Source organism: Helianthus annuus, chromosome 9 (genome assembly GCF_002127325.2).
Source record: "Helianthus annuus cultivar XRQ/B chromosome 9, HanXRQr2.0-SUNRISE, whole genome shotgun sequence".
Classification (NCBI taxonomy): Eukaryota; Viridiplantae; Streptophyta; class Magnoliopsida; order Asterales; family Asteraceae; genus Helianthus; species Helianthus annuus.
The window spans coordinates 163,755,192-163,827,280 of record NC_035441.2 but is presented as its reverse complement, the minus strand read 5'-3'; the positions used below and the strand labels follow the sequence as shown (position 1 = coordinate 163,827,280).

General features: G+C 37.7%; 3 protein-coding genes and 1 long non-coding RNA gene across 9 annotated transcripts; 2 read left to right on the top strand and 2 right to left on the bottom strand.

Moving 5' to 3' along the window:
• Positions 1-28,354: 28,354 nt before the first annotated feature.
• LOC110879344 lies at positions 28,355-34,140 on the bottom strand. Of its 6 annotated transcripts, none has more exons than XR_004867729.1 (6): positions 33,957-34,140; positions 33,512-33,626; positions 31,978-33,409; positions 30,505-31,500; positions 30,343-30,392; positions 28,355-30,257 (listed from the first exon to the last, which is right to left on the bottom strand). It is a non-coding gene; the product is annotated as an uncharacterized LOC110879344 (long non-coding RNA). The 6 variants fall into 6 exon arrangements; XR_002558617.2 differs by having other exon boundaries at positions 30,505-32,094; positions 32,560-33,409; XR_002558619.2 differs by having other exon boundaries at positions 30,505-32,064; positions 32,560-33,409.
• A 1,680-nt stretch (positions 34,141-35,820) lies between these two features.
• Positions 35,821-36,240, bottom strand: LOC110876659. The gene has a single exon (XM_022124824.1). The coding sequence runs from the start codon at positions 36,238-36,240 to the stop codon at positions 35,821-35,823; it is 420 nt and encodes a 139-aa protein (XP_021980516.1).
• A 14,448-nt stretch (positions 36,241-50,688) lies between these two features.
• On the top strand, positions 50,689-52,164 carry LOC110874879 (transcription factor bHLH49). Its single transcript, XM_022123246.2, has 4 exons — positions 50,689-51,198; positions 51,320-51,583; positions 51,691-51,822; positions 51,942-52,164. The coding sequence occupies exons 1-4, from the start codon at positions 50,692-50,694 to the stop codon at positions 52,032-52,034; spliced, it is 996 nt and encodes a 331-aa protein (XP_021978938.2). The 5' UTR covers positions 50,689-50,691; the 3' UTR covers positions 52,035-52,164.
• Positions 52,165-67,659: 15,495 nt separating this feature from the next.
• Positions 67,660-69,460, top strand: LOC110879345 (UPF0481 protein At3g47200-like). The gene has a single exon (XM_022127788.2). The coding sequence runs from the start codon at positions 67,838-67,840 to the stop codon at positions 69,263-69,265; it is 1,428 nt and encodes a 475-aa protein (XP_021983480.1). The 5' UTR covers positions 67,660-67,837; the 3' UTR covers positions 69,266-69,460.
• The last annotated feature ends 2,629 nt before the right edge of the window (positions 69,461-72,089 follow it).

Here is a 72,089-nt window from a genome sequence, read left to right as displayed (position 1 = left end):
TATTTGATTTTTATAAATATAAAGGTATTTCGGGCCCGTTTTTCGTATACGGGGTGTATATTAAGACGTATAGGACATGTTTAAGGGTTTTGGGAGAGTTGTTATATCAAGTTCTTAACTTGGTATGTTTTGATGGACTTAAAGATCCTAAGATCCACCTTCTCCACCTCCAAACCTACGATTTGACTCTGCATAGTTATCTATCATCTTTGACTCTAATCACCCCCAACCTCATCACACTCATAATTGAATATTTCCCTGGTATTCATGTTAGCCCATGTTATGGCCGATTAACCACGAAAAAGTTTGAGAATCTGAAAACACTTTGGCTGGACTCTTTATATTTTGGCTCCTTACTTTCATAATTCCTGGTTACAGAAACAGTTCAAAATCTGTCATTGATAATTCAAACATAAACAAAGATTAGTTAAGGATTATTTTTTAATAGATTAGGAATAAAAGTGTAGAATTTTGGGTATGGATACGAGTTACAGTTTAGTTTTGATAGATAATCTCCAAGGTCATTATAATCAGCTTTTGATGTTTTAAACTTGAATTTGGTATTTAGGCATTATCAGTTAGTTATTCAGAAGAATATTTCAAGTTTTTTTCAAAGGCAACCACCATCTAACATTGAATCGTCATCTTCAACTAGTAAACCCTTGAATCTTACCCGATCCGAACTGTCGAACCGACCCAAAATATTTTATGTTCAGTCATATGAAATTGGAGTATCTAAAAAAGTGAACCTAGTGAAAAAAATTTCTGGATCCGCCACTGACCATTTTAATACATAAACATATAAAAAACACAACGAATTTGTGATGTGTATATATATAAAAAAGATATAATAGTATAATAAAAATACTTAATGTTATAGAATCGTGTATACACGGAGTTGTATAATAAAACAATGGTTTAAGAAACAGACATAAATGGGTTTTGAGTTAAGAGTTGAAATGAGTGAAGTTCATTTGCCGGATCCTCTTTATTACTCTTTATAAAATTTATATAAAAATTTTAATGAGTTATTCAAAAGAACATTCTTAAAACATGATATTCAATTAGCTTGACCCATCTAACTCTTTTTTTTGTTTCATTATGAGATAAAATATAAACCTAAATCGACCCATATCATGAGTTAATGCACTTAAATCTTTTGATCAAAATGACCAAGTAGAAGTTGCAGAGATTAACTTGTTCTGATTTGATTATTGAAATCACAATAATCACTTTAAAAGACTTAAATCTATAAGGTCAAACATGGCACAATTGAGTTATTACTTATTGATAAATTATAAAAAACTAAAATGGTAGAACTTAACACAATCACGTTCACATGTAGTTATAATTTTGTTGTGTCTACCTCCAAAAGTTTCAAAAATGATACTAATTTTAAAGTTCCATAAGCTAAAGCTAAAGAAACTTATGGTTATTCAACTTTGTAGGACTTTTTATTTTGTAGTCCAAATTTACTATTTGTTAATTTCACTGATAATATGAATTCATGTATTTATTTTGTAGTCCAAAGTATTGTGTCTTTTATTGTGTATTTTAAAACAAATTATTGTATATTTATATTAATTTTCTCATATTTCATACCCTGGTAATTTTTTCCTTCCAAGCTTTTACTAAATTTTGAGAGTTATTGTTTTAATTTAAGAATTTGGGGTTCTGGTTTGTATGTTTAATATGTGTGTGTGTTTTTAACTAAGTATTTTAGTTTTTAATTTATTAAAATAACCTGAGATGACGGTATGCAAAACATCATGTTCTTAAATTATGTCTCTGCTTGTGAAAAATAATAAATTTCAGCTTCATGGGTCTAAAAATACCAATTTTGGATTGTCTACTTGATTCTTATTTTAGTAAAATGTGACTTGATTACATGCAAAAGAATATGGTTTTATAGGTTACAACTGGATATTGAGCTTTCTATATTTCATGAAAAAGTAAACACGTCAGCTTTGCTTTGTTAACACTTTGCTGTCACACCCCGATTTCCACGTGTCTCACCGGTGGGCCCGGTGGGGGATTACCGTGACGATGTTGGCAACAATATAGTCAAACCACACAATTATATAATGCACAGCGGAAGCTTAAAGATAAATATATAAACTCAACCTCTGGTTGTAATATCAAATGTATTACAGAAGTTGAATATATCCACAGTGGATCGTAAATAAACATAAAGTATTGTTCCATCAGATACTTCAATCAAGCTTGCGAGACTTATCACGACGCTAGGGAGCTAATACCAGCCAATTTACGTTTAGGTACCTGCACTTAATCTTTTTGGGGAAAATACGTCAGTTTACACTGGTAAATACATTCAACTGACACATTTGAAAATGTTTATTAAAATTTGATTTGAATGCACAAGGCACAAACTCTTTTATAACTTGGGAAAATTATAATAAAATCTTGTGAACGTTTTACATGTTCTTTTATGCGTTCAGTAGCCCGGGTCGTGCCGGGTTAAAGATTTATAGACACACCACGTTTGCGTAAAACCGTAGTACAGAAACCAACGGCTACGTCTTTTAGTTTTAATGTCGACACTTTATACCGGGTGTACGCCTACACCGGGATGTCGATGGTCGTGGCCATTTCGTAAAATGATGCCAAGGATATCCGGGACAACGGTCTTTAAACCCCCCAAAGGCTTATAAGCAACAAAACTGTTTAAATGAGCCGATCATATTTAATCAATTAACCACCTAAGCGATGGAATTATATAATGCTCAATCAAGCGGTATTAATATACCGTAACCCAAGCCCATATAGGGGAAATAAGTTAAAAGTATTTACCTTTGCAAGTATTAATCCTTAATTTAGATCAAGTCACCGATAGCTTTTACTGGGGCTCCTAATCTGGAACGAAGGTTTTAATTAACCTCTTAGAATCCTAACGGTCCTTATATTAGCCGTAGCTTAAACCGGTTGATTCCGATATATGGATATGGTTAATTCGCACGAAAAGGCGGAAACCGAGAATGGAGTATGATTTGGACCCAACAAGTTCAGAGACTTGTTTTATATGGGTTTATAGTTCATACTCTGGATTTTGGGGTTCAAATAATATAATTTGACCCATATCGGCTATTGCACGAAAACTAGTTCCATGAGCCGTACCGTGTGCGCAAATAGGCGAAACGGTTAACCATAAGAGTCGTACGCTTATTTCCTAAGTCAATATGCCTTAAAAGTATTTTGGTATCAGTAGGATACCTTCCGTAATGCCCGTAACGAGTTTAAGTTTATATTATGCCCCGTAGGGGCTTTTCGGTCATTTTAAAGACTTTAAAAGGGATTTTTCGAGTTCTACAGGAAATCTGAGTTTCCCGAACAGCTTATAAAGCTTAAAATACTTTATTTATTATTTAAAACCAGTGACAATTGGAATCGGGTCAAAAGACCTTGTAGAACTCCCGATTTGGCCAAAAAGGGCATATTCGGTATTTACCGAACCGTAGCCATAACCGCAGGTTATGAGCAAGGTAAAAATTATTAAAAATCTTTATAATTCCCAAAATATTATTTTACCACAGTGGGTAACAGTTTTGGTGACGAAAACTTGGGTTAGATGGGCGTTATGCTAATTGCGCCGTTAATTACAAAACTTTCTTAAAAGTGCGCCTTTTAGCATAACTCTCATTCTAGACCTCGGATTGACGTGAAACTTTAAGGACATGCTTATAATTTAATAAGCAAGGTTTTGGTCCGTTCACGTGTCCGAAATACTCGTTATAATTTTAAAAGGCCGTTACGGTCAACTTTCAGGCGAATGACGGAAATGCGCTAAAGACTCGGATAACTCATGAACCGACCACAGAGGCGTATACCAACATGTGACCTGGTCCTAAGAGAGTCCTAAGGTATATTTATACCTTACTAAAACGGGTCAGAACTGAAGTCAAAGCAAAAGTCAAACTTTTGCGACATTCGGCTCCGAACCGGTTCTATATAGTAAATGATCGATTCAAACGAGCGCAAACAGGTTTATATACTTATTATCATGTTTTATGATTGTCAAAACAGGTTCCATAACATATACATTACAGATTATGCTTAAATCGCTAAAATAGCTTTCTGTTGACTTTTTAACCGCACGTTTGACTCGATAATTGACATAGTTAGAGTGGTGATCAGGGGGAACCATTTTAGAGGTTTAATACCCACATAAATACCAACTCATAACCATTTCTGATTCGTCATAGGACTGAATCATTTGCGGGTTATTGTAATGACAACCGTTAGTTACGACGGTTGCGTTCATGAGCTATAACTATGGAAATGTGAAACCAAAATGGTTATGAACGACTTACAGAAGTTGCTTCTTGATTATAGGGCAGAAGAGAATGCTTGGGAGCACTTAGAATGATCAGAGAGATGTTGTTTGAGTTGTGTGAATGTTATGTGCCAAACTTGGCTATTTATAGCCAATGTCAAGCAAGCATGATCATTACAAGCACTACAACAGGTCAAGGGTGATGGGTAGGTGTCCCCTGAAGTTATGGGTCAAGTGTAGGGTGCCCATGCCTCATACATTGGTGTTTGATCATTCAAAAGCTCCAAAAGCCAAGTAGTTACAACCATTCTGCATCTGGGCACTTTACGCGGCCCGCATGGGAGTTCCCCCGTGTTTTAATGCGGGTCGCCTAAAGATCAAATATCAGACGCGAAATAGAGGAGGCTCGCGGCCCGCCTCAACTTATGTTTAAACCTTACGCGGGTCGCCTAAGGTTAAGATTTCAGGATTTTTAAATCTTTTTGTAATGATTACAGAATCTGGCCATTAATAACGAAATCTTTCGTAATGATTTGCCTGACCTTTCGGTTTTGAAGGGGTAACTTTGCGGTTTGGCCCTCGGTTATTTACCGATAGGGGCCTCGTGTTAATTACCCGCATTATTAAGTCCCCGGTTTATTTATTAATTATATTGGAAAGCCTTAACTTCCACTGTTGACGCTTTTAACCCTTCTTCTACGAATTCGATCGTAACTTTCTCGTTTCATATCGAAACTTCGCGAAATTCTTATATATTATTTTAGTGAGGGTATAATACCGTTACAAAGTCTTTGGGACGTTAAAGGGTCACTCAGAGGTATTATTAAACATGTTGACACAGTTAACCCCTGTAGTTTGTAATCTCTCACTTTCTTCCGCGTTTTGTTTTCGTACGATCTATAATTTATTCGTTTGAAGGTTTAAGCATTATTTAGGGATACTATACAGTATATTTACCCTTGTTGACATTTATAACCCTCGAATTTATATACTTTCAAGGTTTGTCAAAATTAGTCCTTTATTTATTATAGATGCCACGTGTAAACAAATGACACGTGTCAACACATCATTGGACACAAAATTTCGAGGTGTTACATCCTCACCCCCTTAAAATAAATCTCGACCCGAGATTTACTCAAATAAATAGGGGTATTTTTCTTTCATTGTAGCTTCGACTTCCCACGTATATTCAGGACCTCTACGAGCATCCCATTTGACCTTTACAATCGGTACGTGCTTTCTGCGAAGTTTCTTTACCTGTCGATCTTCAATCGACAAAGGTTTTTCTATAAACTTTAAGCTCTCATCTATATGCACATCTGTGTGTGGAATCACCAACGATTCGTCGGCGAAGCACTTCTTGAGATTGCAGATGTGGAACACATTGTGAATTCCATTGAGCTCTTCAGGCAAGTTCAGTTTATAGGCAACTGATCCGACTCGTTCAATGACCTCAAAAGGCCCTATGTATCTCGGACTCAGCTTGCCCTTCTTGCCGAAACGCATCACCCCCTTCCAGGGTGACACCTTAAGTAATACTTTTTCACCTACTTCGAAGTGAAAGTCCTTACGCTTTGGATCAGCGTAACTCTTCTGCCTATCGCGGGCAGCCTTGGGACGTTCCCGGATCTGGACAATCTTGTCCGTCGTCTGGAAAACAATCTCTGGTCCCGATAATTGGACCTCTCCTACTTCCGCCCAACAAACAGGCGATCTGCATTTTCTACCATATAATGCCTCAAAAGGCGCAGCCTTTATGCTGGTGTGGTAGCTATTATTGTAGGAGAATTCGATCAGGGGTAGGTTTTTATCCCAGTTACCACCTAAATCGATCGCACATGCACGAAGCATGTCTTCTAGCGTTTGGATAGTACGCTCACTTTGACCGTCCGTCTGTGGATGGTAAGCCGTACTAAAATTTAAACGCGTGCCCAAAGATTGCTGGAAACTCTTCCAGAAGTGAGATGTGTATCTAGTATCCCTGTCGGAGATAATAGACACAGGTATGCCGTGTAAGGCTACAATCTTATCAACATAAAGTTGGGCTAACATATCGGAGCTATACGTCTCCTTGATGGGTAGAAAATGAGCTGATTTAGTCAGCCTATCGACTATGACCCATATTGTATCGTTTCCTTTCCTGGTCTTGGGTAACTTGGTTATGAAGTCCATAGTTACACATTCCCACTTCCACTCGGGAAGTTCAGGCTGTTGTAGCAAGCCAGACGGCTTTTGGTGCTCGGCTTTGACTTGAGCACAAGTCAAGCACTTTGCTACATGGGCGGCTACAGACTTTTTCAAGCCTATCCACCAATAATTTGCCTTTAAGTCTTGGTACATCTTATCAGCACCAGGATGGACTGAGTATTTGGAACTATGGGCTTCCTGGAGAACAACATCTCGTAGTCCCCCATAAATCGGAACCCATATACGTCCATTCAGCCTAAGAATTCCATCCTTGCTAAGAGTCAACTGCTCCGCAGTTTCTCCCAGCTTTTCATTAGGATAATTAGCTTCCAACACAGCCTCTCGCTGTGCAGCCAAACTCCTTTCAATTAAATTATTTTTAACTTCAATGCTCTTGGCATTGATTCGAATGGGTTTTACCCTTTCTTTCCTGCTCAAGGCATCGGCGACTACATTCGCCTTGCCGGGATGGTACCTGATTTCACAGTCATAATCATTCAGGGTTTCCATCCAACGGCGTTGTCTCATGTTCAACTCCTTCTGGTTGAACAGGTGCTGGAGGCTTTTGTGATCAGAATAAATCACAAATTTAATACCATAAAGGTAGTGTCTCCATAACTTCAGTGCAAATACAACGGCACCCAACTCCAAATCATGGGTGGTGTAATTCTTTTCATGCACCTTTAATTGTCTTGAAGCATAGGCAATCACCTTGCCCTTCTGCATAAGAACACACCCCATGCCTGTGTGTGATGCATCGCAGTAAACTACGAATTCATCCGTACCTTCAGGTAATGTCAACACAGGTGCGTTGCTTAGCTTCTGCTTCAGTATTTCAAAGGACTCTTGCTGCTTTGGGCCCCAAATGTACTTTTCTTTCTTCTTGGTCAAGGAAGTCAAAGGCGCAGCAATCCTTGAAAAATTTTCAATAAATCTCCGGTAGTATCCTGCTAACCCCAGGAAGCTACGGATCTCGGTAGGCGTCTTTGGCTCTTGCCAGTTCATGACTGCCTCTACCTTAGCGGGATCCACTTGGATACCACGCTCACTCACAACGTGTCCTAAAAACTGGACCTCTCGTAGCCAGAATTCACATTTCGAGAATTTGGCGTAGAGTTTCTCACGTTGTAGTAATTCGAGAATGCAACGGAGGTGCTTCTCGTGGTCAGCTTGATTCTTGGAATAGATAAGGATATCGTCAATGAAGACTATGACGAATTTGTCCAAGTATGGCTTGCAAACGCGGTTCATGAGATCCATGAACGCAGCCGGTGCATTTGTGAGCCCAAAAGGCATCACTAGGAACTCGTAATGACCATAGCGAGTCCTAAATGCAGTCTTGTGTACATCTTCATTTCTGACCCTTAGTTGATGATAACCCGACCTTAAGTCGATCTTGGAGAAGTAGCTTGCTCCTTGCAGCTGATCGAATAGATCATCGATCCTTGGTAAAGGATATCTATTCTTTATGGTAACTTTATTCAGTTCTCTATAGTCGATGCACAACCGCATCGATCCGTCCTTCTTCTTTACAAATAGGACAGGAGCTCCCCAGGGAGATGAACTAGGTTTGATAAAACCTTTCGCCAGCAGTTCATCCAACTGGGTCCTCAGTTCTTTCATTTCCGTTGGCGCTAATCTGTAAGGTGCTCTTGCTATCGGAGCTGCTCCAGGAATGATGTCGATTCTGAACTCCACCTGTCTATCTGGTGGCAAACCAGGTAGTTCTTCAGGAAAAACCTCGGGGTATTCAGAAATGACTGGAAGATCCTCGATCTTCGGCTTTGGCTCTTCAATTATCACCTGAGCCATGTAAATTACACAGCCTCTGTTCAAACACCTTGAAGCTTTCAGCATAGATACGTCTTCGGGCAATCCGTAATGCGTATCCCCTCGAATGGTAAGGGATTCACCACTCGGAGTCTTTAAAACTATTTGCCGCTTGCCGCAAATGATTTGGGCCTGGTTATGGGATAACCAGTCCATGCCTAGCACGATATCAAAACCCGCAAGTTTGAAAGGAAGTAGAGATAAAGGAAAAGAATGGTTCCTAATGGATATTTCACATCCTTCTAGAACGGTAGAGACGGTTTCTATCGTTCCGTCTGCTAACTCTACTTCGTATTTCACGTCAAGGGTTTTGATTGGCATATTTAGTAGTTGGCAAAATTTCTGGTCTACAAAGGACTTGTCAGCGCCAGAATCGAACAGTACTCTTGCAAATATATTATTTACGAGAAAAGTACCTGTAAGCACATTGTCGTCCTTGACCGCTTCCTTTGCATCCAAGCGAAAAACTCTCGCATTTGTCTTTTTAGTCTCTTCTGCCTTCTTGGCATACTTCGGGCAATTACTCTTTATATGCCCCTTTTCATTACAATTATAGCAGGTTGCGTCCTTTATCTTTTTGCACTCCACTGTCTTATGATCCTTGGACTTGCATAGCCCACTGTAAAACCCGTGAGGATCACAATGATATCAATCTAACCTTGTGAGAGTGCGGAAACCAAACACAAGGTGATTCAAGAAACTATATAAAGATCAAACAACAAATAATAAAGATGAATCAAACCGAAACTTGCATTCAACTGAACGATGACTGATACAAGATCGGATGGAACTCGGTTCCCTTGCTTGGTGTCGCCTGCCTTCTACTATTGATCAACAACCCTTAATCAATAGATTAAGGGTGTTTAAATACTAAACATGTAGGCCGAATCCTAGGCCCATGCGACTACCATCTAGCCCAACCCACAAGTGTTTAACCCAAAACATAAACAAACTAATTACAAGATCAACCCCTAAACATTGTTAACCTACATGAATAAACCTTCAGGTTCCAACAATCTCCCCCTAGGTTTATGCATGCAGGTTCTTCTGTCTTCAGTTGCTTTGATGACCACCACTCATATTATCCTTGTATCCACCAAATCCTCGCTTGTGAATATGCATAACAGAGGCTACTGCAGACGTCCACCCCTTAGCAATTTCTTCATACTTTTCAGTGGCTCTGATTTGGTTGCTTGCCAGTACTTCAATATCTTCAACTGCAAGATTCAATAAATCTATCTGATCGACCAAACAGTAGCTTTCATCTCCATCACAAACAATCACAGCCTGACCAAGACGTTCATTATACGCCCAAAAGTGCATTGTTTTCAGCGCCCCTTTAGGAATCTTTCTCACCAACGGAATCGTCTTTTCCTTGTCAGTAGCGGGCCAGTGCACTATCTTCATCCGCTTGTTTGTATATGGATCCCTGATTCCTTTCGCTGGTTTAACAGTGGTATCTGCTGTACGCATCGAGGGAAAACCTTTTGCAACTTCCCTTTTCAATCTCTCGAAGAACATATGACCAGGTCCATTAAGCTTATCATCCACATAAGGTTTATTGACCAAATCTGTTAAATCTACCTTAGTGAATGACTGAAATTGCCCTGAACGCTTGTACCATTCAACCGGTCCAACTTTTCTCTTAATCCACCACCTGTTACGATCATGATCATAACCCCAGCTAACAACACCAGATCGATTCCCTTTCTTGTCGTAGAGAGTTTCACCAACATCCATCAAATGATGTGTAGCACGTGCATCTTCATCATCAGGATTTGCATTTTTGTTCTTCAGAATTACAAACTCTCTCTTCTTCTTCAACCTCTCTGCTTTCGCTTTCTCTGCTTCTGGATCAGTAACCCTTTCAAAGTACTTTTCCATAGCAGCAGCCTTTTCAGCATTATCTTTCTCAAAAGCTTTCTTTCTGTTCTCTACATCAGTGGGATCAGAAAACTCTTGACCAAATTTCTTTTCAAGCTTGCCTCGCAGATCATAAACAATATTGAACAATAGACCAACATCTCCCTGCAGTTGCTCAATCTGTTGATCTTTCTTCACAATGGTGTCTTCAAGTTGTATGATCTTCGCATCTTTATGAATAGAATCTTGTTCGAGCACAACCAAGCGTTTCTTCATTTCTCTCATACTTATAAACTCATCATCATCACTGGAATCACTGTCGAAAGGCATTCTGAGTGGTTCAATAGGCCGTTTACCACTTGAACTGCCCGGTTCTTCATGAATAGTACCAGAAGGTCCAGCACTAACAGTTTCAGAAGGCCCAGCTTCAGTGTGAGCTTCAACATTAGGTACAGCTTCAGTTTGAACTTCAACATGAGGCACAGCTTCATTTTGAGCTTCAACATTTGCCATAACTGTATCATCACCTTGAACTCCAGCATCAGACTCAAAGAAACTATCTGTAGTAGTGGTGGTGTCATCAACATTTGTTTCGAAATCAAACTTATATAAACCTTCAGCATCATCAGCAACAGTTACGGATTGATCTTTGCTTTGTTCGATAAACATTCCGGGTCTAGGATCCCGTCTTTTCCTTTTTAGCGGAATATCATCAGAATCCCTTGGGCTTTCTTCAGGCTCTTCAGTAGACACTGACAGATTGGTAGGAGGATTACCCATCGTGTCAGCTACTTTCTTTAACAACAGAGCCAAATTCTCTGCAGAAATCACCGGATTAACAGTAGAAACAGCATCAGCATTGACTTCAGGAGGAAGTTCAAAGTCATCATCATCAGAATCACATGCAATCTCAACACCTTCATCGTCAGAGTTAATAGTGATACGCTCTGGCTCTGGCTCATTTTCAGTACTCCTTTGAATGTCATGTTCTTCAGCAACTATGGCACGTGCAGGTACGGCTTGTGCCCTGACTGGATTCTCAACAACATTTTCGGTCTCTGCAAACTGACCGAACTTCTCTAACTCAATCAAACCCTCAAACTTCTTCTCTGTTCCTTTCTTTGTTGTAAGGGTACCAAAACAGGAAGGACCCATGGGCTTTAACTCCAGCGTGTTACCCGATCTCCTCAATTCAGGATAACGAGCATTCAGAATCATCTGCACAAATCTAGGATACATCAAAAACTTATCCTTTCGTAGCCCAATAGCATTCCTTTTCATTGCCTCTAGAATGTATCGTGAATAGTTGAACGGCTCATTTGTAATCACGCAAATCAATGCAGCCGTCTGCGTTGAGTTTAGTTGATCAATTCCCCCTCGGTTCTCTGTCATGCACAATAGGAACATGTGCAATAACAAACGCCAGTATGGATGAACAAACTTTTTGACCAGGGGAGGAAATCTTCCTTCATAGCTTAGACGTGGCAAGATAGCTTCAATCGCTCCAGCAGCAAGCTCGATTGGATCCGTTTCTTGATCATTAAACTGCAACACTTCCCTGATAACCTGCTCTGTCACAACAATCTTTGTTCCGTCGATCTCAGCAGTTATCGCTCCCTTTCCTTCAACAATTTCCACCTTTGCAGTCTTCCAGAAATCTCGTATAAGACTTTCATACACAACCGGATTGTCTCGAAGAGCGTGAACAATACGGCAAGTATTTAAGCCTTTAATCAAAGACGTGTACAACTGCTTGTGCTTTACAGGTGGAGGTGCCAAATACGCAACTTGATTGTGAGAAGCAATAAACTTTAGGTCCATTTTCTGCACATCACACAAAACGTATAAGTTTCCAATAGCACAGTGATAAAAATTAAAAATAAAACAAACACTGTTACTGTTCACTCGTAATCATGAGTCGCAACCCAAGGTTTCGAGTCGAAACCATGAGTCGCAACCAGGATAACTGAGTCGCAACCATGAGATTGCGAGTCGCAACCATGAGTCGCAACAGGCCAAAATGAGTCGCAACCATGAGTCGCAACAGGCCAAAATGAGTCGCAACCATGAGTCGCAATCTCGAGGTTGCGAGTCGTAATCATTGGTTTCGAGTCCTGTTGTTCTTGATTGCGACTGGAAACTTCATCGGAAACTTCAACATGTCATCGGAAAATTCATCGGAAACATCAAATCTTCATCGGAATCTTCATAGATTCGCCGGAATCTTCAACAATCCTGCAAAATCTTGAAGAATGACGTCACATTTACCTGTTGATGATCTAACTTGATTGCGAGTCGCAACCGGAATTTGAGTCGGAATCTGATTGCGGCTGGAATTGTTGAGAGAGAATTCAGAGTAGATTGCGAGTGAATAATGAGGTTATGACTTGTAATCAGCCTTTTATATGACCACTGTTTCCCATGATAAAAGGAGATGCAGGCAGTTATATGGAAAAGATCTAGGGAGATGAGTTTAAGAGGACAAATATACTGGCAATCGTCTAGATCATTCTCTAGTAGATCAGTGTTGATAAGTGAAGTCATGCCCGAGACCCTGTGATTTGATCCCTGAGCATCTATGCAAATTTCCTGATTTATTTTTGTAAATAATATTTTATTATTTATTTTTGTTTTAGGTTTTGTTTTGCAAAATAATGCTCAATGGGTTTGACGGGTTATTATTTAAAAATCAGTTTCTTAATTGGGTTGTTTAAATCAGTTTGTTGAAAATATTTATTGAAACTTCATCTTCTTCATCTTCTGAAATTAAAACTGAACCTGATTTTGTAAAAGAAGAAAACGGAGTTGAAATAAATGAAAAGTCACAAGAAAATGTTTCTGATAAGGGAAGTATGTGGATGATGTGCTGGCAAAGTTCAAGTTCACGGATGCAAAGTCTGCTGAGACACCTATGGCTGAGAGACCATTGTTGACTGAAGATGAAGAAGGAGAGTCTGTAAATCAACGTCAATATAGGTCAATGATTGGGTCATTGATGTATCTCACAGCTAGCCGTCCGGACATCATGTTCGCTGTTTGCAACTGTGCACGCTATCAGGCTAATCCTAAAACTTCTCATCTTATTGCTGTTAAACGGATCTTTCGGTATCTAAAAGGCCGACCTCGGTTTGGTCTGTGGTATCCGAGAGATTCCAATTTTGACTTGTTTGCTTTCTCTGACAGCAATTTTGGAGGTACTGACAGTGACAGGAAATCCACTTCTGCGGGATGTCAATTTTTGGGTGATCGGCTCATTTCTTGGCAGTGCAAGAAACAACAAACGGTGGCGATATCCACAGCTGAAGCTGAGTATGTTGCTGCTTCTGCTTCTTGCTCTCAAGTGGTGTGGATGCAACATCAATTGCAGGATTATGGTTTGACATATCTTAACACTACTATTTACTGCGATAATGATGCTGCAATACAAATTGTTAGAAATCCTGTTTTTCACTCCAAAACCAAGCACATTGATATTAAAGTTCATTTCATTCGAGACTGTTTTGACAGAGGTCTGATTACGCTTGAACAAATCGACACAGATGCAAATGCTGCCGATTTGTTCACTAAACCTGTCAGCAGCTCGAAATTCAGAGTGCTTGTGGATTTTCTGAAAATGATCCGTTTTACTGATTGAGCATATTTTGTTTTGTTTTGTTTTCGTAGGTAAATTTGTTCATAAAGTTTTCTATTCTTAGGTAGTTTTTATTTATGCACAAATTTAGGGGGAGAAAAATCGAAAAATACAAAAACATTGAAAAAATCGAAAAACACAAAAACATTAGAAAAACAAAAAGCCAAAAAGAAGAATTGCATGATATGGGAAGTGAAATAAATGTTCGTGTTAAAGGGTTTGACTAACACATGTATGGTGCCATAGCTGAAAAGACTAGGATCTACTGCGATATGTCGATAGGCTTGACGCTCAACATGATAAAAGATAATAAGTGATATAAACATAACGAACTATGTACCATGTGGGTAACATACCAATGGCGTATGATTTTATGGTCTTAAATCTTGCGTTGATAGATAGCCAATATCTGAGGTTTCGGGTCTTTATATTGTTGAATCATCCAGGGATATCTTGGTTGTTCTTCTGTTCAGAACTAAACTAGTACATGACCTCAGAAAAGAAAATCACTTGGAATTAGCTCATGTCTATTTGAATGTCTGTATGTTTTCCCGATACACACAATTTTGATCTGATTCTGAAATCTTCTCTGAAAAAGTCGTGTACCTCCTCTGCTGCATCCAGATACATGCTGACCTGGAGGTGCTAGGCAACGACAGCTTCTGCTGCATCCAGATACATGCTGACCTAGCTGTCTGTTGTCGCGCTGTAGATCTAAACACCCGAAAGAGGCCCTCTAGTGCCCAAAAGAAACCCAAGAAACCTATATCAAACTGAGAAAATCTCATTTGATCTGTATATTATACCATCTCTACAAAAGATCTATTCTGTTCTCTTCTCAACCTATTCCCAGTTAAGATTTCAGAAATCTGGATTGGACTTGTGAAATATGTGGTAGGGAAGATACTTGCATGATAGAGTGTGTTGTTTATATTTCCGGGATTTGATTATTATTTATTTGGGTGTTCATTGTTAAGAAATCAAAACATGATAAAACAGATCATATGCAGATCTAGACACAGTCAGGATATCTTAAAGGATGACATCAGTATACTCACCTGCTACGATGAATCGTTGTGCTTACCTTGATCGCGAGGGTATGCCTTGGAATGGGACACACGGGTATAATAGTATAATATTACCTTAATCATATCACGAAGTTGAAAATTGAAAGTTGAGTCGTTAAAGTTTAAGTGGACAAACATATTGGCAATCGCATAGACCAGTTTGATTAGGCTCGCATAGACCAGTTTGATTAGGCTCGTACTGAAAAGTGTTCCTTAGTCTGCCTGAGAACGAATTTTGATCCCATTTGCAATTGTAATTGTATATTATGGTAGTTGTTTATATTTTGAGTTTTTTTTTATTTGTTTTAGTTTTTGAAAATTAAAAAAAATTAAAAAATAGAAAAATTCAAAAATCCAAAAATAGTGTGTTTATTTGTTTCTCTTAAAAATTAAAAAATGTAACCGTTCTTGAAGATTTGACTGATCATCAAAAGTTAAAAGAATTTAAATCGTGAAATTTCATGTACCTAGTGTTCATGTGGTACTCTCCCTGTTGCATAAGAAATGTTTGCTTATGAGTTTGTGAGCATGTGCAGAACTTGATTTCAATCAAGAACAGGGGTTGATGAAGACTGAGATGCTGTTAGTTGCTGAAGAAGCCCAAAGCATCACAACAACAAGATGTACCTGAGTCAGAAGAACCGGATACAAGACGTCGTCTGACAATGAAAGTGCATTTGAAGAAGTACCGTGAACCTGCTTGAAGGACAAAGACTGAAGAAGAAAAGAGCTGCTGAGAATCCTCCTCTCACATTCTTTTTAACAAGATTTTCAAGCAAAGCTGATCGTGATCCTGATATGAAGCTAACCACAAGAGCTGAAGAAAGAGACCCAGTGCTGAGAGTTCAGAAGTCAAGAACTTCCACAACATCTGCAGCTTAGAGACAACCATAGATTTCGTTGAAGACGTTGCTGAATTGAAGTTATGAAGACAATTTGATGGCATCAGTCTAGGGGGAGATTGTTAGGCCCTAAAGTGTGAGACTGACGCATCAAATTAATCCAACGGGCTATGGTTACGAACTGGGCTTTACCGGGTTAGTTTATATTAGGTTTTGGACCTTTACAGGTCACTTGGGCCAAGCTTTAGGCCATGTGGGCCAAGCAGGCCCAAGGGGAGCCCATGTAGGGAAGTGGGCTTAAGTTAGTATATAAACAAGTTTTCTACTTGTTTTAGGGTTGGACATTCAGAGTTACATTTTCTCTAGAGAGAGAGAGGCAATTGGTGGTGAACTTGTACCAGACGATTTTGCTTGTCAAAGTAATAGAATCGTGTGCAAGTTTAAAGGTGATTCGGTATCGTGTTCTTCGTTTCCATATTTTCGGTTCGTATTTTCATATTTTTTGATTTATCTTGAATCATCTTGTGTTTGGATTCCGCACTCTCACAAGATTGGTTGATATAATTGAAAGATCCGGTTAAACGGGACTTACACCCACAGGGTGGAGTCCTTTGTTGTGACTGCGAACCAGACGCAAACCTACACTTCCCGGAGTGAGGTTTCTTGCAGACCTTGCAGTGAGGTCTCCCATCAGATTGCCCCTCCTTCCTTGCCTCCGACCCTTTCTTGCCCTCACCGTTTCCACGGTGCTTTTTACCGGACTTTCGTGAGGTATCATCCTCACGCTTTCGCTTTTCAGCCTCCTTGCTCCTTTGTGCCCTCAGACGGACAGCATCAAGTGTAAGAGACAAGGAGAGGTCAGTAACTGACCTGAAGGTCGTTGGCCTAGAGGCCTTTACACTGGCCTTAATCGCCGGTTCTAAGCCCCCAATGAATCGGGCAATTCTTCGTGGTTCTGGTGTCACAAGATATGGCACCAGGCGTGACATAGTGTTAAAGCTTGTCGGATAAGCTTGACAATCCAGGTTTGTCATCACTAGTGAGACAAAATCTGCCTCAATCTTCTCAACCTCGTGCTGAGGGCAGTAGTTTTCTTTTATGAGGGTAATAAACTCCCCCCATGACATTTTGTACAAGGCAGACTTACCTGAAGCCTGCACCAGAGCTCTCCACCACGCCAGGGCCTCGCCCTTGAATGACTGGGACACAAACTTAACCACGTCCCTCTCAGCGCACCCGCTGATGTCCACAATCGTGTCCATCTCGTCCAGCCAGGTGATACAATCAACCGCACCCTTCTCCCCTGTAAACTCACGGGGCTTACATGATACAAAGTATTTGTAGGTGCAACCCTTAGCACTGGACGCATCAGTATATTCTCTATCGCGGTGAACGCTGTGCTCAGTAGACGAATGCTTGTCGTCATCTTTCTTGGGTTCAGAGGGTGGTTTAGAGTGTGTCTTTGGTTTAGAGGGTGGTTTTGACACAGTTCTGCCTTGAGACTCAGTATTTTGACGATCAATAGCTGCCTGGACAGCATTGCCGATCAGAGCCTTTAGCTGTGCGCCTGTCAAATGTACTGACGCATTATCGTAGTCATCTTCGTTTGTGTGGCTGTTCTCTCTGTTGGGATCCGCCATTGTAACTTGAATCTGTTACAGAAGATAACAAAATTTTAATTTAGGAGATTATTATGTGATTGTCTTTTATGACAATTTGTCAACCATGGTACAGAGACCATATTCGGTTAACTTATTAACTCATTACTTTAAATATTAGGATTTGAATATATCCTATTTTAACTATATAAATAGTATTGGCGGCATAAAGCCTAATCATGATGATGTTTTATAATATTAGCCGAGATTCCAGAGAATCAAAGGCATAGAGAATTGAACCGTAGTTCTTTTATCTCTTTCTGACAGAGAGTCATAGACTACCACTGCCTTTTGTCTTTATAAGACAATTATTATGGCCCATAGGCACTACACCTCTAATGGATGTCTTAATATGGTTGGCCCGTAGGCACTACATCACTAATGGATGTTTTAATAATATTGGCCCGTAGGCACTACATCACTAATGGATGTTTTAATAATACTGGCCCGTAGGCATTGCATCACTAATGGATGTCTTTGTAATACTGGCCCGTAGGCATTGCATCACTAAATGGATGTCTTTATAGTACTGGCCCGTAGGCATTGCATCACTAAATGGATGTCTTTATAATACTGGCCCGTAGGCATTGCATCACTAAATGGATGTCTTAAATATTGATCACCTTCATTGGTGATTTAACCCACGATCTATATATCATTTAGTTGGGTTTTGAAATCCTCAAAGGATTATTGTATAAGAATGACGTGCGTGATTATAACGAATCACATCTGCCATGAATGTTAACATGCGTACAGAGGTTAACAGGGAATCAGAATCCTTTCAGCTAGGTCGTACCATCTTGACTGATCTTAAAAGACCCCAAGCTAGGTTTCACCCCCTTAAGATTCTTTATTAGGCAGATCAATATAAAAGGAATGGTTTTGTTTTATTTTTATATATATTAAAACAAAACTCATAACATACATTCCGAAATTTCAAATACAATTACATATTGCCCTAAACGGGTCTTTCAAATAATACATACCTCCAGAGAGGTTTAAAATAAGTGACAAGTCCACGCAGGGACTAGTACAAGATAGGTGTCCATGCAAGGACTAAAGGTAAGTCCACGTAGGGACTGAAATACGATCAGTTGTCCACACAGGGACTTATTTCAAAGTAGAAATTACAGTAGTACAACTATTAAGGGCTAATGGTCACGTTTCTTCTTTTTGCCCTTTAGTAGGTTCGCCAAGCCCTTGAGAAATCCTCGGTGGCTTTTCTTCTCTTCCTCGAACTCTCTCTCCACACGATCTAGTCGATGGAGTATTTCTTCCTGTTCAGGAGGAGAAAATCGTGGTTGTGGCGCTTGATGCGGTACTGGAGGTCTGGGAGGTATTGGATACCCATGAGCTGAGTAGTCCGGTGGTCCCATGTTTCCATGTGCTCCGTCAGGGTAGCGCGCATTATATCTAGCCGACACCACATATGGGTCGCGCTCATAGCCGTAGTTGTATTGTGCTTGTGACGGTTCGAACGGATTGTAAGCCGTTGGACCCGTATAAGCAGGTATGGGTTGGTCATACCCAAATGGTGGCGAATTTCGTGCAGTAGGTGCGGAGTTCGCTTCTTGTATAGGACTTGAAGGTCCTTCTTCATGTAGTGGCGGATAGTGGCTACTACTAGAATGTCGGGGAGTGCTGAAGTGGTTACCCCCTCCTCCTCGTGTAGACATACGAGCATTTGTCCTCCTACGCCTCGGCGGATCAGGTATAACTGGTTGTGCCGGTGGCGGAGGTGGTGGCGTAACTGCCTCAAAGCGTGAATCCTCAGAGGGATCCTGTGGATGTCTCGGTTGTTGTGTCTGATGAGATGGTGTGTTGTACCACTCATGTCGGTCAAACAAGGCCATAAAGCTATCTGGGCCTTGATATTGCGGACCATGATATGAAGATCCATCAGATACTTCTATCGGATGCGTGGGCGTACCACGAGCTGGTTTAGTTGGATCCTCATCTTCCTCCATGGGATCTTCAGAAAAGTGGTCTTGTGGCCCTAGTGGAACAAAACCTGAAGGTTCCTGTATGTAGTCAGCCGGATTAAACTGAGCTACGTAGTATGGACTAGGGTCGTCGTAGTTTCGGTGCGATACCGAACGTTGTAGAGGTATGAAGGAAGGTTGTGGGTTGTTGGGATTATTTTCTGAATCTGGCCCAAAGGAGTGCCGGTAGGATGGCGTCGAGCTGTGCGAAGTGGAATGCCTCGCTGGTTCGTAAAGATCTCTTCGTCGTTGTGGCTCTTCGCTCCTTGTCATCGAAGGATGTCTTGTACCAGATGGTCCAGCTTCTTGATCGTGATGTGTCACGATTTCTCCTCTGCCTCTTCGTCCCCTTCCTCTTCCTCGAAATATAACAGGTGGCATTTTCCTGCTCCAAAACTTATTAAAAATCAAATCGAAAATAAAGACAAAAAGGAGTAAAATCCGAATTTGTCCTAAGTTCTTGTCTAGACTCAAGTATGTGCAATTGTGTCACTGAGATTAAACACAATAGGGTAGTGTTTAATTCACTCAATGTTGGCTCTGATACCAACCTGTCACACCCCGATTTCCACGTGTCTCACCGGTGGGCCCGGTGGGGGATTACCGTGACGATGTTGGCAACAATATAGTCAAACCACACAATTATATAATGCACAGCGGAAGCTTAAAGATAAATATATAAACTCAACCTCTGGTTGTAATATCAAATGTATTACAGAAGTTGAATATATCCACAGTGGATCGTAAATAAACATAAAGTATTGTTCCATCAGATACTGCAATCAAGCTTGCGAGACTTATCACGACGCTAGGGAGCTAATACCAGCCAATTTACGTTTAGGTACCTGCACTTAATCTTTTTGGGGAAAATACGTCAGTTTACACTGGTAAATACATTCAACTGACACATTTGAAAATGTTTATTAAAATTTGATTTGAATGCACAAGGCACAAACTCTTTTATAACTTGGGAAAATTATAATAAAATCTTGTGAACGTTATACATGTTCTTTTATGCGTTCAGTAGCCCGGGTCGTGCCGGGTTAAAGATTTATAGACACACCACGTTTGCGTAAAACCGTAGTACAGAAACCAACGGCTACGTCTTTTAGTTTTAATGTCGACACTTTATACCGGGTGTACGCCTACACCGGGATGTCGATGGTCGTGGCCATTTCGTAAAATGATGCCAAGGATATCCGGGACAACGGTCTTTAAACCCCCCAAAGGCTTATAAGCAACAAAACTGTTTAAATGAGCCGATCATATTTAATCAATTAACCACCTAAGCGATGGAATTATATAATGCTCAATCAAGCGGTATTAATATACCGTAACCCAAGCCCATATAGGGGAAATAAGTTAAAAGTATTTACCTTTGCAAGTATTAATCCTTAATTTAGATCAAGTCACCGATAGCTTTTACTGGGGCTCCTAATCTGGAACGAAGGTTTTAATTAACCTCTTAGAATCCTAACGGTCCTTATATTAGCCGTAGCTTAAACCGGTTGATTCCGATATATGGATATGGTTAATTCGCACGAAAAGGCGGAAACCGAGAATGGAGTATGATTTGGACCCAACAAGTTCAGTGACTTGTTTTATATGGGTTTATAGTTCATACTCTGGATTTTGGGGTTCAAATAATATAATTTGACCCATATCGGCTATTGCACGAAAACTAGTTCCATGAGCCGTACCGTGTGCGCAAATAGGCGAAACGGTTAACCATAAGAGTCGTACGCTTATTTCCTAAGTCAATATGCCTTAAAAGTATTTTGGTATCAGTAGGATACCTTCCGTAATGCCCGTAACGAGTTTAAGTTTATATTATGCCCCGTAGGGGCTTTTCGGTCATTTTAAAGACTTTAAAAGGGATTTTTCGAGTTCTACAGGAAATCTGAGTTTCCCGAACAGCTTATAAAGCTTAAAATACTTTATTTATTATTTAAAACCAGTGACAATTGGAATCGGGTCAAAAGACCTTGTAGAACTCCCGATTTGGCCAAAAAGGGCATATTCGGTATTTACCGAACCGTAGCCATAACCGCAGGTTATGAGCAAGGTAAAAATTATTAAAAATCTTTATAATTCCCAAAATATTATTTTACCACAGTGGGTAACAGTTTTGGTGACGAAAACTTGGGTTAGATGGGCGTTATGCTAATTGCGCCGTTAATTACAAAACTTTCTTAAAAGTGCGCCTTTTAGCATAACTCTCATTCTAGACCTCGGATTGACGTGAAACTTTAAGGACATGCTTATAATTTAATAAGCAAGGTTTTGGTCCGTTCACGTGTCCGAAATACTCGTTATAATTTTAAAAGGCCGTTACGGTCAACTTTCAGGCGAATGACGGAAATGCGCTAAAGACTCGGATAACTCATGAACCGACCACAGAGGCGTATACCAACATGTGACCTGGTCCTAAGAGAGTCCTAAGGTATATTTATACCTTACTAAAACGGGTCAGAACTGAAGTCAAAGCAAAAGTCAAACTTTTGCGACATTCGGCTCCGAACCGGTTCTATATAGTAAATGATCGATTCAAACGAGCGCAAACAGGTTTATATACTTATTATCATGTTTTATGATTGTCAAAACAGGTTCCATAACATATACATTACAGATTATGCTTAAATCGCTAAAATAGCTTTCTGTTGACTTTTTAACCGCACGTTTGACTCGATAATTGACATAGTTAGAGTGGTGATCAGGGGGAACCATTTTAGAGGTTTAATACCCACATAAATACCAACTCATAACCATTTCTGATTCGTCATAGGACTGAATCATTTGCGGGTTATTGTAATGACAACCGTTAGTTACGACGGTTGCGTTCATGAGCTATAACTATGGAAATGTGAAACCAAAATGGTTATGAACGACTTACAGAAGTTGCTTCTTGATTATAGGGCAGAAGAGAATGCTTGGGAGCACTTAGAATGATCAGAGAGATGTTGTTTGAGTTGTGTGAATGTTATGTGCCAAACTTGGCTATTTATAGCCAATGTCAAGCAAGCATGATCATTACAAGCACTACAACAGGTCAAGGGTGATGGGTAGGTGTCCCCTGAAGTTATGGGTCAAGTGTAGGGTGCCCATGCCTCATACATTGGTGTTTGATCATTCAAAAGCTCCAAAAGCCAAGTAGTTACAACCATTCTGCATCTGGGCACTTTACGCGGCCCGCATGGGAGTTCCCCCGTGTTTTAATGCGGGTCGCCTAAAGATCAAATATCAGACGCGAAATAGAGGAGGCTCGCGGCCCGCCTCAACTTATGTTTAAACCTTACGCGGGTCGCCTAAGGTTAAGATTTCAGGATTTTTAAATCTTTTTGTAATGATTACAGAATCTGGCCATTAATAACGAAATCTTTCGTAATGATTTGCCTGACCTTTCGGTTTTGAAGGGGTAACTTTGCGGTTTGGCCCTCGGTTATTTACCGATAGGGGCCTCGTGTTAATTACCCGCATTATTAAGTCCCCGGTTTATTTATTAATTATATTGGAAAGCCTTAACTTCCACTGTTGACGCTTTTAACCCTTCTTCTACGAATTCGATCGTAACTTTCTCGTTTCATATCGAAACTTCGCGAAATTCTTATATATTATTTTAGTGAGGGTATAATACCGTTACAAAGTCTTTGGGACGTTAAAGGGTCACTCAGAGGTATTATTAAACATGTTGACACAGTTAACCCCTGTAGTTTGTAATCTCTCACTTTCTTCCGCGTTTTGTTTTCGTACGATCTATAATTTATTCGTTTGAAGGTTTAAGCATTATTTAGGGATACTATACAGTATATTTACCCTTGTTGACATTTATAACCCTCGAATTTATATACTTTCAAGGTTTGTCAAAATTAGTCCTTTATTTATTATAGATGCCACGTGTAAACAAATGACACGTGTCAACACATCATTGGACACAAAATTTCGAGGTGTTACATTTGCTTTGTTAACATTGTCACTAAAGTTCACTCACATTACAACTGGATACCAAGTGTTGATTTGGAGATATATTATTGATAAGGCCTAAGGGTGTGCATATATTGATAAGGGTGTGCATATATATACTGGATACAAATGGATACTAACTTATCAATTTAAGAATTCGGTATCAACCGGTATCATACCGAAAAACAGGTACCGATACCATGCCGGTATTTTTGGTACGGTATTCAGTATCAACTTTTCATGAAACTGTTTGTACTAAAAATTTTTTTTGAACAATCTGTAATGTGCATAACTGTTTTTGAACAATCTGTAAATGCAGTTTATAGGCGATCGAGAAAAACAGACAACCAATTAAACTTGAGTCCAATATAAAAAAAATAGCGGACTTAAAATTAGACGATGCAAAGGTCAATCTTATGAAAGGCTCTATTTTTGGAAGTCTTTCATCAGTGGTGAACAAACGGGAGTCCTCTGAACTCTCGTTGAAGTATTGTCCACATATTACAATACTTCAACGAAGTTTTTTGAGCTGCCAAATGAGATCCCTTTCTCATTTTGTGCAAAAGAGGTTGGCGACGTTATCGGCATGGAGGACCATGGGATTGATGTCAAAGAATATGAAAATAAATGCTCACGGGCTACATTTCCTCCAACGGCTTTGAGCAAAGCCAATGCTGTTGTGTTGAAGGCAACTTTGCCTCATATGCCTATAGATAATGAAGAGGGGGCAAAAGTGCTTCAAGGAGTTAATGTGCTACTTCCTGGTAGAACAAGTGCTCTTATGTGCTAGGGATGGAAAGAAGCTTCGGAGCAAATATTGATCTTTGGTTGCAGATGCTGAGTTGAGGGAAAAATGCAATTGGGCTCAAGCAACATTGGACCTCTTGCACACCTCGCTTGATTCTCTGAAAACATGGCGTGCGAATAAAGCAAGTGAGCAGCAACATTCTTTCACTGGTGCAGCTCCTGTCTTGGAGGTATGTTTATGAGATTTTTTGCAAATATCCCCCTAATAATTTTTTTAAATTCTAGTGGCTAGTTCTATAAATTTAAAACCCGTAGGGGTAGAATCGATAGTTTAATCTAATAACAAAAGGGTAAAGTTGTCAATTCCAAAATCATCATTAGTGAAATGGGTATATCTGCAATTTTTTTATTTATTAAGTTGGTAGATATGCAATTGTTTTTCTAGGCCGGGTAAATATGCAATAAGTTTTATATATTGCATAAACATACCTCCAAGACAGGAGCTGCACCAGTGAAAGAATGTTGCTGCTCATTTGCTTTATTCGCACGCCATGTTTTCAGAGAATCAAGCGAGGTGTGCAAGTGGTCCAATGTTGCTTGAGCCCAATTGCATTTTTCCCTCAACTCAGCATCTGCAACCAAAGACCAATATTTGCTCCGAAGCTTCTTTCCATCCCTAGCACATAGGAGCACTTGTTATACTAGGAAGTAGCACATTAACTCCTTGAATCACTTTTGCCCCTCTTCATTATCTATAGGCATACGAGGCAAAGTTGCCTTCAACACAGCAGCATTGGCTTTGCTCAAGGCCGTTGGAGGAAATGTAGCTCGTGAGCATTTATTTTCATATTCTTTGACATCAACCCCATGGTCCTCCATGCCGATAACGTCGGCAACCTCTTTTGCACAAAATGAAAAGGGATCTCATTTGGCAGCTCAAAAAACTTCGTTGAAGTATTGTAATATGTGGACAATACTTCAACGCGAGTTGCAGAGGACTCCCGTTTGTTCACCACTGATGAAAGACTTCCAAAAGTAGAGTCTTTCATAAGATCGACCTTTGCATTGTCTAATTTTAAGTCCGCTATTTTTTTTATATTTGTCTCAAGTTTAATTGATTGTCTGTTTTTCTCCATCACCTATAAACTGCATTTACAGATTTTTCAAAAACAGTTATGCATATTACAGATTGTTCAAGAAAAAATTTTAGTACGAACAGTTTCATGAAAAGTTGATACCGAATACCGTACCAAAAATACCAGTATTGTATCGGTATCGGTACCGGTTTTTCGGTATGATACCGGTTGATACCGAATTCTTAAATTGATAAGTTAGTATCCAGTTGTATCCAGTATATATATATGCACACCCTTATCAATAATATATCTCAAAATCAACACTTGATATCCAGTTGTAATGTGAGTGAACTTTAGTGACAGTGTTAACAAAGAAAAGCTGACGTGTTCACTTTTTTCATGAAATATAGAAAGCTCAATATCCAGTTGTAACCTATAAAACCATATTCTTTTGCATGTAATCAAGTCACATTTTACTAAAATAAGAATCAAGAATACGTAGACAATGCAAAATTGGTATTTTAAGACCCATGAAACTGAAATTTATTATTTTTCACTAGCAGGGACATAAATTAAGAACATGATGCTTTGCATATGGTCATCTCAGGTTATTTTAATAAATTAAAAACTAAAATACTTAGTAAAAAAACAGACACATATTAAACATACAAACCAGAACCCCAAATTCTTAAATTAAAACAATAACTCCCAAAATTTAGTAAAAGCTTGGAAGGAAAAAATTAACAGGGTATGAAATATGAGAAAATTGATATAAATACTTTGGACACAATACATTTAAAACAAATTATTGTGTCCAAAGTATTTTGTAGTCCAAAATATTATATCTTTTAAAACAAATTTCGAGTCACTAAGCAGAACTTGTCTTTTTTTCCAGCATATAACAACCCAAACAGTTGCATTGCATGATAAGACAGAAAACCCAAAGGCGTACCTTGAGGATGAAGATAAGAAAAGAATCAAAAATTGAGAAAGTTGGAGAGATACTATTTAAACTGGTGTATTGCAGTGTGTCTCAAACCAAGGCCTCTCCCTGGTTTTATAGTGAACTTTGAGTTGAAACAATTCGACCGAATTAAAGGCGAAAATATAGTGAACTTTGAGTTGAAACAATTCGACGGAATTAAAGGCGAAAATAAATTGTATTTAATGTCTTCGATGCTCTTTATTAATTTCGGTTCGTAATTGTTTGACTGTCAGTTACAACTTACTGACTTAAGAGTGATCTACTGCTAAGGGTTCGCCAGTTACAACTTAGCTTTTTGTCATGGGGTTGGCTGTGTCAGTTGAATAAAAACTTTCGCTTTTCATTAAAAAAAATTTCGAGGTGTTTATGTTAGTTTGTTTTGACATATATTTAGCTAGCTTCTTACTTTTTCGATATGTAATAATCAAACTCAAAACACTTATAGAGCAGTGTTTATTCGCTTATGTCAATCATTTTTCTTAAGAAAGTAATTTCTTATAGCAAAAATAGAAAGTTAGTTCACAACTATGAATGATCATTTATGGTAATCGTATTTTTAAGCCATTCGTAATGGGCATTATAGGGGTGTGAAAAGCCTTAATAATTACGCCTCTAACACCGTCTCTATAGGCTTTATAGGGGTATGAAGAAGGAGAGACTTTTTTAGTAACACCAAATAGGGGCTTGAAGTGGCTTGAAAATGCCACCAACACCGTCCACTCCACTGGGTGTTATAGGGATATGAAAAGGGAGAGACGTTTCTAATATAATGTCAGATAAGAAGAAAAAAACTGGAAAGTAATGACTGAAAAAGAATTGAAAGTGTGGCATTATAATGTTAATGTGGCGGAAAATGCCCCTTAGAAGGCATCAACCATTACAAATGGTCTTACGAATAGTCTAATAAACGATTTCAAAGAATGTCACGTGTTAACATCATATTATCCCTCAGAAAAACTGTTTTTTTTAATCAAAGCTGATTTTTTTATTATTTTGTAAATTAGGTTAATATCATATAAAAACAACATTGCTTATTTTAAAATTCTTATCTTAATCACCTTCCCACAAAATCCTTCATTACTTCAAATACATCTTTAGTTTATAATAATAATGATAATTTTGAATTAAACCTTACCAATAGCATATTTTAATTAAAAACTTTCATGTTATATTTATAACTAGGATTGGAGCACGCGCTTCGTGGCGGGATCATAGGAGGGTATTGACGAGGATGAATTTGTTACATGATATATCGATAATATATTATAGACCATGCAAACTTTAATCTACACGACGATAAAACTAACCAAACAACACAATTAAGTAAACATGTATAGAATTAAAAGATAGCTTAAACTATAATAAGGTAAATAAAAAATAATTAAAATTGTTACCTGATATATTGAAAGGTTAGTATACACCATGTAGGCTGTAATATAAAAGACGGTAAAAATAATTAAGCAACACAATTAAGTAAACATGTCTAGAGTTAAATGTTAACTTTAATTATAATAAGTTAAATAAATAATAATTAATATAAAAAGAATTAAACTTATAAAAAAGATAAAAGAACAAATATTTGTAAAAAAAAAAAAAAGAAAAAATAACTTTATTAAACTTAAAGGGTTAACTCTAAATTAAAGTATGGAGTCGAAACGTAAATCACTTATTAGAAAGAGATTTATTATTAAACTTCCATATACAAATATATTAAAGTTCATATGTATAAACATAAATTGTTTATAAAAAAAAGAACTATTAGTGTTTAGGGATCCTTGAACTGAGCGGGTTTTACCTCACCGCACTATCGTGCCTTCGGGCGAGTGTTCACGGGCTTCGGCCCTAGGTGAGGGTTTTCCCCAGTTTGGAAAGCGAGTGTATCCCGATGTGGTGAATTTCGCCAGTAACCCATTCGGAGGATTCATTGGCCGTTCAAAAAAAAAAAGTGTTTAGGGATCGTGTGATAACTATATTAAAGTTAAGGGTTAGAAACATAAAGTAACTAAAAAATATAATAATGATGTAATCCTATAAGTTAATTAAAATTAACAAAAAAAATGAAAATAAACCAATAGTGAATAAGAACTATTCACGATTGATTTTGTTATTAAATGTAATGTAATGTAATACAATACAACTAGCCTAAGATCCCGCGAGTTTCGCGGGTGGCTTAAGACAAATATATAATATCTAGTGACATTTAGATGAACTTTGTAATGAAAAAACTTTTTAATATAAACGTATAAACATTATACTTATACTGAACTAAAAAATTTAAAATATTACGGTACATAAACATCACAGATCAGGAAAAACTTCTTTGTAAACTACATTTGTCCTCTTTATCTTCATCGTTAGCGCGTTTGCACAAACCACAAAAAAGATGCCCAACAAGACGTTTTTAAGTTGGGCCGATATGTGCTTGATTTCCATCAGTGGCCCAACCCTTGCTTGAGCCTTCTCCATTAAACAGAGCCTGACCGAAGCTTTTAGACATTTTATCCTTTCCCACCCACTACAAAGCCAATAAGTAGTTATATAAGCGGGCACACACTGCTGATTAAACCACTCGTAAACCAAGCCCAACATCACCAGGCCCAAACGACGAAGGTGGGCCCTGGTCTTCACAATAAGAACCCTGTATTGGGCCTTCGCTTGAAAATTAAACCACTTTCGGAAATCCCAAACCCGGGTTCTTTTTGTAGGACAATCAGGCTAGGTTTGGGCCTTCCGTAAACGCAAGAAACCGTACCCCCAGCTGATTATGTGGGCTCTAGTCATCATAGAACCCGTCACACCGGAACCGAAGTAATTGAGCCCAGACTGATGGCCATTCCAGAATAAGAGCACAGCCCAAGCCAAGACATAATGCAGGCCATATAAAATAAAATGAAAAGTTACAAAAGATGTACGTAAAATGAATTTACTATATGTGTTTTAATCGCTATCAATAATATATGTTAAACCCACATAAACATTACAAAAAATGGCCATCATGTCAATTTCTAAGTTTAAAAAACAACCTAAACCCAAATAAACTACAAAAAGTGGCCATCATGTCAGTTTTTAAGTTTAAAAAACAACCTAAACCGATCACCATCCATATTGTAACTTCTAAAGTCTTGTTGAACTATAATCATAGTTTTATACCTATGGGAATTCATTTCTTTCTTTGCTCACAAGTAGCTTAAAACTTTCAAAATTTTTTACAAAAAAGGCTCAAAGTTAAAACAAAAATATTGACTTAAGGCACCACATCAGTAGAGATCCCTAATTTTGTAACCCAAGCCCGATGGGTATACCTGAATCATTTGGGATAGGTATACTCGATACCCGACGGGTAAGAGGTTGGGTATAGGATTGAAAAAAAATCACGGGTATGGGATTGCAGTGTTTATGCATATGGTCCTAATAAATAAGAACCCTTAACACACTCTTAAGCTACTATTGCATGTTCTTAATATACATATTTTACTATGCCTAACAAAATGAAAATAATGATCACCTGCTAAAAAATGAAAGTTTAGAACAACAATGATAAGAGAACTGAAAGTTATTGAAATGCTTAAAGATAATAATTACAAAAAAAAAAGTTATAATATAATTAAAAACCAACTTAAAAACTATATGATTCATTTGTGTAACTAAGAATTAGAACCATAACAGTAACAAAGAGCCATACTCATCTAAAGCTGTTGTAAAACACATAACTTTAATAAATCATATGAGATGAAATGAGAATGTTGTTTTGCCAAATTGAACTATTTATTTTACTTGGTAACAGTAGCCACTAAAAATAATCATTGATATTCTTGACCCGTTTTCATACAAGGGGAGCATCTACATATATGGAGAAATAAGTTTAAAAAGGTTAGGGGTTTGTTGGACTTTTTTAGTAATCAATTTGGAGCACATAGGAATATATTATGTATGTATAAAATATAAGGTACGCCTAAAACCATCGCACTTGCTAAATAGGAAGTCAGTAAAGAAACATAGTTAAAACAAAAATTAAAAAAAAAAAACCAAATTAAGTGCAGGATAACTTGCCAGTAGGTGGAGCGGGTGGATCATCGACCAAATTGGTTGCTGGATGAGAATATTATCAAGGCCTCCAATGATGTCCTCACATACCAACCTTGCATTCAAAAAAAAAAAAAAAAAAAACAAATCAGCGACTTTAAAACACATGTAGTCAAGAGTAAATTTATGTTTCTTTATACCCGCGTAATTCAGAAACTTTGTCTGGGATACGCCGTCAAGCAAAGTAAACCTGAAAATTCCGTATAAAAAAAGTTCAAAATAGAGAAATGATAATTGATAACAATCAATATATACCCTTATAGCACATGGTTCCACAAATTCGTATGAGAAAGAATTATAACCTGTTCAGTCACCAGTGAAGGCTGCCCTTCCATACGCTTGAGACGAAACTTGTAAACAGTGGTACCAGAACCCATTTGAATCTTTTTACCCGTGATTCAAATTACAGGTTGTATAAAGGAAAGAGAATGAGAGAATATATATGTTGTACTTCTGTGTGAATCAGTAATGAGACTATGAAAACAACTCATATTACTGAGACTGTGAAAACAACTCATTGAGGAATTATATCAAACAGTTGGTGGGTGTGAACATATACATGAAAGTCTATATGTATACGGTTAGCATCACGAGAACCTTTCTTGAATAAAGCCAATAACAGAAGAGTTGACCTATAATCCATTAATTCATCACTGCAACTTGCTTTCTCTATGAAAAATACGTCAAATACCGAAACGAAACTAAAAAAAACCGAAATGAAACAGAAACAAAAAAAACGATTAAATCGAAACTAAAAATCAAAACTCAACCGAAGCAAAACCGACTAAGCCGACCAAATGGAAACAAAAAATTGAAACCGAAACTGTTATGTGCAGACTGTAAACTTGCAAGAAAATCTATATATATATTAGAGAAATGTAACACAGATACATATAAACTAATATACATTAATGGAATTGTTAAATAAAATAAAGACATGTTTTCAAAAGTTATACGTATAAAGAATCCATACCGATTGTTTCTATATCAATTTAAATTATATAAGTCGCAAGCTGAATCATTAAAAAAATACAGTTGATAAGACCGGATGTGTGTTCCGATCTTCTAAATTCAAAGTTTTTTTTTTATTTTAAGGGTCAAAATCGGGCCAGATTAACAATTTGGGTCGAATAAAGTTAATCACATAATAAAAATACGATATAAATTCATACACATCAAACTAATTCTGTAGTTTACATTATTTAGAAACGAATGTATAAACTCAACCAAGCTAATCACAGACGACTTAAAAAAGCCAAATAATTACTTGAAGATGAACTCTTTCACATCATTATAACCTGCACACAAAGCATTCTTCAAATGACCCAACCTTAGTTAACAAAAAAAAATGTGAAACCTATATAATAGCTTCAACGTCACAAATTTGACTAAAATGCGGGACCTAGAAGGTAAAAGGAATGATTAACATCATAAAAAGATACAACATGCACTTCTTAATTAAGTATATATTCAATAACTAAGTCGAACAATGTTCACATATTTGATGGTAGTCTCCGGTATTATTAAGAACCATAATTATCTAGCTTTTGTTAAATACTATTTACTTGGCTATTATTAGATCTCAACTTTTCCACCAAAATCGTGGTCGTTTGCTCGTCTTTGATCTACTAACCCCTTAAAAAGTTGCCTATTTTGGGTCCTTATACAATCGTTCGACCCGCCATATTTTCGATAACCAGTCCACAATAAAGTAAATAACAATTGTATACAACATTTTTGTTGCAAAAGTTGAAAATAACAAAATGACAACTTACAATAATAAAGAGGACCAATGTTTGACTTCGTCTTTCCTAACTGAGCCGTCTTTATGGAGAAGCGTAATAAGTACATGATGATCTCGGCTACAACGGAACGTTGACTATGTTATTGAACTATAAAATAAAAAAAAATGTCAAGGTAAAACAAATGCCAAATTCTTGGTTACATAAACCAAAATAAAGGTAGCATTTGACTTTTGAGGTCAAACCTATGAATATTCAAGTTTCAAATATGTATAAATATGATCTGACATACCTACTAATGTGTGGTGATTTTTTATAGTCTAATATTGATCTTCCAGGTTTTTTTTTTAATCAAAAGTATGAATAAATTTGTTTCCATTGTATATTATTATGTGACTGTTAATTTGACCTCAAAATATCAGACCATAACATTTACATTGAAAAGCTACATATTCAGTTTGATTAAAAAATAAGCCAAAATAAGGTTGCAACATGAGTTCTTTTGTCAACCCATTGAATATTCAAGTCGAAATTTTGAAGATATGGTTACAAATTAAAATAGTATTAAAGCAAAGATATTTAATCAAACTTTTATTTGGTTTCTCTAGGCATTACCTATGTTGCTGTTTCTTCTCCTTCCTTCAATTCTTACCTCCTCTACATGTAAATAAAAACAATAATCTTACAAAATCACCTTTGCATTCCATCATATTTACAGTTGATGCCTCTTTATGTTGAGACACCAACCTCCGTCAGAGAGGGTTTCCAACAACACCATCGCTCACTATCGTCTTCACCAGCCATCAAAAACCATCCCCAACCACACCACCACCTACAACCCATCCGCTACCAGATCTCCCCGCCCAAACCATTGCCTTCATCTTCATCTCCGTTCAACCTGTTTCTAACCAGTTCCCAAAATGCAGTTCTTATTTATTTAAACTTGATTAAGTGGGAAATAAACATAAAGACCATTAACTATTATTGTTGACAAAAAATGGGCATTAAGAGTTCATGGTTTTTACATGTGGGCAATACTACTGAGCGCTTTTATGGCTGGATTAATGGTAATAGTTACGGTGGTTGTAGATCCCAGCCATAATGACCCAGTCGTAAAATTTAAATCTAAATTTAGTATCGGCATTAGTGACATTATTTTAACATGATATTATGCAACCGTCAAAGATGTGATGGTAATTATCACCACTGGTGACTTTGAAAACTAGTGTCTATCAACAGAAGACGCAATTTCATCCTATATTGTTGAAGTAATTTTTTTGCAAGCAGAGAATTAACTGGGCTTGAAGAAGATGTAACTAACTTTCCTTTTGTCAAGATTCATGAAGATGGAAAAATGGGCTCATTGACCAACGTGGTATGCTCGCCAATGGATCGTATATGTGTCGTATTGAAGCTTAAAGGTTTCATAGCCTCATTAAGTTGTATATCGAGTTAATGGAATGACCTGTAGTTCAAAAAAATATAGTTCAGCAATTTACAGAGAACCATGTAAAAGAAAAAAATAGAAGAGTTAAATTTTTCACTTGTTGATCTGAATGTTCATTACCCTAGTCGCCCAAAGATGTTTAAACTTTTTCTTCAACCTTATTTTTAGTCTGAACACAAGATTTGAACCATTATCTTCTGCAGCACCAGCTAAAGCAGATCCTCTTTGGAGGGTCCTGTAGAGGCATGCTATAGTTAACTATAAAATTCATGTAAATCTAAAACCAGTAATCATGTTCATTCAATAACCAATACACTTATACACAAGCAATGGTTGTTTCAGGTCTATTATACAGTTTCAAGTAATGAGAGGCGTTTCTGGCCCCAATTGTGAATAATATCACAACACTGAAAAATCCTAGAAAATCTTTCAAAAAGACAAGTGCTTTATTCACAAATGGTTGTTTAACATAAACAAAGAAAGCATGATATTTCAATCACATTCGGAATTCAAAATAGATGCCGAATTATTACAAAAGAAACAGTAATAGAGTTCGAAATCTTACTTATGAGAGAATCGCATCCAGTAGCATAAAGGACATGAATATGTGACCGGTTTTGATAGGTATGAGAAACTCCAATTTTGATTGAATATGACTGTCAATTAGGGTTTTGATAGGTTACGAAGAAACTGAAAGGAGTTTAATTGGAGAGAGAGAGAGAGGAGTTTAATTGGAGAGAGAGAGCATGCTCGCGTGTGAATGTAAGAAAGATAATAGAAATTAGAAGACTTTGCCGCTCAAAAGGAATTAGGAGATGGTTCTAGAGTGACATGTGGCAAGTAATGGTTTAAGCAAATGCCAAGTAGCACCAAAATGTATTGTTTTAATATACATAATAGATATACAATAGGGTGGGGTTTCGCTACAAAGTCCATTTTCCTACAAAGTGTACAAAGTCTTAAAACACCACAATTTCAGCCATAAAACACGCTCAAAACCCACAAATAACATAGTGAAGCCCATTAAAACACAATATCCAAACCCTAACATTCTTTAAAAACTTCAAACACACCATCGTACAACTATGAATATAAAACCCAATATGATAATCAACATAAAACACACTAATGTTAGTCATTCGATAATCAAAGCCTTATCATTCAAAACAAAACACAAAACCCACAAATATGGTGTTTTAGTAACCTTCACTATGTTATTTGTGGGTTTTGAGTGTGTTTTACGGTTGACATTATAATGTTTTATGACTTTGTACACTTTGTAGGAAAAATGGACTTTATAGCCAACTCCCGCCCTATACAATAATAGTGATATTTTTAAAATAGATTATAGAAAAATGAACCTTAATTTAAATAATAGTGACATTTTAAAATAGATTATAGAAAAATAAACCTTACTTTAAATCTACAACAAATTCTCTTATGTATTTAGTGAAATGTTTTTTCATCACTTCTTTGTCTAATGATTTAATAATCATTAAGAAGATTTCTAAAGAACTAATAATTACGACGAAAACAGTTAAACGCTTTAGGCCATCCGTAGTGGAGATTGATATCACGGGAGGATGGAGCATAGCACACCATAGCGTCGTCAAACATCGATACGGCGGACACTATGGGTGGTTGAATCCCGGTCCCCGCTAAGAGCATCACGCCGTGGCCCATCCTCCCCCACTCACACACACACACACACACACACACATATATATATATATAAAGCCCCATACATATATAACCTCACTACACCCTCTTGTGATATAAAGCCCCATAAAGCCCCTCTCTTACGCGTTTTGCCACTTGTCGCATAACACGGGCTTTATGGTGTAGAGGAAAGCTTGAATAATACCCCCACCCATGGGCATTGTGTGACACGTGGTAGTCCAGTCATCCAAGGGGCATTGTTGGGTGTTTTGAAGAAATGGATGTAGTGGGATAATGCCCCCACCCTTGGGCATTATGCGACACGTGCCAGTCCAGTAATTACCCAATTTTTTTTAAAGCTAATAATATTTTATTAATTAAAGAAAAATTATATAAATAATAAAACACATAAACATAATATTTTTAAAACTAATAATATTTTATTAATTTTCGTCTTCGCTTTCGTCTTCCTCGTCATCCGATTCTTGCTCTCCCTCGTTTGGAATATGCCGAGCCGACCACGTGTGTTCAATCAAATCAGTCGTTAACGCATTATGTGTGGGGTCGGACCGCATTTCATGTGCATTCTTCACTCTTTCTTCCATTGTTGCTTGGGGATACTCCTGTACATCTTCTGGTACATAGTTCTGGCATATTGCTCTTCCTTCGTCTTCCAAAATCATATTATGCATGATTATACAAGCGTACATATCATCTCTCATTTTTTCTTTGCTCCATGCACGATAAGGATTTCCCAAATAATGCCACCGTTATTGAAGAACCCCAAAGTATCTCTCAATATCCTTCCGCGAAGACTCTTGAACCTTTTTAAAGTAAGCTCTTTTTTCATCATACGGGTCCCTGAATGTCTTCACGACAATCGAATACCTATGATAAATTCCATCGTACAAATAGTATCCATGCGGGTAGTAGTTTCCGTTTGCATAAAAAGATGCTCTCGCAGCTCTACCATAAATATAGTTCTCTACCAATGGAGACAGCTCGAAAACGTTTATATCATTGCATGACCCTGCGACACCAAAGTAAGCCGACCATATCCAAAGGTCCTGTGAGGCAACCGCTTGAAGAATAACAGTTGATCGGTCTTGGTCACCTCGTGTGTGTTGACCTTGCCATGCGGTCGGACAGTTATACCACTGCCAATGACGACAATCCAAGTTCCCGATCATGCCCGGTAAACCGTGGAGATTAGAATGGACCTCGTAAATTTGTTGAAGGTCGTTCTATGTGGGCTTTCTCAGATAACGGGGACCGTACAACTCTATAATACCTTTAAAAGATAACTTTAACCTAACAAAAAAAATAATAACTTTAATCTAAGTAAAAAAAAATATGAATGCATGTAATATTTATAGTATAGTAATGTACCTTGACAAAAATGCTCCAAGGTATCTCGCGTTGTTTTCTCGGCCATTTTTAAATATTCGTCGTCGATGTCTGTCATGTTTCCGTACGTAAGGACTCGTAGAGCTGAAGTACAGTTTTGAATACTGGTGAATACTAGTATCCCTCTCGCATCCGCTTTTTGTTTAAAATAATCATACGTGTTTTCCAAGTCTTCAGCGATGCGTAAAAATAAACGTTTACTCATCTGAAAATGACGCCTAAAAACTTCGGGGTTTGGATAAGAAGGCGCTTCATCAAGTAATCTTTCATCAACTGGTCGTTTGCCGCTTGTCGGTCTCGTTGAATATATTCACTTGGTAGAATCTCACGTTGAGGCTGGCTACAATGTTTCATATACCGAGCCGCTAGTTCGCACGCACTCGTAACCGCCTCTTGCTCGACCTCTTCATCGGTCGAGTCACCCTCATCCGCTAAAAAAATTTTGTAGTAATAATTTGCAATGGACGAGGAGGAGGTGGGGAATCCATTTTTTTTATAAAAAAGGGTGTATAAAAAACTTGATGTTTGATGTTGTAGGTGAGTGTTTTTAGATGTGATTTGTATAAAATGGGTAAAGATTGTTTTGTATTTATATAAAAGTTAAATTAAAAAAAGGAAGTAGTCGTTTCATGACCGTTGCCAACGGTCCATTGGCCAATTCAACTCTTCAAATGGCATGGATTAAAGAACGTTGCCTACCAATTTTGCCTCAACAACGCTCAGGGGGGTCATAAGGACGTTTGGGGGCGTTATTTTGAAGAAAAACGCCCAAATTTTTGTCCACTACGGGTGGTCTTAGAAGCGGTTTTAAGTATTAATTAATAAACAAGAGATTGTATGCTTGTGAGATAGTTACAAGATGCATTTGCTTATTTCCCCATGCTATGTAGATAAATAGTTTCCATAATTTAACTCGTGTAATACATAAAATTATAAGGTAGTGTTTTTTTAAAATATAAGTTTGACTACCCAAATAAATAATTTATGTTATTGTAAAAAGAATTTGTTGAGAAAACAATCCCCATGTTCTCCCCCTTAATATATAAAAAGTACAATACTTTTTTTTGAACGACCAACAAACTCAATCCCGATCACTCTCGGGGCACCCATTGGACAAACGGAATACTCCGAAAGTAACCCGAGCCCACCACCAATTCCGGGGAAAACCCGGTAACACACCCCCGCCCGTAGGCACGACAGTGAAATTACCGGTAAAACCTGTTTGGCTCAAGGATCCAACCCAGGTTTCCCTGGGTCTTCTATCACTACCTACTAGTATCTCACTCTCCACCAAGTGGGAGTAGAACTTACATCTCTCAAAAGAAATGCAAGACTTCCACCACTTAATCTAGAGATTATTGGCATAAAAAGTACATTACTAATTACGATATCGCCAATGTTGAAATTAGTTATATTTCAATCATTGCACAAAGATAATATTTTAGTCCATTATGTCTTATTAAGATTTTATTTTAGTTTTTTAATAGACTGGATATTCCTATTGGTTGAAACACATTAAATAAATGCATAATTTCTTATTTAAGTAAGAACTTGATGATAAATTAGTTTTTTTTCACATATTACTAGTTATTATATATATATATATATATATATATAGGTAGACAATACAGCTTGTTATAACTGAAGTTATGCGTCGGTATACTGAAGATATAATTAAATATTTAAAGTTATATTCAACCTAAGAAACGAATTTATAGTTAAATATTTAAGGATATATTCAACCTATGAAACGAATTTAATAGTTTAATTTAAGGGTTACGATCAAGTACAAAGTCTCCTAAAAATAAGAAGTCATAAGAAGGGTAACGGACTCTGATTGACCACATTCAAAGGCATTGAAACCGTCTCATCAAACTCTACGATGTGAGATTTTAGGTTTTTGTTTTTAGATGTTAGGGTATACGGAGTGGGGTGCGGCAAGGTGTGGCAAACTTAGTTTGCCAATTGGTAACACCACCGCCAACATAGTTTGCCACTCAAAAGTTTGCCAAATCGGTGTAGGTTTGCCGAAGTGGTGAAGGGAGGGTATGAAAGAGAGAGGGTAGTGTGGGGTGGAGTTCATTCCAATCTCAACCAATCACACCTTTTTCTTTAAAAAAAAATAGTTTACCACTTTACCAAGTGTGTAACCATTGCCAACACTTTTGAGCATAATTTACCACTTTGACATGACACACTCTCATTGATTGATATTTTAGTTTGCCACTCTCAAGTGTCTAACAACCCCTTATACCCTTAGCTTATAGATTTTAGACTTGTGTTTACATCATTGTGTCTTTTCTATATTTACGTCATTGTATCTTTTTTCTTCGACATTTGTGATATATTTTTCGGCATTGTGTTATATTTTGCGATCAAATGTGCCTTTGTACACTTCTTATTTTTAGGAGGCTTTGTAGAATAACTTTACCCGTTAAAACTCACTATAGTTAATAGTACATCTTCAGCCATTTATCCGGTATTAAGATTTCTTAGCAATATGATGGCACGTCCCATGAGTTTTCAATTCCGATACCGAATCGTAATGGTTAAAAAAACCTGATGATAGTTAAGAAATGTTCTAACCATAGTTACCTAAATCGCTAGGGTACCCACAATCCACGTATTGGATCATGGTGTACCCAATCGCAATTCGCTACCGATCCAGAACGTCCTGGTACGGCGATCCAAATTGATTAGGCCCGGCGATCCGAGTTGCTCAGGTACGGCGTTCCAGAATGATAAGGTTCGGTGTTCCAGAATGATAAGGTTCGACGTTCCATATGTCGAATTCCGACGGCTGGTGTTGTTTTCAGCCGGAAACCAGGAAGAAAGAAAGGGAAGAAGAAGAAGACAGAAACATGAAGAAGAAAAAGATAGCGGCTGCGTGCGTAGGTGTTTCAGGGCTTTTTAGGGTTTAAAGAAGTTTAGTTATTTCAACATTTAACCCCTCTATTTTTACTAGTTTACATTTAAACCCTAAAATTTGTAGTTTTTTACATAAAAAGTATAAAAGTAGTTTGTGTATTTAAACATTTAACCCCCTCTATCTTTACTAGTTTACATTATGTTTGGTAATCTGAATTTTGGAATTTGGTAATTTGAAATTTCTGTTTTAATTTGTGTATACCGAACCGGACTCCATGGTACACTGTACTGTAAGGCCTCCTAATCCAAGATCTCACTCAGCTAAAGCAACCAACAGGTGTGCGGAATCCACCTGATGATCAACCACTGTAGATGAACACAAGAATGCAAGGATTTGAGAGAGAAATCAAGAATACACAGAGTATTCTTGATGAAGATGAATGACGTCACTCACACAAAGCGCCGCCAGACAAAAGAGAATGATTAGGGCACAGAAATTCACACAGAATCGTTACCTTGTCTATTCCATATTAAAGTATATATACAAGGTGAAACCCGGACTTTCAACACTAAATAGAAAGCCCGGACAAAACATAGAGCACAAAGCAAACACACAGAGTTTTTGCTACAAAACTCAGACAAATCTAGTCTATACAAACTCTGTCTAAACAAAAACTCTTTCTAAACATAAACTCTTTCTAAACATAAACTCTTTCCAAACATAAACTCTTTCCAAACATAAACTCTTTCCAAACCTTGGACAAAGCTCTCCCTAGGAACTTCTTAGGGACAAAGTTTGGACATTGTTCAATAAAGACCCTAAATGATGGAAGCCTTGCACTTATCACCCAAAAGTGCATTAACAAACTCCCCCTTGATCAGTGCATGGTCTTCATCGAACTTGAGATCTTCAATTCCTCTTTGAAAAGTCGCTACCTGCCCAGACCTTGTTCTTCACACAGAACTGGACCACCTTGATGAACTGGTCCCCAAGAACACGATCCTCTGCATTGTATTTTAGAGGCAGGCGCCGAAGCTTCTTCAGATGTGCTCCCCTTAAGTTTGCAAGCCAAATCAGATCCAGCACCTTAGCAATCTCCTCCGTCACTTTCGTTTTAGAAATCACTGCTTCCCCAGTCTTGAGATGCACGATCCAGATGCACACAGCTTCTCCAAATATTCCATCTTGAGATGAACGGTCCAGATGCACACAGCTTCTCCAATCTTCCATCTTGAGATGAATGATCCAGACCTGAAACACTTAACCCAGGATTAAGAAACTTGACCCCGAAGATATCGGCCCAAACCTGGATCCCAAAAATAAATTCCAATACCCCAGAATAAACAATTGAAATATTAAATAATTTAATAACTTATTTAAATAAACTTTCACAACCCTAGAGTATTTTTCAGAATGATAACTCGCACATAGAAACAAGAAAGCAAAATCTTTTTGAGGTTTTTCAAATTTTGACTGAAAAGGAAATAAAACCTAGAACGTATTTACACTAATTATCTTTTTGTGAAGTCGGAGCAAAGGAATCATATCGGTTTTTCTGTCGGTATCCAACACAGAAACCATAGCATTTAGCTTTAATGTTTTAGACTAATGTTGACAGTTCAAGACGTTCAACGGTATTGTGGTCCACTTAAGTTTTAGCACGCTTTCGAACACTGTTTTCGAGATATGGAATTAAGTGTATTAAGCTGACATTAACTGTGTTTACCCACCTCAGAATATACTCCCGTATCAAGGTATGCGCGAGAGATCATCTTACTGGTGAGTATACCATTTATCATCTGTTTTGACGTATAAGCTTATGTGAGATACTCACTTATTTGGTTTTCAGATGCAAAGGGCACAAGAGCAAGTCATTTGTGATAGAATCACTTACTGAGGATAGACTTGACTCCCGCAAGATTTTGAGGGACATGTGATTGTTTATCACTTATTCGGGTCGGATGCATCATGTTTTGAAGATATTTACATGTATGTATGGTATCATGGAAGATCTAGACTTGCGTCCCCGTTATTTTCCGGTAAAAGAAGCAACCATGATACCCAGATGATAAACAGCATAAAGACCACGTATCTCAGAACCTCGGCAATCTATCAAACGAAATTACGGTACCAAGACCATATATCCGAGAGATGCGCCACACGAGTTACGCAGTTCATTATGTTTATATACCAAAAACAGGTTCTTATTTACGCGTAAAACCTACCGATGCAACGTATAATGAAGCTGTCACATTTAATAGTTAATCTCATATATATATAGCCATAGTCCTGCACCAGATACGACTAACCGATGTACTATCATTTCCCTTATATCTCAACACGACTTCATTTTAGATTTTTCAAATGTTTTTGTATTTTTTTTTTTGAAATTTATCCTACAACTAAGTAAAATATTTTTGGAGTTTTTCAATTTTTCGAAAGCGGTAAGAACTGTACAGAAAAGATAAAATAAAGTTTCTATGCGAGTTTTGAAAGCATTTTACTCTGGGTTGATCATGCCAATCATTCGGACCAGATTTTCAAATCTAGCTCGATCGAATGTTTTCGTAAACAGGTCGGCAAGATTATCCAAGGTGTCTACCCTAACCACTTCTATCAACCCCTTCTCAGCACAGTCGCGAATAAAGTGATGCCTAACATCTATGTGCTTAGTGCATGAGTGATTTACCGGATTGTTTGTTATGGAAATGGCAGAGTTATTATCAACAAGGATAGGAGTTCGAGTAAAATTCAAACCGTAGTCCCTCATTTGCTGCTGAATCCACAAAACCTGAGCACAACAGCTTGAAGCAGCAATGTACTCGGCCTTGCACGTGGATAGAGAAACGGCAACTTGCTTTTTGCATTGCCAAGAGACAAGACGGTTTCCAAGAAGTTGTGCGCCACCAGAGGTTGACTTTCTGTTCATCCAGCACCCTCCGAAATCTGCGTCAGCATACGCCATCAAATCCAGACCACCTTCAGCTGGATACCACAATCCAAGCTTAGGCCTTCCTTTCAGATATCTGAAAATACGCTTGACAGCTTTCAAGTGCGACTCCTTCGGAGTTGATTGGTACCTAGCACACAAACAAACAGAGAACATAATATCTGGTCGTGAAGCAGTAAGATACATCAATGAACCTATCATTGCTCGATATAGAGTCGGATCCACTTCAGGATCTTTCTCATCATCGGGTGAAAGCTTGAGATTTGTCAGCAGAGGCGTGTCATAGGGTAAGCTATCTTCCAATCCAAATCTTTTGAGAATCTCGTGGACATACTTTGTCTGATGCACGTACGTCCCGGTTTTTTCTTGACTCACTTGAAGACCTAAAAAGAATGATAACTCGCCCATCGCACTCATTTCAAACTTTGACTTCATCACCTTCTCAAACTCACGACACAACTCTTCATTTGAAGAACCAAAGATTATGTCATCAACGTAAATTTGCACGATCAGAAAATCTCCCCCTTTCTTCAAAATGAACAGTGTGGAGTCGATTGCACCACGCGAGAACCCATGCTCCAAAAGATGCTTTGACAACGTCTCGTACCATGCTCGAGGAGCCTGATGGAGACCATAAAGAGCCTTGTCCAACAAATAGACCTTGTTGTCTAACCCTGGAGCTTCGAAACCCGGCGGTTGGGACACATACACAGTTTCATGCAATTTTCCATAAAGGAAGGCGCTTTTCACATCCAACTGATAGACTTTGATACGCATGTGTGCAGCAAAGGCTAGAAACAAACGAATAGCTTCCAGTCTTGCCACCGGTGCATAAACTTCTGTATAATCAATTCCTTCTTCCTGATTGAAGCCTTGAACAACCAACCGTGCTTTGTTTCTGACCACGACACCCTTATCGTCTTTCTTGCACTTGAAAACCCATTTCGTGTTGATTGCATGTTGGCCCTTTGGAAGATCGACCAAATTCCACACCTTTAACTTGTCGAACTGAGCTAACTCTTCTTGCATTGCCTCACACCAAGAATTATCCTTCAGAGCCATTTGATAGTTCTTCGGCTCTATCTGAGAGATAAAACATTCGTGGAGGCTAAGATTGTAGATTTCTTCTTTCTTGATAGCAGAGAACAGACATTGCATCTCTGAAATACTCCTTCGCGTTTGCACTCCCGCATTTGGATTCCCAATAATATTATCAACAGGATGATGAATATTTGTTCTTGGAACTGGGATTGCCGGAGCTTGAAGATTGTTTCCCAAATTCGATTGAATCTCCCCCTCAGCATGTGCATTACTACTAGAAGCTCCACCATTACCAGAAGACGCATCAACATTTGGATATGCTGAAAAGTCAACGTATAGATCTCCACTTGTAGTTTGAGCAGCTGCATTGGGGATCTTCTCAGCAACAACATCATTTACGGTCGAAGAATCAGCGACTGGAACATTCGAAGACACATTAGTAGGAATACTTGCTCTCCAGCTCGCATCTACTTCATCTTTGTTCACAAGATGTGTGTATACAACCTCCGAATCTTCTTCTGAAAGATCAGGAAGATCAAACGAATCAAATAATTTATCATAATCATATCCGCTTTTGGGACCGAATTCGGACGGTGGAGGATCAAAACTCAAAGGAGTTATGTCAAACACGATCTCCACTATTCGCTTCTTGATGTTATAAACGCGTTTGTTTGGAGTTCCATTGGCATAACCCAAAAAGAACCCAATTTCACCAACTTCCCCCATTTTCGGAGTATCTTTGGTGCGTTTGATAACACACTTAATCCCAAAAGGTTGAAAACCGGATAAGTTCGGTTTCCTGTTTTCAAGCAATTCATAACAAGTTTTATCTTCTCTTTTGACAGTAAGCACATGATTTAACACATAACATGCAGTGTTCACCGCCTCGGCCCAGAAGAAAATTGGTAATTTCGATTCAGAAAGCATAGTGCGGGCCGCCTCAATTAGGGTACGATTCTTCCGTTCTGCAACTCCATTCTGTTGAGGAACATATGGAGCGCTGAACTGATGAATTATTCCCATTTCCCGACATAACTCATCCATATACTGATTCTTAAACTCAGTGCCGTTGTCACTTCGGATTTTCTTAATAGGAAGTGAATAATTTTTCTCAAGTTGTTTGAATAAATCTCTTAAAATACTAGCAGTTTGATCCTTAGTTTTTAAGAAAAATACCCATGAATAACGTGAGAAATCGTCAGTGACAACTAAGCAATAAGACATCCCACCAATGCTAGCAACATGGATCGGGCCGAAAAGATCCATGTGAAGCAACTCAAGTGGTTTTTGGATAGAGTTAACTGTTTTCGGTTTATGAGGCTTTCGTTTGATTTTTCCTTTTTCACATGATTCACATTTGTTGTGCATATTAAAACTACGTAAAGGAACCCCCAACACCAAGTTGTTTTTCACTAAGTGGTTCATTTTTCGCAGATGCACGTGGCCCATTCTTCTATGCCAGAGATACGATTGATCTTCAGTCGCCTTTGAAAGTAGACAAGTCACTGGAGCAGATGAGTTAACCAACGGGCGCATGTCCATGACATATGTGTTATTCACCCTTGGAGCCCTCATAACGATCCAATCTTCAGGAACAACAAATCCCGGACGCAATACGAAGCAAGCTTTATCAGTGAACAGCATCGTGTACTTGTTATCACAGATTTGAGAAACCGACATCAAGTTATGCTTCAGTTCTTCAACGTTGTTCACTTTATGCAGCGTGATTTTTCCATTCGACACGGAGCCTTCACCGGTGATATAACCACCCTTTTCACCGGCAAAATTCACATAACCACCACGAAATTGTTTAAAATTGTTCAATAATTCTTTATTTCCTGTCATGTGTCTGGAACAGCCACTATCGATATACCAAATATAGATAGCCCTCTTCAGCTGCTCCTACACTCCCCAACAAAGATTTAGTTAGAGTGTGGGACCCAAGCCATGATGGTCTTGGGTCGTCCTGATTCGTCAACATAAGAAAACTCTTTGAAATAACCATCATCGCCTCTGTGTCCACCATTTCCATTTCGGAAATTGTTGGAATGAGTCCCCGCAAATCGTGGATTGTACGGAGTTGACGATCTGTTGGTATAACCAGAGTTTCCATACCCTCGGCTTCCATAGTTTTGGTAATTGTAATTTTGATTCCTGGGAGGCTCAAAATTCCTACCAAATCTAGGAGCATCTTCGTGTCTTGAGAATGATCGTGGATGATTATCCGAATGCGGTCTTTGATTTGGAAATCGGGGGGGGGGGGGGTGAAGCATTTCGATCATTCACGAATCTGTTCTGTGCATGAGGTCTAGCATAGTTGTTCTGTGCATGCGGTCTTTGATTTGGAAATGCGGTCTTTTTAGTTTTCCCACGTGACTTAGGTTTTGACTTCTCATTTTGAACTTGATTGAAAATTTCTAAAATCTTGTTGCTTATCAAATTTTCAATGTTTTCAAGGTTCACCTCATTTTTCTTTGAAATTCCACTCTTCTTCGACTGATCTGAGTCAGTGACTTCATCTGGTTCAGATTCTGACTCACTTTGTGGTTCAACTGTCAGAGGAGTCTTTGGCACAAAATTTGCCAATTCAGGGTCAATGCTTGGCATCGATGTATAATTATGGTTTACCGGAGGAGGCACCTTGTTATAACCAATGCCAAACATTCCTTCCTCAAATTCTTTGAGACGTTGGCTGTTAATACAGAAGTTCATCACTTCGGATGAATCCCTGAACTTTTCGATCTTTCGTTGCAAATCTAAAATCAGATTATCTTTTTCCAAAATGATTTTGTTCTTTTCCAAAACACAATTTTGATTCATTTCAAGTTCAGATTTTAATTCCTGATTTCTAAGATTACCCACAGCCACTAGTCTCTCAAATTCAGAGATATCATTTTTCAGTGCTTTTATCTTAATTCGGTGTTCTTTATCCGAATTAGACAAAACAGCAATGAGTTCTCTGGATTTTTCTAAATCTGCAATTAAGTTTGTGTTATGAAGTGCATATCTATCTATCTTAGTCACAAACTCAACACATCTAGCACATCTCTTATCTACAGAAGATGATTTTACCTCAATGCCAGCCATGAATGCACAAGTCTCATTTTCCACGGAATTTTCTTCCAACCTTTTAGCTTCTGCATCCGCAAATTGCTGCATTTCAGCTGTGGAGATGTTGAATTCAAAGCGTTCTCCTTTTTCTCCATCTTCTGTCTTGCAAGGCTTCTCAACAGTCTCTTCGATCGAAGGACTTTCATTTTCAGTAACATTCCCCGAATCCAACTCTTCCCCAAGAACTTCAGCCACAACTTCAAGCTCCTCAATGCTTGTCTCTTCAACAACCTCTTCATACACTTCTTCGTTCACAATTTCAGCTATAAAAGCTTGTGACACAATAGCTCCTGAGATGTCTTCCAAAGCACAACCCAGTCATAAGGCTCAGTCACATTTTGTAGAGGTTGAGCCACCATAGCATTGTTTGTCGAAGGTGTAAGATTTTCAGACCCACTTGAACGAGCACTTGAGTTGGAGGCAGCATTTGATGCATTGTTTTGAGGTCTTGAGTTGTTTCCTCGGGAGTTGTTGTCTCTGTCAGATCTTTCCATCTTCGGCTTTCGACAATCACGTGCGAAATGCCCGTAGATACCACAATTGTAACACTTTACCTTTGACATGTCGACCCCCATTCGAGTCTTTGTCTGACCTCCTATGAACTTCCTACCCGTCTTCAGCAGAAACTTCTTCGCTCTACGGACTAACAATGCCATATTGAGTTGTAGATCAAGTTCTTCCATCTCGTCTTGATCTATCTGATCGAAGTCTTCATCGAGACTTGACGGTTCAACGAGTTTCCCAAGACAGAAGTTCTCGTAGGCAGTCATGAAGGACGCCAACAGACCCATATTTTCTTCAATCAACTTCAAACCGCTTGCATCTATCTTAGGAATGTTCACACTTGTTCCTTGAGATTTCTGAGCGCCACTAGAAGAGTACATCCCTTGATTTGAATTGGTTGTTCCACTTGAACTGACAGTGTTGCTTATGAAGGCGTGATCACTTGCAGAACCTTCATTCTCCGAATACAAGGCAACACCGACACCACCATTACTACCCTTATCCGTTGGTTTCGAAGCCTTATATAACTGAGGATCTTGGATCTTCTCGAAATCAGATGCTTGATCTTCCATATTCCAAGCATAACCCCTCAGCTTCTGAACAGCTTCTTCCAATGTAAGCTCTTCGTAGAGAACACCTTCTCTGATCAAAGCGGTGTACATATTCCATTCTCTCGAAAGACAATTCAGAAACTTCTCAACCTTCTCGAATTCAGTGTAGATACCCTCTTTACTTCTATCAAGTTCGCTCAGCAAATGATAAAATCGATTCACTGTGTCATCGAACGATTCATTCTTCAAAGCCTTGAACACAACGAATTGAGTCTTCAAACGTTCGAGACGTCGTTTCTTGTACATTTCGTTTCCTTCATATCGCTGGATCATACTATCCCACAGTTCCTTTGAGCTATTTCTCTTACGGAACGTATGAAGTATAGACTGTGTCATTGCCATCGTTATCATTGACATAGCTTTCTCTTCACAGTCATAAAACTTCTTCTGGTCGTCAGTAAGCGCCAAGTACGTATCAATCGTCAACGTACGTACTGGAGTAGCTCCACATCCTTTAACGATACACAACCAGATTTTGATGTCTTTTGCTCGTACATATCTTTCGAAACGCTCCTTCCACTCAGGAAAATCAAGTTCGTTGACCAACAAAGGAGGTTTGTCGCTGCTTCCTACCTCAGCATTGTGCTTGAGGTTTTGCACCATTGTAGTCAGATTGTTGTTTGCCATTTCAAAAAGCAACAGAGAACTTCCAAACAGTGAAGTGAGCTTTAGTCAGAGTGTGTACCCCGGATCACAGAAACCTGAAATAAACACAACAAAAGAAACTCGGACTAGACTGTTAGAAGTTTAACCTCAGACCAACTAAGAAATTCGGACTAGACAAGAGGTATAACTCGGACTTGATGAAGAAGACAACAAAACTTGGACTCTCGGAACTTAAATTGATTTAAAAAACCTCGGACTAGAGAACAACTAATCAAACTCGGACTCAATAGATAATAAAATAAAAAAAAAATAACTCGGACCCTATTGACACAAGATAACTCGGACTCAAATCATTTAAATAACTATGAAGGAACTCGGACTTAAAACTGTTTAATAAAACTCGGACTTATCAAGACTAACTAACGAAACTCGGACAAAGGGACACCAGAAACTCGGACTCACCATAACCTGCTAAACTCAGACTTAATATGGCTAAACTCGGACCGAATATGGCTAAACTCGGACCGAATGAAAGCTTACCCTAAACTCGGACTAAATGAATTCCAAAAGTAAAATCGGACCAGACTTTAACAAACTCAGACTCAACTTAATCACTTAAACTCGGACTCAAAGAAAAGAGTAACTCGGATATATCTAAAGAACTCAAGAACTCGGACTCAACATTTAAACTCGGATATAACAAAAATTCTATAACTCGGACCCTTTATATATAATATAACTCGGACTTATAAAAACTTTTAAATAGACTCAGACCTCTATATCTTAAATAAACTCGGACTACAATATATCTATATTCTCGGACTCAAAGATTATATAAAATAAAACTCGGACAATTTTAAGGAACTAAACTCGGACCAATATAGTGAAATAAGCTCGGACTAAGTGCTTTATAGCCAAACTCGGACCAATATAGTGAATGAAATTCGGACCAAACACAAACTCAGACACTAAATTACCTAAACAAGAGAAATTCGGACCAAACCAGAAGGAAACTCAGACTCAATTAACTCTAAAAGGAAAACTCAGACAAGGAGAAAGCTCAGACTGAATGAATTGAAACTCAGACAAGTTTCAAAACTCAGAAGGAACCAATCCTCGGAGTATCTCCCCAGTGTGACTACACACTGGTTCAACAATACCCCGGAGACACAAACACAAAGTGTAAACCACGGACCAAGCTTCCAAAGATCAAAACTCAGAATCTTTATCTCCTTCAAAGCTCTGTATGAACAAGAACAAAAACCCCTGTAAAACCCAGATGAAGAAAACACTAAAAACTCACTAAACTACTCAAAATCCATCATCCAAACACTAGAAATGAATGAAGAATCATGAATAACACACAAAAACTCACTAAAATCTCACAAAACCCTATCAAAGTATGAACTAATCTCACCAAAACCTTCAAACTAAGAACACCTACAGTAGTATGAGCACACTGCTCTGATACCACTTGTCAGGCCTCCTAATCCAAGATCTCACTCAGCTAAAGCAACCAACAGGTGTGCGGAATCCACCTGATGATCAACCACTGTAGATGAACACAAGAATGCAAGGATTTGAGAGAGAAATCAAGAATACACAGAGTATTCTTGATGAAGATGAATGACGTCACTCACACAAAGCGCCGCCAGACAAAAGAGAATGATTAGGGCACAGAAATTCACACAGAATCGTTACCTTGTCTATTCCATATTAAAGTATATATACAAGGTGAAACCCGGACTTTCAACACTAAATAGAAAGCCCGGACAAAACATAGAGCACAAAGCAAACACACAGAGTTTTTGCTACAAAACTCAGACAAATCTAGTCTATACAAACTCTGTCTAAACAAAAACTCTTTCTAAACATAAACTCTTTCTAAACATAAACTCTTTCCAAACATAAACTCTTTCCAAACATAAACTCTTTCCAAACCTTGGACAAAGCTCTCCCTAGGAACTTCTTAGGGACAAAGTTTGGACATTGTTCAATAAAGACCCTAAATGATGGAAGCCTTGCACTTATCACCTCTAGCGAATCGCGTACCCGAACCACGTACCCGTACCGGAGCGAACCGCGAATTAGGTAACTATGGTTCTAACTTTTAATAACACTTCATAAACCTGTTAAATTATGTATTAATTAAGTAAGAAAATGATTAAGGAGATGGTGTATTAATCCCATCTGATGAAGGAAAAAAATGTGAGTTGTAAACTTGTAATTCTTCAGGTAGCTAGTTAGTCCCACAGCTAAGTTTTTGTTTTAAAACTAAATAAAATCAGGGTTGTTGTTCTACCAAGAACACAATTATTTGTATTAATTATTCAAGTCAATTCTCATAACATTCTTTCACAACCCTTCATAAAGGGTATAAATATGCTTCTCATTTTCTTCACCACCAAAACACATATCAAAAGCCTTCTGTTGTACATTACAGAACTAGTGAGTTCTGCATATAAATTTTCCTAGAAAATAAAAAGAAAAGATGGAGTCTTATGGAGATGTTTTTGATGAAGAATGGGTGAATCTGGGCTCAATGTTCTTTTGTGATCAAGATTCTAATCATGATGGATTGTTCTCAAGTGAACATGATCATGGTTTGAATCTTGAAACTCCTATTCTTTTGCCAAATGCCAATGTATCTAATAGTTCTAGTTCATGCATTATGGAGGATCAGATTTTCGCTTATACTTCTGATCATGATATTAACTCTAATCTTTACAATTGTTTTTCTCAAGAAAGCATCAATGCTTCAGACTCTCCTCCCTATCTATGCCACAACAATTTCCAGTTTTGTCCTTCTAATACACCTATGGAGGGTGATAGTAGCAACTTCTTGTTCCTAGCTCAAGTTTTCTCTGATGAAGCTGAGGTGGTAGAGAAGGGTAGAACGGAGAATTCAGTTGTCCAGTCTATGCCAGTTGCTGGTCTGGGAAATGTAACACCCCTCAAGAGAAAGTATGAAATTCTTCAACTTCCCACTGAAGGCAACACTCATGGGAAAATTGATCATAAGAAGAAAACTCGAGTTTCAAATGACAATGTAAGCATTTGAGAATATGAAAAATTAACTTTGTATATGTCATCTGATCATGGTATCACACAAAAAAATATATCAAAATGAAGAAAATCTTATGAATTCTAATTTAACGTCGATTTAACAGAAAAACAAGAAGAATTTGCCACCAAAGAAAATCCAGAAGATGACTTCTGTTAACAGAAACGATGATGATAGCGAAGAGACTCATCACAATAAAGAAAAGTTTACTAACAAAAATAGTGGAAAAAGAAATGTACAAAGTTCAAGCTCTTGCAGCTCCGAGGACGATTCGAATGCTTCTCAAGAATTGAACGGAAGAAAAATCGTAACTGAGAAAACACGAGCTGGTAGAGGCGCTGCAACTGATCCCCAAAGCATCTATGCCAGGGTAAGTCTTCTTTAATGTGAATTTATATAACAAACAAAGTGATATCTCACTTGTGTCTCCTTTTTGGATTTTGAAGCTAATATGGTTTCATGTTACTTTTTTTACAGAAAAGAAGAGAAAGAATAAATGAAAGACTCAGAATCCTTCAGAACCTTGTACCAAATGGGACAAAGGTTGACATCAGCACAATGCTTGAAGAAGCAGTTCATTATGTGAAGTTCTTGCAGCTTCAGATTAACGTAAGTTTAAACGATCAATTCATAACATTATAAATATTAATAAATCCTATGTTCTATAACTTGATGCTTGTAAATACTTGTTACTTAATTTTAATTATTTTTCTGGTGAATTCTTGCAGTTGCTGAGTTCCGATGACAAGTGGATGTATGCTCCGATAGCATACAATGGAGTGGACATGGGTCTCTACAACAATATTTCACCAACATTATAAATCTCACACTTTGGGAACTTTTTATTCATTGCCCAATTAAATATATACCAAATCAAGAAACGAGAAGAGTTTTTATATATAATCTGACTTGTAATTCAAATGTAATTACAGCCTTTATTATTCCGGATCATGATATGGACATCTTGAGATTTTATAACATTTTATGTGACAACTTTTATACAATCGGACATGTGGTGGCTTAACAGGCTTATTAATAAAAATCATTAAACAAGATCCATGGAACAATACAATTAACTGTATATTACTAGTTATGTGCATGAATGATCCACTGAATCTATCAGTTTCATTTCTGTTTGAATAACTGAGATGACAAAGTGAATAATTGGTATAAAATAAATAGGTACATGCTCTTGCATGTTTGTGTATCTGAGTCAGCCAAATCAAATAAGATTTGGATTCGAAATAATGGCATCTTATAAGTCAAACGTAATCTTATCTTGGCAAGGTGTACGTGATGCCAAATAGCTTAGATTAGAAATCTAAGACCACGCGCAATTCAGACAGGTGTTCATGGCCAGGATATATATGCTACCGTTACATTGTTATGTTGATATTTGACTCAATTAAAAATAAAAAAAAGTTAAATGTTAATTCAATTTGTTCTAGTTTATAGCTATTGTTATTTTGATGTTTATATATATATTAAACTAGTATTTACACCCGTCCGCGCGTTGCGGCGGGGAAAACGGATAATCAACATCAAACTACAAACTCATATAATTGTAATATCCAAAATATACTCCTATTACATCTAATAACCAAAAGTATACTCATTGCACTCTTGATGGTGGTTGGGCATTAAGCAAAACATTGATGACCCAAGCATTGAGAGCGATGCACCATGTTAGTACTCCACATATAATCAAATAATCACAAATAGTATCTTACTACAAGAATCACAATTAGTATCTTACTACAAGGGCATAGTGAAAATCTTTTGTAAGCAAATATGGTAAGATGCAAAGAACCATCTTTGCAAGAATCCTTGCCAAGCATGTCTATAGTTCAGAGATGGCTTCATCACTTGCCTGCAATAGAGCACAACCATATAATTAATTATAGTACACATCTATTAACAAAAGGTACTTATCACTTCTATATATGTTAAATTTAAGAATTACCATGGATGGTGAACATGGCTTCATGATAGTTGTTATCAAGGATCCATATACTTGGATCTTCCATTTAGAAAAAAAAAATGTTAGACGAATAAATATTAAAATACGTTTTTAACTAAAAAATGGGATTCATGGGTCAAAACTGGTGAAATAGGTCGAATTCACGCAAAGCGTGTCTGTGTTTTATGTATACAACCTAGTATATCGCTATATACAAAAAAATAGATAAACGAAGATTATTCCATCGCTTCATTCAATTCATGCTTGGTTCTTTCCACGAAACAAAACTCTATCAGTTTGGTGAAAAATTAAACTGAAGCCGCAATCCATGGGCCAACTTAACAGGACCAACAGTATTCAACCAAATTTTGGACCTATAGAATAAAAAATCATCATCATACTGTGTTTTGGCAAACATATCTAGGAATCAAAAACATGGAAACAAAGGAACATGTAGACAAATCACATTAAAGTCAATAATCAGTTGACCTTTTTTTCTCTAAATTTGATTAATTTGACCCATTACCATGATTTTACTCTTTTGTTAGCTATCAAAACCTTCTAACCACTAATGAATTAAGTAAAACTAAAATCTTCTTAACTTTATATCTAGTGTGGGAATCTTCCTCTATAAGATTTTTCAAAAGAGCCTCTTTGACTTCAAAAGTCATATTTTTGTAGCTGACAAATAACATAGTTGCTCTAAACCCAAATTGAACCTCTGAATATGCAATGCATAAGAGTTTCTCAAGATAGTGACTAATTTAAGGCTTGGTATCTCCATGCTAATATTACCAAAATAACAAACCTAACTTATAAAAATCATAAAATCTGGAGCAAAATTGAGTCCTAAATTACTTTTCCATAAGTATATACAATCGGAAAGTAATTTCAAAACAAAATATAATCAACATCAACGAAGATAAGTTTGGTAAACTATAAGAAGAAAACGTAATATGTACCTGGTGAAAACGACGGAGACTGAAGTGAAAATAAACAGGAGGAATGATGGGGATGACTGCACCACGACAATCCTACGACACCAAAACTGACGATTGTCGCTGCCCCTACCCACCAACAGCTCCTCTTCTACCATGTCTGCCCGCCCAAGCAACTGATTCCACTCATCTTCTCCGCCTTGAAACCACACCACCATCATCGGTCGCTGTGAAATCCCCAAACGCACCACCATTACCTACGCCGGGATCCACAAGCAGCATCACTGTCACACCCCGAATTTCCACGTGTATCACCAGTGGGCCCGGTGGGGGATTACCGTGACGTAGTTGGCAACAGTATAGTCAAACCACACAATATTTAAATGCAAAGCGGAAGCAAAAGATATATATATATATATTATAATCCGAATAAAAAGTAATATCAAGTATTACAACGGAAAGTAAAGGATCCACAGGCGGATCAAATAAAAGAAAACTGTTCAACAGACTTTAGACGCCTAGAACTTGCAAGATTCCTTATTAATGTCCTGAGCAGCTCCCAGCCTATTATGTACTTGTACCTGTCACTTCGACTTTTGAAAATACGTCAGTTTTCACTGGTAAATACACCCAACTGACTCATTTGAAAAGAGTTTAGGAAAAATTGGTTTAGATGCACCAGGCACAAATTATTTTGACACTTTGATTAAAATGCACAGAGGCAAAATTAATCTTTTATAACTTGAGACAATCATATTTATAATCTTGTATACAGATTTACATGTTCGTTGTACGTTCAGGGCCCGATATAGAAACCGAGTCAAGGTTAACAGACACGTCACAAGTATAGGCCCACTGAGCGTGAGCTACCGTTTCCCTTATGCAACTGTCAGGTGTATGCCTACACCCCGTGCATAAGACGTGACCATTTTATAATACAATGATGTCAAGGATATCCGGGACATGGTCATTAACCCCTAAAGGCTTTTATTTCAAACAATACAGATCAAACCGGGTTACCTCAATAATTTAATCACAATCCGATTAAATATTCAATACCCGACCAAGCGGTATTATTATACCGTATCCCAAGCCCGTATAGGGAAATAAGTTAAGAGTATTTACCTGAGCTAGCTCCTGTCTTAAATAGCAAGAATGATAACTCAGCCGTATTCACTTAAGTAAGCGTAGGTACAATTTACCGGAAGGCTCTAGTCTGGAATGATGGTATAAATAACCAATTAGAATGCTAACGGGTCTTTAATTAAGCCTAAGCTTAGACCGGTTAGTCTTAAAGAAATATACGGTTCAGACGCACGATTAGGCGAAGACCAGATAGAATGTGATTTAAACTTGACAAGTTCAGAGACTTGTTTATTATGGGTATTCCATACACATTCTGGATTTTGAGACAAAACCATTAAGGTTTGACCCGTTTCGGCTAATTTATGTAAACTTGTTACACAAACCGAACCGTACGCGTAATAAGCGTGACGGGTATTCATGAGAGCCATATACAGGTTTCCTAAGTTAATTATGCCTCAAATATGTTGTGACATCATTGAGATGTCTTTCATTATGCCCGAAATGAATTTAAACACAAACTTTGCCCTGTAGGGGTATTTTGGTAATTTCACATAAGCCGAAAAGCTCAAAACTGAAGTCTGAGTTTATCAACTTTTGCTTACTGTTAAAATATTATAATTTGCCTCAAATATCAGTAGGTATCAACCCTTGTATGTTTAAAATGGTTTTAGTACATCCTATACGTTAAAAACGCTTAATAAGGCGATTAGAAGCCATTTCCGGGTTCGATACTTAAAGCTGATATTTTTATTATTCCAAAAGGCCTAAAATAATTTATTTATCATGTGTGATCAGTAGCAAAAGGTTTGGAGTTGTTTAGATATGTAAAACTCATTTTATGGCCCGTAAGGGCAAAACCGACAATTACCGGATTAAGCCTACGACTATAAGTTATGCTCAGCCTAAAATTTATTAAAAATCTTTAAAAATTCCAAAATAATATATTACATCAGCGGGTAATATATCAAAAAGTAGGCTTAGATAGGCCATACGCTAATTATGTCGTTTAATTACATAAAGCTTTCAATTTACGCTAACGAGCATAACTCATAAACTACACCTCAAACTGATGTCAAACTTTGCGTACAAGTTTATATATCAGTGACCAAGGTTTCTACTCTTTTACATTTTCAAAAATCACGCTTTAAGGTGAAAAGGGCATAATGGTCAACATATGAGCAATTAACGGAATCATGCTTATAAATAGGTTAACCAAAGAACCATGGTGTATAATCACAGAGGGTTATACTAGCATGTTACCTGGTCCAAACGAAGCTCTAAGGTATTTCTAAATCATACCAAAACAGGTCAGAACTGAAGTCAAAGCAAAAGTCAAAGCTTTGCGACTTTTGGTTCCGAACCGGGTCTAAACAATAAATTGTCGGATCAACAAGCTCAGATCAGTTCTTAAACTTATTACCAAGCTATATGAGTGACAAAATAGGTTATACGCCTTCTACATTGTTACTTATGCGTTAAATCGAAAATCTAGCTTCTGTTAACTTTTTATAAACTACTTTGACCCGACATTCGACCTAGATAGAGTGGGAATCAGAGGGTGCCCTTTTAAGGGTTTATAGCCCACATGATTACCAACTTATAACTACCTTTGATTCAACAAATCACTGGACCAATAGTGATTAATCATTAAGTCAACCGTTAATTACGACGGTTTGACTTCTAGGCTATAACTAAGCGAAAACTCAACAAGAAAAGGTCAAGCATACTTACAAGGGTCCTATGAACGACCAGAGATCTCTTGGGAGGAAGCTTGAGCTCCAGAAGTGAACAGATTGCAAGAATGAAGTGTGAGGAAACTTGGTTGCAACATTGGTCCTTATATAGTGATTTTAATCACCATAAGAACTTGACACACAAGTCTACAAGTGCCCACAATTCATCAACAAGTGTCCCTAGATGTTTAGGAGGCACTTAGGGGTCTCTTGGAAGGGTTTAAAGGCATTACTTGACGTTTAGAAGGCTGGAAAGGCGACTGCCACATTTTTCTGCATCTGGGCGGGCCAGGCGGCCCGCGTGAGGCCTAAAGCGGGCCGCGTGGGTCCTTCTGATCTGCTTCCATATTTGCATTAATTGTAAGCTTGGCTCCTGGTCCTTCCGAAAGGTCAACCAACTTATTTCTTGCAATATGAACCCTCAAATTTAACATATAAGGGCTTCAAGATATATACCCACTTTGTTAAGACCTCGGTTAACTTTATTGTTACCCGAAAAGTCATAACTTTCGACGTTGACGCTTTTAACCCCTCGCATACGAATTTGATCATAACTTTCTCATACGATAACGAAACTTTGTGAAATTTGAATCGTGCATTGTAGTGAGCATAATTTACTTTTACAAAGCTTCGGGTTTGTTAAAAGGTCACTCAGAGGTATAACATTTAAACATGTTGACACATTTAACCCCTGTAGTTTGAAATCTCTCACTTTTAGCTTCGTATGGTCAATGATTTATTCGTTTGATGGCATAAGCATTATGTAGGATCAATGTACAATATATTTATTCATTGTTGACATTTAGAACTCATATATTCACATACCTTTCATGATTGTCAACTTTAGTCCTTTCAGAACATTCTTTCACACGTTCACACATATGACACGTGTCAGCACATTATAGGACGCGAATTTTCGAGGTGTTACAATAACTGGTCGCCGGCCAGCACCCACTCCCATCGTTATCTCTCTCTCTCCGATCGACACTCCGACACACACAAGCAAGACCACCGGAGTCCTCAAGATAAAGTGGCCGGCCGGAGGCCATGCCTGGCACCCGCTCCCGTTAGCGTCGTGCGTCTCTCTAGCGGTTTCACTCTCTACCTCTGAAGTCTGAAAGCAGGGGACAAAATGGGTGAGTGGCACAATTATTTGAATGGTAAAATTACGAAAGTACCCCTGAGAACTGTTCCTAACACCTTTCACAATTTGTTATTATATATAATATAATATAATTAGAGCGTTATTAAAACCATAAACAACCTACAAGGGGGCTCTACACTATATCATTTATGTCAGATCTTGCTAATTAAAAAAAAATACATATAGACGCATTTTAATTTTCTAATCTTTATACAAACTCAAATTCATGCAATGTCAAATTGAGAAACAGCCATAAATGGATCATGGATGAATTGACTCCATATAGCAAACAGAACAAACAATAGAAAATGGGAATTAAATGTATACATAATTAAAACTAACTAATTAAGTACATACCTTTGCTTTTACTTGATATTGCTAGTGGATATTCTGCAAAGTCTCAATTGATAGCCTATGAATGTAAACAAAAAAATAAAATAAAAGGATTAGCATGGTTTTATAATCGAGGGAAAAACTAAAAGGGGGCCCAAACATGTAGGTGTGACACGCAGCAAAAAAGATAAAACGCACAAAACCAAACATCAGGCGTGCAACTCTATGTATGGTCGCCGGAAGTTTAACTCGACTAAATAGCCTTATATGACGCCTTTCTTGAGTTGAGTACTATAAACCCAACACAACTTTCACCACTGACATTTGCTGCTCAACATCTTCTCACAAAACCATTCGAGATCCAAAGGTTGTCAGAATTTAGAAGAACCATTGTATCAAACTCCAATCCAACAGAAGTTAGTTGTTAGATCTAAAGAGGACGAAACATGCAAGCCGATCGGAATGATATAAAGTGATAAATGGTTCACCTCGTGTCTCTCAGTTGTCGTAGGTAACGCTGATCTACTCAGATAACATACACACCCCTTGAATTAGTTCATCAAATCCCTAATCTAACCATAAGAACACCAATAAAATCAAAATAAAATGAGTAAAGAACAAAAAAAACATCAATAATATCAAATTCAGCAAAACTATTACATATAGAAACCCCGCAATAATATGAAATTCAGATAAGTAAAGCTCAAACTCGAAGAACAAACCAGACCAGAAATCGAAGAAACAGGAAAAAAAAACATGCCATAAAGCCGGCAAACTCCGATCATCTACATCGGCGGGTCCGAGGCGGAACCCTAGCCACCGCAGAACTGAGCATTCCACTCATCGCAACCGTCGTTTAGTCACTACTAGAAAAGTGGTCATTTTGCTACGGAAATTTCCTACGCAAAAAAATGCGTCGCAAATTCTGACACATTTACTACGCATTTCCTACGGAAAAAAGACCTTGATTTTTTTGGGCAATTTGTGACACAATAGCGACAAATATACTAATTCTAAGTATTGTGTCAGAAATGCGTAGCAACTTGCTACGCATTTCCGACGGAACCATTATTTATTTGTTGGAATTAGATTTATATGTTAAATTCATTTAAATATTAATTGTTGCGTCAGAAATTCCTAGCAACTTGCTACGCATTTATGACGAATTATTTATTATTATACTTAGATTATATTTTAATGTTTAATCAGCATTATTATTAATTATTGCGTAGGAAATGTGTAGCAACTTGTTACGCATTTGTGATGGAAAATTTATTGTGTAGGAAATGTATAGCAACTTGCTACGCATTTGTGATGGAAAATTTATTACCATATTGTGTAGGAAATGTGTAGCAACTAGCTACGCATTTGTGATGGAAAATTTATTGTGTAGGAAATGTGTAGCAACTTGCTACGCGTTTGTGATGGAAAATTTATTACCATATTGTGTAGGAAATGTGTAGCAACTAGCTACGCATTTGTGATGGGAAATTTATTGTGTAGGAACCGTTCCTTCGACGTTTTTCTCGGTTACTTTAACGGTTTGGTTTTGATGGTGAAGACGATTTGCTGTTGTTGGTAATGTTGGTGGTAGATCGATTCAGGTTTGGTTAAAATAGATGACATCAGCTTCATGATGGTTCCGATTTTGTTTCGGCTCGGGTCACGGTTTGGTTAAGGCCAGATTTAACGCGGGTCAATCTGTGTATACCCGTGTTATACATATGTATTGTTAACCTGGTCAATATCAAGCTTCTTCAACTCAACCGGTCAAAGATAGCAGTAGTGGTAGTGGCTTGGTTTAGACTCAGTGGAGGCAACTAGTTTTATTATTACCATATAAACACGTGATTTACGGATCTTAATTTGTCGCAAAACAAGCATTAGAACGATAATAAATAGTGTTTAAGGCGAACGTTACCTCTGTTCATGTTCTTTTATAAACTATTCGCCGAACGTTTGGTTCGTATGCAACCCTAATTATTATATAACTATGATACATTTAATTTTTGTAAGTATGTTTTTGAATTAATAATTAAATCTTATTTGATAGTTGTAAATAAAAAGAATAACGAAACATATTTATGCATTATAAATTATCAACATTGAGTAGTTGTACTCTATACTTAGGGAGATTTTCAAAAAAAATTGATATAATTACACTTTTAATGTGATTTAAAAAAACAAATTGATATAATTACACTTTGAAATGTGATTTATAAAAACAAATTGATATAACAAGTTTATAAAAAACTGGATATAATTTATGTGCCACCATATCAATAATAATAATATTTTTTCATTAATTAACTAGTTAATAATAATACAAGTGATAGATTCCATGCTCACCTAATTGAGCCAATCAAAAGCTTTAGTTAAATTTCACACGGATCACCATCCTATGGTCCATTACTCACCTAATTTTCAATCCAACGGTCCATTACTCATCTAAACCCTACCTATTTAATCCCTCCATCTCATTTCTCACATTCAAAACCTCAAAAAAAAAAAAAAAAAACCCTACCTATTGCCGCACACCCCTCCTCCCTTCTAGTCTGATAAGAGATTCCGGCGACCGCACCGGCGACCGAACGGTGACTCCGGTCACACATACCCACCTGCAAACCCCCACACACATCAGAGATTCCAGCGACCAGGCTGAGAAACGAAGAGAGAGATGGAAAAAGGAGAGAGAGAGGGTCTAAGCCACAAGGTTGCCATATATAATTGTTTCCTTTAGATCGCGATGAATAAAAGCATTCTGGTCAAACAATTGGTGGAGCAACCATTTCTGAGTAATAGCAAGAGACAGAACAATTCTTGTTCACTTATTCAGTATGGACTTCAAACATGGACTTCAATTCTTGTTGGCAGTGGTAAACGAGGAAACCCATAAGCAACAATTCTTGTTCACTTATTTAGTATGGACTTCAAACATTAGTTGTTCACTTACCAGAAAGATAGATATTATGTGTATGAAAAACACATCAAGATGTTGTGGGTTTTAGGTTTACTTTTTTGGGTATTAATTTTTTGAGTTTGATTTGTGCCTGATTCTATAAATAGTTATATATTAATTTTTATCTACATACTTTATATTTTAGAAATTAAAGTTTTAACTCTTGAAAAACATAACGTATACTACTAGAAAAGTGGGTAGGAAAATGCGTAGAAAAATGTGTAGTAATTTCCGACAGCCCTTTTCTGTCAGAAATGGGTAGGAAAATGCGTAGAAAATGCGTAAAGAAACCAGTTTCCTACGAGTGGTTTAACTACATATGCATTTCGTCACAAATTCGTAGAAAATTAAATTTCGTGACAATTGTGTAGCAAAAATAAAAAATTAACTTCCGTTAAATGGGTAGGAAAATGCGTAGAAAATGTGTAGCAATTTGTGACAACCCTTTTTTTGTCAGAAATGGGTAGGAAAATGCGTAGAATATGCGTAAGAAACCAGTTTCCTACGAGTGGTTTTCCTACATACGCATTTCGTCACAAATTCGTAGAAAATCGCGAGTTGTGACGCATTTCCTACGGAAAATGGTGTCAGAAATTTTAATTTTTCTAGTAGTGAGTAGGACAGTGAGGCGGTGGGGCGTTGGAGTTCACTCATCGTCGTCGACGGGTGGTAGGGCTGTGAAGCGGTGGGCTGATGGAGTTCTGTACACGTCTCTCTCTCCATCTCAGTCTATGCCTGGGTTAAAGTAGAAAACAAAATAAAGAAGCCACCTAAACCCACTCATAATACACGTGGCATCCAACAAAGAAATCACAACCCACGATGCCAAACGTACAACAAAGATTTGCACAAAAGTCACCTTATGCATAGTGTACAACTACATGAAGCCTAAAGATGTTACAAAATTATAATATTTAGAGTAAACTGCAATTTTACCCCCTGAGGTTAGGGGTCATTGGCACCCTTACCCCCCCCCCCCCCAACAAAATAATTGCAATTTTACCCCCCCCCCCACACTGTTCACTGTTATGTCGCAACCTTACCCCCGGCCTCAAATTTGTTGACTAATCTGTTGACTATAACTTGAAATAACTATAATGCCCTTTCATATTACCCCCTGTGTTTTGTGCACTCTGTGATATTACCCCCTGCCACCACTGCCACCGCCATTCACCACCACAACCACCACTGCCACCTCCAGCCACCACCCTCAACCACCTCCAGCCCACTCTTTCTCTCTCTTCCAGATTTATCTCTCTCCCTCCCCATATACCAGTGCTCTGTTTATGTGCTCTAATCCTCCGCTCACACAACCTGAATGATTTTGTTTGCTATTAGTTTAGATGGTGCTATAGTTGATTGTGAATGATATCCTTACTGACCAAGTTTGGATTTGAGCCGACTCAAGACTTTTATGGCCGTGTGTTCAGAGAGGGAACCAAGAATCCAACCCTTAACAAGAATACGAAACCCAACAGGCCGGAACAAGAAGACGACACCGGAACCAACCGGAGTTTACGTTGGAATTCAATACAACATCGTTCGATCGGTATATTTTTTTTCATTGATCCAATTTAATTTTTCTTATTTCTTTTATACAGGGACTGCTGAAATGGTTAATCAAACAACAAGAATTGGGGGTTTTCCACCCACCTCAAATACCCAACGACATGAATATGTATAGCTATATGGTTTACATGTGATAACTGTGTTTAGAAAAGCTTGATGTTGGCTTTCATGGAGTGTACAAAAATATATACATGAGGTACAACCTACTGGAGGTTGCATGATTCGCACACTGAACCTACAAAAGTGAAAGGAGGTGATGTTGGCTTTCAAATGAGTGTTGCTAACTTATATACGAAAATAGCTGAAACTCAAAGGTGGGATCACTACTAGAAAATCTGAAATTTCTTACAACAGTTTTCGTAGGAAATGCGTTACAAAACAGGCTTTCCCACACATTTGTGACAAATACATGATGTAGGAAAATGCCTCGTAGGAAACCTGTTTCCAACGCATTTCCTACGCAATTTCCTACCCATTTCCTACAAAATCGCCATGTCACAAACTGCTACAGATCTCCTACAACAATTCATAGTTATTTTTAATATATTATTTATGATAAATATTAATTATTATATTTTCGGAATTTTTTTAGCTACACATTTCCGACAAAAAAAAAAAATTTCATTCAGCATTATTCGTGACAAATTTCTGACAGAAAAATAAAAATAGTTGTTACAAATTTCCGACAAAAGCATTATTCGTGACAAATTTCCGACAGAAATATAAAAATAGTTGTTACAAATTTCCGACAAAAGCATTATTCGTGACAAATTTCCGACAGAAAAAATTTTAGAAACTACAGGGACTACTTTTGTAAAAACTGAAACTTCAGGGACCAAAGTGTAAATATTTCAAAAATCTATCAAAAAGGGGGTTCTTCCTTAAAGAACCGGCCCTTGGCAAGGATCGAACTACTGACCTATCGTTTAGAACCGCAACACCTTAACCAGTTTATCCTCCTACTAGGAGCTGTTAGAATATGAAACTTAATTCCTTTTATTTACTAACTAGAATATAACTTTTTGTCGGAAATGTGTCACAGGTTGTGACACAATTCTGACGGAACGATTAAATCAACTAAAAAATAAACTGTTTGTCGGAAATGTGTCACAATTTGTGACACAATTCTGACGGAACGATTAAATCAGCTAAAAAATAAATATTTTGTCACAAATGTGTAGGAAATATAATAATTTTTAATTATTATACTAATTTTACTATTATATATAAATATAGAAGTGTATACCCTTGTATTTATTTTTAATAAAATTAAGTAATATGACTTAGTTGTCGGAAATGTGTCACAGGAAATTTCCGTAGGAAATTATGCACTTTTCTAGTAGTATTGTTTCAAGAGATGGAGGAGGTGAAGGAATTATCATACTCTGAATGATACAATAACTAATGAAATGTTCACAAGTGTAATAATGGAAGTAAGCTCATGAGCATTACAACTAAACCATGAATGGGATTTATCCAGCATAGGTTGTTGGGATTTTAGACATGGATTTTCGAGACGGAGGTTAATTCTTGAATAAAAGACACAACAGAAATATATAATGAAGCAAAGGAAATGATTTATATTTTATACACTGTGTTTGTTGATTTTGAAAAGATATAGGATAGGTGCCAAGAGAGAGAGGTAATATAATCTGATTGTTTGAGAAGATGAAATGTTAATGTGCTTTGACAATAACCTCGCACAGTAAGTAGACGATGGTGGTTGCCGGAATGGTGAAGATGATGATTTCTGGTGAACAGGCGATTCCTTTTTTTGGCGGTGGTGGGTGGTGTTGAAGAATGTTGAACATGTGTTATTTGAAGATGATCATGATAATTTGATTTTATAAATAAAAATAATAATAAAAATAATAATAATAATAATAATAATAAATATAGGGTAAGATTACCAAAATACCCTTACCTATAAGGGTCAAACTACCGTTGACTGAGGCAGGGGGTAAGGTTGCGACATAACAGTGAACAGTGGGGGGTAAAATTGCAATTATTTCCTTAGGGGGATAAGGGTGCCAATGACCCCTAACCTCAGGGGGTAAAATTACAGTTTACTCTAATATATAATACCTTGAAACTATATTCTTTTTATTGTTCTTGTATCACATTTACCAATTTGTTTATATCTTATTATTATGAATTTTTTACTTCTTTCATATTTGAACCCAAGACCTTATATTAAAGTTTTTGGTCCCTGAGGTTTGGTCACTTTTGTCACTTTAATCCAAAACTCAAACCTTTTGCATCTGGGTCCCTGTGGTTTCAGTTTTATTGTCATTTTGGTCCAAAAGTGAAATCATGTCATATTTGTCTTATAAAATCCTGCTATTTTATCTTTTTCCTCAAGGACAAAATGGTCATTATATAGAAAAATTATATAATATATTTTTCTTTCTCTCTCATCTCTCAAACTCTGCACTCTCTCTCTAAACACCCCTCTGTCTTTCTCTCTTCTCTTTCTCTATCACAATATCACAAGCTCAATGGTGGAGACGGTGGTGGATGATAATGGTAGAGACGATAGTGGTGGTGGATGTCAATTTTGAAGGTTTTGAAGGTATATGGATATTAATCAGTGGTATTTAGTTGAAAATGGGGTCAATTTAGGTCAATTTTGTAGGTTTTTGAAGGTATATGACGAACGGTTATGCTTACGTCACCAACGGGTTGCCGGATGAAGAATCCGGCACGGTGCCGCTCCTCCGCCTCCGTCGTTCCGCCTCCAACACCACCGGTCAGATTGCCATCATCAGCTCCAATCCTTGCCTTATCGAAAGCCTCGATTACGAGTAAGTGTTCTGATTTCGGTCTATTATTGAATTTGTGTTTATTAGTTAATCAGTTAGGGTTAGGTTATGAACGTTATGAAATCTACTGGACTCGTGTTTGTTTATGGTTTCTTTGATTAGAATTTGTGTTGCATTTGTGATCTCGAGGTTATGGAGTTGAATTAGTTGTTGTTTATGAACTGTGATTGGAGGCATCGCAGAGAGTTTGTACAATTTTTTACTGTGATTAGAGAGGGAGAGAGTGCAGAGTTTGAGATGGGAGAGAAAGAAAAATATATTATATAAATTTTCTATATAATGACCATTTTGCCTCTGAGAAAAAAGACAAAATATCAAGATTTTATAAGACAAATATGACCTGATTTTAGGAGTGTTCAGAATTCGTTTCGAATTCGAAAAATTCGAAATTCGTTTAAATTCGATTTGATTATCAAGAATTCGTTTCGATTATAAGAATTCGAATTCGAATTCGATTCAATTTGAGTCAAGTAAATGGAATACGAATTTATAATTTCAAATTCGATTCGATTCGAAATTCGAATAAAAATTATACATTTTTAATTATTATTTTTATATATAAAACATATATAACTTTTAGGCTGCACTATAAATTATTTTCAAAATTTATTCCAAGTATTAAAATTACCCAATACCAAACCCACTACATGGCCCATAACTAAAACCTAAGTAACAAATCTATCAATAGATTTCTAACCCTAAATATTAACTTGTAATGTGAAGTGGTTATTCCCGACTTCTCGTTTTGAATTTTAGACTTATAGTACTTTATTTGGAACTTTTTAATGTGATATCGTGCTTTATAGCTGCTTTAAAATTTATGTTTTATTTTGATAGTTATTTACATGTTTTTAAACAATCTGAATCAAATCGAATTTATTCGAATTCGAATTTTTAATCGAATACGAATTCGAATCGAATTTGGTAAGTTTTAATCGAATTCAAATCGAATACGAATTCAAGGGAAAATAAAAATTATTCGAATAATTCGAAAATTCGATATTCGATTCAATGAACACCCCTATCTGATTTCACTTTTGGACCAAAATGACAATAAAACTGAAACCACAGGGACCCAGATACAAAAGATTTGAGTTTTGGACTAAGATGGCAAAAGTGACCAAAATAACATCTTAAAGGTTTTACCTTACCACTAGAACACCAACTCTAGTAAATTTTCATTTCCAGTTATAGAACTTTCAAGCCATGTTTCCTTTCTGTAAGCTTTTGTAATTTTGTAATATTCAATAGAGTTACATGATTTCTCCTAAAATTAGCATACTTCTTCAAATTAATTCTATCATATTTTTTCCTATAATTTAAAAAAATTATACTTTTTTTTTAATTTATCTCTTAATTTTTAAAAATCTTCCATACCCCATTCATCATTTTTATTTTTATCGTACTCATAAATGATTATTTTAAAATTTTTCTGTTTTGTAAGTTACTATAGCACTTTTTATATTTTAAGATTGGTAGATTGAAATAGTAGATGCGATGTAGACATGTAGTGTATTTTTTCAAGTATCTTTTAAATTTTGAAGACAAGAGAGGAGATGGTGGATGGGTTGTGAATGCTTTTACTAATTACTCCTTATTTAAACGCCACCGCTATTGATTAACATTTTCCATTAAAAGCTCCAACCTAATTTTCTGTACTCACCACCAACATTGACATTTTTTATGACTCCGTTGTAAACTAAACAAGAAAACAATAAAGGAAGCTATGTCTATTTTTAAAATCGTGTCTACCCATTACCAAGTTTGATAGGGAAGCATCATCCTTTTGCACATGTCTAGAGAGTACAAAGTACTAAATATTTAATACGTAGCACATAGGAAAGTTAGTCAAGTAAAAAATAATAAAAAATTACAGCAGGTTACACTTTAAGAAGACCAAGAAAGTTGACTTCTATAGCAGGGGCCAAAAAATGAGAACCAAACTCAATAAGATACCTCTGCAAGTGCAAACCATATGTAGAGGGTCAGGGAGGTTTCAATGCATTGCTAGGAGAGCAACCCATGCCAATGCAAGAAATCTTGATCAGGGTCTGGATTTGGCACTGTGCTAGATGAAAAGATGAATAATGAGCTTCCAAAATGGAACTACGTTCAGGGTGCTTCCATCTACAAAGTTCCAGACCGTTTACGATCAGTCGAACCCAAAGCTTATCAGCCCAATATTGTCTCAATCGGTCCTTACCATCATGGAGTGCCTCATTTACAAGCCATGGAGAACACAAAAAGTAGCTACTTTCATGGCTTCTTCAATACAAGCAAGCCCGATCAACCTAACAAGAATGCAATTCTCAAGGAACTGAAGCAGATGGAACAACAGGTGCGTAGTTGCTACTCTGATGATGTGGAGTTTAATAGTGAGCAGTTCCTAAACATGATGTTTGTCGATAGCTGTTTTATCATACAGCTTCTAAGAGAAACCAGGGAGATTGATTTCAGTAAGAAGTCAGTGCCCATACAGAGATGGATGTTACCCGTTCTCCAGCGTGATCTCATCATGCTTGAAAATCAGCTCCCTATGTTTGTTTTAAACAAAGTGTACGACTTAACAAGCAGCTCTACTACTTGTGAAGCCACAGAAAACTTGGGTTTGAAAGAGCTTGCGCTTCAATACTTCGAACCCATGATATATAAAGATTTAGATACCCCAAAGAACGGTGCTTTGGCGGTGGAAGGAGAAGGCAGAAGCCACCTTCTAGAACTCTTTCGGGCCAGCATCTGCCCGACTGAAGTGTCTCAAAATAAGTTTCTCGTTAAGGAGCAGCACATGTTTCGTTCAGTATCTGAATTGAAAGAGTCTGGTGTCAAAGTCAAGAAGGCAGAAAACTGTCAACCGTTAGATGTAAGCTTTAAAAGGGGGATTCTGAAGATTGCTCCAGTGAACATGGATGACTACAGATTTACATTGTTTAGAAACATGGTGGCCTTTGAGCAATGCCACTTTGGCTGCAAACCACATGTAACGGCTTATGTTTTCTTTCTTGATAGGCTCATAAACTCTGGTGAGGACATAGGATTGCTTCATTATTCAGGTGTTTTGCAGCATACTCTAGGTGGAAACAAAAACGCAGCAAAACTGGTCAACAACCTTTGTAAAGAGGTAGCTGGGGCTGCCGATGACTCGTATTTACGCGATGTTCTTTGGAAGATCAATTGCTACTGCAATGATGGGTGGCATCAAAAGAGAGCGAAACTGAAGCATGAATATTTTTACAACGTTTGGGTATCAGTAGCGACCATTGCTGCAATTCGAGTAATTTACCTTACCATACTTCAAACAGTTTGGGAGCTCGGAGATGATGGTAACCGAACTCACATGCTCCGAACTGGCTTCTGGCGTTCGATGGCAGATGCTTTTGCTATACCATTTGGAGTTTCAAAGCCATCTGAGGATACACCGTTGCCTGTCAAAAATGAAGCTCAGATCTTGGATTGGTTCTTCAGTTATAAAGCATGTGATGACCGGAATTTCTTCTTCATGTGTTGTTAGTGACTATGTTTTACTTAATATGCAGGAAGATCATTTCACATTTGTTTTCAACTTGTTTTTTCCACAAGTGTCCTGCTATTGCTAGCAAAATCATACATCGTATTTTACTATTTCTTGTGTTATCTCTGGTGGATGGCCTCCTACATGAGGTACACCAGTCTAAATGTAATGCAAGTTCTACATGATTTCCAACTGTATTAAGGTCTTTTAATAAAAAGAGTAGTAGCTTATTTAGACAAAGATTATTCTTTTGGGATAATTTTTGAGTTCAATGATATCAGTTAGCCATTAATAATCATCGTCAATCACTGAAAACCCATCCATTCATAATCATCATTGGTAACCATCATCCATTACAAGTATGTGAGTTCACTTACGTTCCTTGTGAGGTTTGTTTTATTGACCTGTGCGTGCACAGATGTATGTGTTGGTTCAGGCCCAAGATTAACTCACAAACACACACTAAAAAACTCACGTAAAGAAGCCTGTGTTTTCTAAAGTAGTTGCACTTTCTTAATTGAAATTGAGAGTACATTAATAACCTTACCCTACTGTGCTATTTATACAAAAACAAAACAAACCCATATGCTAAATACACCAGTCCACGTACTCCTTATCATCAGCCACATCTTCAAACATTCACATCCAAAAGAGTCGATCAAAAGTAACTACCAAACCCACGATTAAATGAGCCTCTGCTGACCCGCAAGTTGTTTGACGACCCGTACTTGACTTGGAACCCTTTGACCCATACTTATCAAGATTACCCAACATTCACCCCCGTAATTTCGATGTCGGTCTAGCTTCACTTTCTATGTGAACCACTATCGTCCGGTCTTCCTCTTGTAACGTGAACACATTCGGTCTCTTGTTCACGATTTTGGTCTAACGTGAACTCTCGGTCTTTGTTCACGGTCTATGCTTTCTTTCGATAAAAGCTTTGTTCGGTCTATCATGGTGCGAACCTCCGGTCACTGTCACACCCATGGTCTAAGTCTTATGTGAACCTATTGTTGGAAATATTGTGAAAATATGAATTTTCACAAATATAGGAAATGCATTTTTTTCTAATTCTGTACAAGAAATAAATATAAGAAATGAAGGAGATTTCATATATTTATTTGTGGGTTTGTGTTCTATGTTGGAAGAGCTTCGCAACGAATTAAACCGCGCCCAAAACGGAGGTAAGATGAATGAGATATCGATGCTCAAAGTTTGGTGTTTGAAACATTGAATGTTGAAATAATGGGAAAGTGGCACCATGTCCCACATAGGAGGAGGGAGTAAACTAAAAGAGATAATATTTAAGTGGGAACACTCCATCCTTAATATTTCATGAAAGCACACACTAGTGTACTCGCGAAGGGTGCGGGGCACCCAAAATTGTAATCGCGTGTGTGGCGTGGACGATGGGCGCAATGTGGCGTTTTGATGGCGCACTTTGCACTTTTAACCGCAACGCCGAGAGCCGCCTTTTATTTTTAACCCCGCGCGCGTGGTGAAGCACATGGGCTGCAAGGACCAGGTGGCAGGCAGGCACACGAGTACACGGGGCATGACTAGGTTGGTATGCATGCACTGGCGCATATAGGTTCGCTGGTGGCTAGCACACAATACGACGCGACTGTGTAGCGTGCTCATATAGGTTCACTAGTGACTAGCGCACGCGCGCATGAAAGTGAGCCGAACTAGCGTGCGCGCGCAAGGGTGGTTCAGGACTACTCGCGCGTGAAAGTAAGCCAAATTGGCGCACACGCGCATGGGTGGTGCAGGCCTAGGGCGCATGAAAGTGAGCCAAAGTGGCGCGCGTGCACCAGACTTTCTGCCATGCGCGCGCGCGACAAAAGCTTCCAGACTTAGACTTTAATGACATAGCAGTTTCATTTCAGCGTTTGAAACGGACGAGTCAACGGTTTTGACAGAGAATTGAATGACGAATTAAAGTGCGGATTGAAGACGTCCAATGCAATTTAATCCTCTCATTTAATTCTTTTTTTTTTGTTGTTTCAACTCAGATGTTGTATAAATACAACATCTCATCCACTGCAGAATACACCAGCTACACCAACAACTTATGAAAAATTCTCTCTGCGATCTTCTGATTCTTTTGCTTCTTGTTTCAAGGTAGACTTCGGGTCCTCGAGCCAGCTCCGGCAGAACACACTACTTCGACTATTGTACCTTAGGAAACAAAATAAGTTCTCATGGGAGACTCGGAATTTGTTTTAAGGGTCCTGTGTTAAACACAACCCTCAGCCAGTTTCAAGATTATGGGGACAGAACTCAACTTTTCAACCAGCTTTCATCCCCAAACCGACAGGCAAACGGAGCAGGTCAATGCATTTTTTCGAATTATACCTCCAACACTATATAAGTGCTAACCAACGAGATTGGGCTAAACTTTTAGATGTTGCACAATTTTCTTATAACATGCAGCGAAGCGAAGCAACCGAGAAAAGCCCTTTCAAGATTGTAACGGGACATCAACCATTAACTCCTAATGCCTTAGCCGCATCTTATATCTTATGATGGTAATAGCCCAACTGCTTTCAAGAGTCTAAAGAAGTGGCACGAACAAGAAAACTTGGCTTGGACTTCCTTAACAAGGCGGCTAAAAGAATGAAGAAGTGGGCGGACGATTAAAGGCGACATGTGGAATTCCAAGTCGGGGACCAAGTCATGGTGAAACTTTTGCCACAACAATTCAAGTCACTAAGGGGCGTGCACAAGGGACTCGTAAGGAAATATGAAGGACCCTTTCTAGTAATTGCTCGTGTTGGCAAAGTACCATACCGACTACAATTACCGCCCAAGTTAAACATTC

Excerpts from the sequence above, each read along its gene's own strand:
- LOC110874879 (XM_022123246.2), top strand. The coding sequence starts at position 50,692 with ATGTTCTTTTGTGATCAAGATTCTAATCATGATGGATTGTTCTCAAGT. Across the intron at positions 51,584-51,690 it reads CCCAAAGCATCTATGCCAGG|AAAAGAAGAGAAAGAATAAA; the intron begins GTAAGTCTTCTT and ends CTTTTTTTACAG. Across the intron at positions 51,823-51,941 it reads TCTTGCAGCTTCAGATTAAC|TTGCTGAGTTCCGATGACAA; the intron begins GTAAGTTTAAAC and ends GAATTCTTGCAG.
- LOC110876659 (XM_022124824.1), bottom strand. The coding sequence starts at position 36,240 with ATGATCGGGAACTTGGATTGTCGTCATTGGCAGTGGTATAACTGTCCG.
- LOC110879345 (XM_022127788.2), top strand. The coding sequence starts at position 67,838 with ATGAATAATGAGCTTCCAAAATGGAACTACGTTCAGGGTGCTTCCATC.